The sequence below is a fragment of the Bufo bufo genome, chromosome 5 (assembly GCF_905171765.1).
Source record: "Bufo bufo chromosome 5, aBufBuf1.1, whole genome shotgun sequence".
Lineage (NCBI taxonomy): Eukaryota > Metazoa > Chordata > Amphibia > Anura > Bufonidae > Bufo > Bufo bufo.
The window spans coordinates 76,371,313-76,443,401 of NC_053393.1; the positions used below are offsets into that span (position 1 = coordinate 76,371,313).

The following is a 72,089-nucleotide window of genomic DNA, read 5'->3' on the forward strand; positions in this document are numbered from 1 at the left end:
GCACGGTGGACCGATGAGGGGCCAAATAATATAACACACAGTTCATCAGTTTACTCACGGTTAGCAGAGCGCCTCCCTGGGCTGGCAGCACAGTGTTGAGGTGGACAGCACAAAATCCTCCGGGGCACACTCTGTGTAGGGAAGCATCAGCCAAGATGGTGGTTGAGCTGTCCTTGATGTTAGGGGTGCTTAGTGTGCTTGTTGCGGCTGAGTCCCTTGATGGTTTTTGTCGGCACGCCAGTACCGTTAATGGTGGTACAACCATAAGTGGTAATAATGAGGTAGACAGTGGTGAAATGCAACTCACAGCTTTTACTTTAGATGTTTTTGGTTGCAGCAGTACAAATATGCAGTCTCTTGATGGTACAGAGTTAATTCTGCAAATCCACTGTTTCTAGGGTTTTCAGGTTTTTAGTTTTGGGAACAGTGGGTTATTTTCAATATCAGTGCAATTTTGGTGAGGTTGCCAGAGGCTATGGTATCCTTCACCTGAATATCCCAAAGGTCCTTTATGCCTGGTTTGCGGCTTTTATCCTTTGGATGTATATAAATCTGTTCTTTTTCTCTTGTCCCTTTCTGGACTAAAACTTTTCCTCACAGCTGATGTGCTGGATCTGCACCTTTTCACTCTCTCAGTATCAGTCTACTTACTGATCTCCACACTGAACTCTGGTCTACTCAACTCCTGTCTCACTAGGCCTGACCTGGATATATAGAAGACCTGAACTATATCCCCATCTAGTGGTGGGATGTATAAATTACACCTAATCTGCCTGTTAACAGGGATTTTGCAGATACATAAATACAAAATCATACATTACAACATAGTACTGTTGATAAGGTAAAAAGTGCTTTTAAGCAGTGCCCACACACACGTAGTGGGACGCTGCAGACATCTTGCTTAAGGCTCCCCATAATGTTACTCAAAGAGAAAATGGCGGTATTACAATGGTTCACCGCTGCAAGGACATCTTTCAAAGTGGGGTCAGCGGGGCAAGGATCAACAGTACTGACCTCTTGTGTTGCGTGATCCTGAGACTGCTCATCTCTTTCCCCTGGTTGCTTCGTATGCTGTTGAGAGCTTGAGGTTGCCACGTCAGCGGCCATTTTAGGGTTGGGGTCTGCATGTTGTAGCTGCCAGTCCTTTGCAGGATCACCTGTCACCCCCCAATCCTCAGTAGCAGCTTCACCTCCAGGTTCTTGGCTGGCTGTCCTGGCAAAATGCATCAGTTTGGATGCCACCTCCACTGCTTTTTCCACTCCATGCTTCCCGAATGGCTGCACAGGCCTAGCAAGGCTCTCCTCCCTGGGCTCTCTCTCCCGAGCTCCCTCTTAGTTTTTGCGGGTCATACCGGTACTGGAGATGGTATCGAGGCACTCTGGTAGAAGGCTGAAAAAGGGCAGGATGCTGTGCGGGAGCTCTCCTCCATGTGTCCGCTCACATGCTCGGCTTGGCCACGCCCATAAACATCCAAGCCTTTGGCCTCTAAAGAGACTCTGTGCAGGGCCGGTGCAAGGATTTTTGCCGCCCTAGGCAAAGAACCATTTTGCCGCCCCCTCATGTCACTCACTCACTGACAGGCAGACACACACACACACTGACAGACAGACACACACACACACTGACAGACAGACACGCACTCAGACACTCACTGAATGACGTAAACAGAAACTCACTGACAGACACACATACACTCACTGACAGACACACATACACTCACTGACAGACAGACACTCACTCACTGACAGACACTCACTGACAGATATACACCTACCCACTGAAACACACACACACGGAAACTCACTGACAGACACTCACGCACTGGCAGACAAACACACACATATACTCACTGACAAACACACACATATACTCACTGACAAACACACACATATACTCACTGACAAACACACAGACACTTACTGACCAACAGACATCCACACTCACTGACATACACTCACTCACTGACATATACACACACACAGACACTCAATGACAGACACACATACATTTACGGACAGAAAGACAGACATACATACACTCACTCACTGACATAAATACACAGGCAGACACTCACTCAGTCAAACACTTAAACCAGGCATCCTCAAACTGCGGCCCTCCAGCTGTTGTAAAACTACAACTCCCACAATGCCCTGCTGTAGGCTGATACCTGTAGGCTGTTCGGGCATGCTGGGAGTTGTAGTTTTGCAACAGCTGGAGGGCCGCAGTTTGAGGATGCCTGACTTAAACACTCACCTCCCTGGGGTCCAGTGTGGTGCAGCTCCTCAGTCCTCCAGCGCGCCGTTTAGTATGCCAGGGCTGGAATGACGTCATATTCCGGCATCACAGAGGCGCACGAGGGAGGAGTGGGGAGCTGCTAGAACAGCCTCCTTGCCGCCCGCCTCATCTCCTCCGGTAATTTACTGGCAGAGCAGGCACCTGCCATCAGGTAAGCAGATGCCTGCTCTGCCATATTTAAGAAGGACCTCCACCTCCTGGCCCCCCTGTAACGGTGCTGGGGGCGGCTCAAGAGCCGCTCGCCCTGTCGCCCAGCGCTGCAGCCCCAGTCAGAGAGAGCCCACCAGGGCGCCCCCAGCAGGCCGGCGCCCTAGGCGAACGCCTAGTTCGCCTATATGGTTGCGCCGGCCCTGACTCTGTGACCATCAAATCAGTTCCATCTTGTAAGACTGTTGTAATCATTATATGGAGTCTGTCAGAACCAAATTCACTTTTAACCCCTTAGTGACCAGCCTGTTTTGGGCCTTACTGACCAAGCGTTTTTCTTCCTTTTTTTTATCGTTGCGTTCCAAGAGCTATAACTTATTTTACTGTCTATATAGCTTTGTGATGGCTTGTTTTTTGCGGGACAAGTTGTAGTTTTTAATGGCACCATTTTGGGTTACACATAACTTTCTAATTAACTTTTATTAACTCTTTCTGGGAGGGAGATGGTAAAAACAGCAATACGTTCATTTTTTGGTATAAACAACATAATATCTTTATTCTCTGGGTCACTACGATTACATTGATACCAAATACATATAGCTTTTTTTTCCATTTTACTACTTTTTTGCAATAAAACCCCTTTTTTTGAGAAAGAAAAAAAAGTTTTTCCATTGCCGCTTCCCAAGACCCGTAACTTTTTTCTTTTTCTTTCTATGGAGTTGTGTGAAGGCTGGATTTTTACGGGACAACTTGTATTTTTCATTGGTATCATTTTGGAGTAAATGGCACTTTTTGATTGCTTGTTATCACGTTTTTTCGGTGGCAACTAAGAATAAATTAGCAATTCTGTCATTTATTTTTTTTATGGCGTTCACCTTAGGGGTAATTTACATGATATTTATGTATTCCAGGTCGTTAAGGACACGGAAATACCAAACATATGGGGTAGATTATTTTTTTTTTGCAACTTTTTTCATTGAAAAGAGTATTTTCAATGGAAAAAAGCGTAATTATTTTTTAATGAGATTTATTTTTATTGAATAAATGTGGGTTTTTTTTACTTTTTTTACCACTTAATAGTCCCACAAGGGGACTATAACAGACAACATTCTGATTGATTTTAAAATGCAATGCATTATCCCTATAGTGCATTGCATTTTAATGTCAGTGCTATTCTGACATTGACCTCTCTGGCGCAGCCTGCTGAAAGTTACTCAAGGCTGGTCTGGGGCAAAAATGAGGCCGCAGTCAGCCTTCACACACATCGGCACCCCACGATCGCATTTTCGGGGTGCCAATGGGAGTCCGCTCCCTCTGTCAGCACTTTACATGCGGCGGGCGCCATTGCCCGCGGCATGTAAAGTGTTAAACAGCCCGGATCGGCACTCCTGCCGGTCCTGACTGTTAGAGCAGGGCCGGGGTGGCCCAGCCTAAGGCCCCTTAGTGACCGCCGTAAAAAGGCATATGGGTGGTGACTAAGGGGTTAAACTGTGCATAATGCCTGGTTGGGCTGCCTCCTTATAATATATCCAGAATTGACCCTGCAATCATGAGAAAATCTTATTTTAATCCATATGCAAACTAGACTTCTCTCATGCTTTATTGACAGGGCCAGGCATCGTCTGCCTGGCCCTGTCAATCAAGCAAGAGAAAGAAGTGCTCGAAGATGAAAGAACTAAAGGTATGTTGCACCAAATGGTTCAGGCCTGCCCTCAATGCACTTGATAACTAATTTGCATATAGATTAAAGGACTTTTTTTTTCAATATTGCAGGATTGCTTCTAGTAGCTAAAGGTATGGGTATAATATGAATTTGGTGCTGACAGACTACAAGTTACTGACAATATTGTTGCCCCAAGTGAGATCAGAAATAACTGCTGTTTCCAGGTTACCACTGTGTCTTATTGAATCCTTCTGCCATCCTTGAGTGGTAAGTCATGTACATCTCTCATTGGTCAAAAATATCTTGGGTAAGGTCTGACCCCTTACAAGTAGAACACAATGTGAATAAATGCAGACTAGTACTTCCTCCCTGCTGTTTCCAGATTACCACTGAGTCTTCTTGAATCCTACTGCCATCCTTGAGTGGTAAGTCATGTACATCTCTCATTGGTCAAAAATATCTTGGGTAAGGTCTGACCCCTTACAAGTAGAACACAATGTGAATAAATGCAGACTAGTACTTCCTCCCTGCTGTTTCCAGACTACCACTGAGTCTTCTTGAATCCTACTGCCATCCTTGAGTGGTAAGTCATGTACATCTCTCATTGGTCAAAAATATCTTGGGTAAGGTCTGACCCCTTACAAGTAGAACACAATGTGAATAAATGCAGACTAGTACTTCCTCCCTGCTGTTTCCATATTACCACTGTGTCTTCTTGAATTCTCCTGCCATCTTTGAGTGTTAAGTCATGTACACCTCTCACTGGCCAAAAAGATCTTGGGTAAGGTATGACCCCTTACAAGTAGAACACAACGTGAATAACTGCAGACTAGTACTTCCTCCCTGCTGTTTCCAGATAACCACTGAGTCTTCTTGAATCCTACTGCCATCTTTGAGTGGTAAGTCATGTACACCTGGGGCGTGGCCTGACGAGGAATGTGAGCAGACGTGCGACGCTTGGTTCCTGGCTGAGAATCCTGTAAACTACCTTTACCCCTGCTCATCTGGGGTTTTCATTGCTCCTGTTCGGTCTGAAGCTGGTCCTCTTGTGCCCCACTTACCTCCTGTTGCATAATGAGGCGCCATAAGGCGAAAGAAAAGGAAGGGAAGGACGGTGATGGTGCCACTCCTGTAAAGCAAAATGGCGCCAGAGAGGCAGTAAAGCTGTCGGACGTGGCGGCGCGCCTAGAGCGATTTGCTCACACTGCAGAGCCGATGACTCCTGCTCCGATCCCTGAGGCTCAATCTGCTGTTGCTAGTCGCAACTTACCTGCACCCTTATCCCATGATGACTCCTCAGCAGTGGACACGGAGGTCAGTGATGCTAAGGGCAAGATGGCCGCCATAGCACCTGAGCCTACTATAAAGGATGTCTTTTCAGCGGTGGCACAATGCAATCTTGCACTGGCCACGCTCACTACTAATGTGGGAAGCCTCAAGGAGGACATTGGGCTACTCAGGCAGGATATGCGGCAAGTTAAAGAGCGCATAGGCGAAATGAAGGGTCGCTTAAGTGACCTGGAAGACCAGATGCCGCCGGTTAAACGTGACATGCAGCGGGTGATTCATAATGTTACCATGCTTATCTCTAAAACTGATGCTATGGAGAACAGGCTGCGCCGGAATAATGTACACATGATAGGTGTACCTGAACGTACTGAAGGTGCTGATACCGTTGCGTTTGTGGAACAATGGCTGACAGAGAAGATAGGCAAAGACAAGGTGTCGCAACTCTTTGCTGTGGAGCCCGCGCACCAGGTTCCGTTTTGCCCTCCACCACCTGGGGGATCGCCGCGTTCTCTGCTACTTAAAGTTCTTCTTTTTCGAGACCGTGATGCCACATTGAGAGGCACTAGAGACTGTGCTGACCTTAAAATCAATGGAAACCGGACCTCTCTATTTCCTGACTTTTCTGCGGAAGTCCAGAAGAAGCAAGCACGTTTTCTTGATGTCAAACGTCGACTGCAACAACTACAGCTGCAGTACTTCATGTTATACCATGCTAGACTGCGGGTGGTGGCGAAGTCATGTACACCTCTCACTGGCCAAAAAGATCTTGGGTAAGGTCTGACTCTTTACAAGTAGAACACGATGTGAATAACTGCAGTACTTCCTCCCTACTGATGTCAGCTTCAGAAGCAGATAGAGAAATAAGTAAAATAACTTGAATAAATTACCCAAACAGGGCATTACAAGCTGTTTTTGTCTCTATAGAGAAAACTCACTGCTAATAAAGTCTTGTGATCACAGCAGCAATGGCACAGATTCAAGTAGGCAGTCTTCTTTTTGTAAAGTGAGAGTGTTAAGTTGAGAGGGAACTTTCTGTTGTCAAATTTTGGACAAACAGTTTAACTTTGAAGGAAAGGATTCACATAGGTACTTGGGGATCCAACAGCACTGTGAAAGGTATGCTTTAAAGGGGATGTCCTACCTGGTCAACACCCTTTTTCTAATTGAGTTGGGGTCTATAGTTGAAATGCAAATATCAACTGTGATCAGCTGTTATGACCAAGGAAAGCTGTGGATGACTTGAGATTTCAGTGGCCACTGCAGGTATTACATGGTGCCTGTAAAGCATGTAATACTGGTAATACAATGTGTTCAAGAGCAGAGGTTGCACATTGTCTTTCTTTTCTTAAACCATTACTACAAATGAATACAATATATAATTAAAATTATATAAAAAATGAAAATCTCACAATATGAGTCCATCCTGACATAGGTTTTATTTTCATCAGTCACCAACCACATTGTGGATACTAATTACGCTAGAATGCCACTAGTTCAACAGAATAAAAATGAATTAATTTGTATTGAGAATGATTTTTTATCAAAGATTGGAAAACTTAATTAGAGACAATGAATCTATTTTACATTTCATTTTTATCATTAACCAAATAGGGCAGCTGTAGGGTATTTAATCTGTCTGAAAAATAGGATAATACAAGCCGCTTAGTGCTAATTATAGGGAAAGTCGAAGAAATATACACAAACATAGCTAATTCATTAGGTACACGCTCCTTTATTGGGTAGGGCAAGTGAGGGTAGCCAGTGGGCACAAAAAGTTCTTTGAAACCCCAAACTTTTGCTGGAGAAGCATAACTGTTGTACAACATCAGTGCATTCAGCAAATTACATCAACATTGTCCTGTACATGTATGCACTGTCTCAGCACGTGACATTGTTGTGATTGCAAGTGGTTATTCTATCTCCACCCACTTTCCACTCATTAACCACTAATCACACCCCAATACAGTCCACACAACCCAAATGTACAAGCAGGGCTGGCCTTAGGTGTTCAGGCGAGCTAATCTTGTGACCTCCCCCTGCCGGTTCACCTAAACATACACAAAGAGAAAAAACAATCTTTGTAACAAACAGTTTTTTTTTATTACAGATAATTTATGTGCAAGTGCAAACAAGTACAATCATGCCCAGTGTCACCCATAGCCAGTCTCCTGTCCCCCTTAATCATACCCTGTCACTTTTACCCAGTCCCCTGCCCCCCTTAATCATACCCAGTGTCACCCAGAGCCAGTCCCCTGCCCTCCTTAATCATAACCAGTGTCACCCTTACCCAGTCCCCTGCCCCCTCAATTAGACCCTGCCCCCCTTAAATTAAGGGTGACAGACACTGGGTATGATTAAGGGGGTAGGGGACTGGATAAGGGTGACACTGGGTATGATTAAGGGGCAGGGGACTGGCTTTGGTTGACACTGGGTATGATTAAGGGGGGCAGGGGACTGGCTATGGGTGACACTGGGTATGATTAAGGGGGACAGGGTCTAATTGAGGGGGCACGGGACTGGGTAAGGGTGACACTGGTTATGATTAAGAAGGGCAGGGGACTGGGTAAAAGTGACAGGGTATGATTAAGGGGGGCAGGGGACTGGCTCTGGGTGACACTGGGTATGATTAAGGGGGGCAGGGGCCTGGGTAAGTGTGACACTGGATATGATTAAAGGGGGGCAGGGGACTGGGCAAAGGTGACAGGGTATGATTAAGGGGGGCAGGAGACTGGGTATGATTAAGGGCCTTGTCACCCATAGCCAGTCTCCTGCCCCCCTTAATCATACCCTGTGACCTTTACCCAGTACCCCGCCCCCCTTAATCATACCCAGTGTCAACCAAAGCCAGTCCCCTGCCTCTTAATCATACCCAGTGTCACCCTTATCCATTCCCCTGTCCCCTTAATCATACCTAGTGTCTGTCACCCTTATCCAGTCCCCTGCCCCCCTTAATTAGACCCTGCCCCCATTTAATGAAAGATATTTGGTAAAAGAATAATAATAATAAGAAGAAGAACAGGTACTCACTATTTAAAGTCTTCTGCTCCCTCTCTGTCTGCAGAGCACCGGCCGCTGCCCTCACACATTGAGCGGATCCTTCCGCGGCTCTCTGTGAAGGCGCAGCACTTTGATGCTGCGCCTGTGCCCCTAAGCTCCTCCTCCACACTCCGGAACCTGACCTGGCAGCTGCAGCGGCTCAGATCGCCAGGCTCACCTCACACAATCTCGGGCCGGCCTGCTGTAAGAGACCGACTGCAAGCTGTGTCGGCCGCCGGGCGCCCCTGTTGCCATGGCGCTCTGTGCAGCCGCACAGCTTGCACACCCCAAAGGCCGGCCCTGTGTACAAGGCCACCACTTAGAAAAAAAAATGGGCAGCAGCCAAATTGTAAAACAATGTATGAAAGGCTATGGTTTATTTTAGTGCATACAAGGAGCAAGCTTTTACAGAAATGGGACGTGCTTACAGAAAATACAAAACAGAGATATAAAATTACATACAAAACAAGCAAAACAGTTAAACAATTAAAAGGAGAAAATAAGCTGTAGTCTTTTCTGTCCCTTGAGTGTAGGAAAAAACACGGGAACACACTCCGAACCCCACAAATGTGAACTGAGAATTATTGTTCAAAACATGTCTTAATGTTTTATTCCTTGGCACAGTAGCTGTTAATTTATTAGGCAAAAGTGTGGGTCACCCGAGAACGATAAAAAATGAAAGTTCTGGTCCAATTAATAAAAATATCATAGCTTTATTGTTACATAGTACAATGTAACAATAAAGCTATAATATTTGCATTAATTGAACCAGAACTTTCATTTTATCTCAAGTTTGGTTGTGCTTATAGAAAGGGTCCTTATATATTTATGGGCATATATGGGTGATATATAAAAGTGTGGGTAATTACTGAACAGTAGGTAATCAGGGGGAAATACCATGAATACCACACAGTTAATTTTCTTGTATTTCCTGCCCTAGGGGGAGGGCTTACTTACAGATGCCCATTAAACATTTTGTTGACTGTACCAACCAGGTTTAGGTGTCAAGCCTCAATCAAATGTTGTGCTGTCTAAGAAATAAATATCCTATTTTTTTATTCCTGCACCCTTCCCCCCCATGGTCCAACCTACAATAAAAGCTGTTAAAGAGCATTTACAAAAATGAACCATGTCTAATGTACCTCTATCATTACAGCCATGTTCCATCAATGTTTTTCTGTACCAGCCTCCACCTTTCTTCTCATTGTTTTGGAGATTGGATGCCAGGAGATGCGTCCAGTTCCTCACACTAGATTTAAGACTTCAATAGTTGTCAGGTATGGTGGTTGGTATCTGAAACACAATATGATAAAGAGAGAGATCCAGAGAGGAGTGATATATAACTTAATATGATTCGATTTCTGAGTAAAAAGCTGAATAAATCCTGGTAGGACTCCTAGGAGAGACATAGAGAATCCTTATTACTAACCTTTTCTCCATCTTATCCTGATAGGGGAGCAGAAATTACCTGACAGGTGCACTTTGAAGGAGTATTTCCATCAGGGACATCTATTGCATATCGGTGGAATATGCGATAAATACCAGAAAGGGGGCCCCAATTTGAAGGAAGAGCAAGCTGCTTATGAGCGACCACCCTCCATTTACAATTGTGGGTCTTCTGAAAATTGCTTCACTGGCTCCGCTTCCTATCCATTCGCTGATGAGTGCCCACGTTTGTGAGATCTCATAACAGTGAACGAAGAGGATGCCGCACAACCCATTTATAGTTAAAATTAAATATAAAATACAGTATAAAGTGTATAAATCTAAAAATGGATTTTACAAGTACATTAATGGTAGGATAAACAGAAAAGTTACTGTACATACACACTTCCCGTTTACTGTGGTTTGCAATTTTGAGAAAAAAAAAGAGTTGTTCAGTAAGTAGCTGTATGTGATTATTGCCTATTATTATTATTACTGGCACTAGACTTGTGGACATTTGTTTTATGGTCCGTGTAACATAATGCATAATACAAGAAATACCCATAACTACTGTTCTCTGCTTCATTATCCATAGCATTTAACATTCTGATCAACAGATATGAAAAGTCAGGGGAATTTCCAGATGACTTAGCAAACCACAGAATTGGATATTTACCGTGACTGCAAAGCTCAGCAGCAGCTTTATTTACTTGGAGTTTGCTTTTCATCTTTTCAGCAATTTTACATCCTAGAGCCACTACATAGCGATACTTCACCCAACTGACCGTCTCTCCTACTAGTAGCCCATAAAATCACAATCTGTACTTAAAATGCAGCAGACTCCTGGTCTACATTTTTGTCTTTATTGGGATACCATTTTGGATGATTTTGAATGTTTCATCTCAAATGTTCTACCCAAAAAAGGACCCAGTTTACCAGAGCAAGAGGCACCCTGGCTTATACTGTAGAGTTGGTTCACAGGGAAAAGTTCAGGCAGAGGTATATTGTGAAGTTCCTAAGCCTTAATATGGTATCCGTAAGAAACCCCCAACCAACCATATGCTATTTATAATACTGGTGTTCACATCTCTCAACTTTTGGATGGTCAAAGAGGGACTCATATGGTTTGTCATAGGACAGATTTACATTCAGGAACAACTGGGTAACAACCTCGGGGAGACCTTAATATTAGTTATGCAGATTGGCACTCTGCGTTTCTTGAGTTATTTGTAACTATGAGACAACTAGACAGAATATTTTTACAACTAGAATCTTATATTTAGTGGTAATTTTCTTATTGTTCCAGAAGACTGGAGAGCACCTAAAGGTGGGAACTACAAGGCCCCATTTCTCCAAGGTGCTGAATTGCTTGAAGTTATTTAGATATATGGCTAAGGTAAGAAAATTAACTTTTGCCTTGGGGAACGCAACTCTAGCTACAGCCCTGAATCTTTTACTGTGAACTTTTGCTTAAAGGGGTTGCCTCAAACAAGACAACTCCATCAGTGAAGAAAAGTGACCTATGACTCTTGGAACACGCCTTCAAAATAGTTGATATTGCCAGGAATTATAGTATTACATGGTGCTTATTAAAATTAATGAGTGACCATGTGTCACTCAAGGTCTGGGATATCTTTGTCACACAGAAAATGCCATGAATAAGAAAAAGACCTTAGTGGCAAGTGATTTTGTGACACCACAGAAGACCCTGTGGCATTCTGCTGGGTCATGTTGACCCTGCATGGTACCTATTGAAGTGTTTGTCCAGGTAATGTATAGAAACCAGTAGTCCTCCTTGGCCATAGATGTTAAATCTGTATAGACATCTATTGTTTATCAGTGATTGCCATGGCCATAAATTGATTCAATTCATTTGAACAGGTTACTTACCTCCATCCTTCATAGCCAAAAATGGTTAAAGTGTTGGTGTCGAGAACATTGCAGAAACCAGTGAGTCTTCCATACTGGGGTGGCTAGCTGTTCCCATATAACATCTTCAGAATGGGGTCCTTCTTTACAGAAGCAGACTTTCCATACCAGCATGTACAATGAAAAATTGCTTCCATTATACATACTAAGCACAATTTTCTACTTAACAAGACATTTTTTTTGTTTCAGTCACATTATGGAAAAATGTATTTGTTGGGGATTTGTACTTGTGTGGGTGTGTGCGGCTTCAGAATAACATGAAATTTTAAACTGAAATGTACTGAAACTTTGCATGGGGAAATGCTCACAGTGTAAACACAGATGGACGTATTTAACAGCTACCATAATGGCGTGTCAGCAACAGACTGTACAAGGACAGCTGAAGCCAATATTTTCTACTAATACTCTAATAAGGGTTTTCTATCTAAGTCCATGACATCTGCTACATTTTTATGTGTGCACAGTTTTATATACTGCATGGGAGCCACTCCACAGTACAGAGATGAGTTATTGATTCTTGGTCATTTTTATAATTTGCTCTCTTTCCTGTGTGGTCTGAATAACAAGCAATGGGAGCTGTAGACCAGAAGAAAGGTTTCATTCAGAAAATTCAATGTGTTTGGCTGAAAATGATTTCTGACAAATGCTTTGGTTCTGTTTCAAGTTCATGAAATCAGAATATTTGTGGAGACGAATGAATATCTGAAAATCTACTCTACCAGCAATATGTTGAATGGAGCCTATTCACAAATAGAAGGATCACTTATCAATAAGGTTACATACTGTAGTTACACACAGGTCCATCAAGTTCAACCTTTTCCAGACCAATTATGTGAGATTAAAGGGCTCATGCACACGAACGTATTTTCTTTCCGTGTCCGTTCCGTTTTTCCAAAGTTACTCCATGTGCATTCCATTTTCGTAAATCCGTATTTCCGTTCCGCAAAAAAAATAGAACATGTCCTATTATTGTCCGCATACGGACAAGGATAGGACTGTTCTATTAGGGGCCAGCTGTTTTCCATTCCGCAAAATACGGAATGCACACAGACCGCAAAATACATACGGTGATGTGCATGAGCCCTAAGGGCTCATTGACACGACCGTATGAATGGGTTTGCATCTCTTTTATGCGGATCCGCAATTTGCGGACTGCAAAAAACCACGCGGTCATGTAATTGTGCCCTAATTGTTGCATTAATTATAACCCTCAATGCTGTTTGTAGATAAGCATCTAGCCCTTTTCAAATGCTGGCATAGTATCTGCCATAACTACCTCTTAGGCCTCATGCACACGACCGTTTTTTTTTGCGGTCCGCAAAACGGATTTCCGTTGTTCCGTGATCTGTGACCGTTTTTTCTTCCGTGGGTCTTCCTTGATTTTTGGAGGATCCACGGACATGAAAATTGAAAAAAAAAACTAAATCAAGTTTGCATTGAAAATGATAGGAAAAACGGACACGGATCACGGACACGGATCACGGACGCGGATGACTATCTTGTGTGCATCCGTGATTTTTCACGGACCCATTGACTTGAATGGGTCCGTGAACCGTTGTCAGTGCAAAAAATAGGACAGGTCATATTTTTTTCACGGACTGGAAAAACGGATCACGGACGCGGAAGCCAAACGGTGCATTTTCCGATTTTTCCACGGACCCATTGAAAGTCAAAGGGTCCGCGAAAAAAAACGGAAAACGGAACAACGGCCGCGGATGCACACAACGGTCGTGTGCATGAGGCCTTAGGGTAGGGCATTCCATAGTGTGTCTACTGTTAGGCTACGTTCACACCAGCGTTTTTTGAGGATCTGTCATGGATCTGCAAAACGCTTCCGTTAAAATAATACAACCATCTGCATCCGTCATGAACGGATCCTGTTGTATTATGTCTTCTATAGCCATGACGGCTTGAACTCCATTCAAAGTCAATGGGGGACGGATCCGTTTTCTATTTTGTCAGAGAAAACGGATCCGTCCCCATTGGCTCCGCTTCTTCAGGCGGACAGCAAAACGCTGCAGGCAGTGTTTTGGTATCCGCCTCCAGAGCGGAATGGAGACGGAACGGAGGCAAACTGATGCATTCTGAGCAGATCTTTTTCCATTCAGAATGCATTAGGGCAAAACTGATCCGTTTTGGACCGCTTGTGAGAGCCCTGAACGGATCTCACAAACGGAAAGCCAAAACGCTAGTGTGAAAGTAGCCTAAACTGTAAAGAATCCTTTCCTGTACTGATGTTTAAATCGCCTTTTCTCTACAAGTAATGAATTTCCCCTGGTGCTTTGTAAAGTATTTCATAAATCCTGTTCAATACATTTGTACTGACCACACCTGCATTCTTACATGCAAATGAAATCACCTCTAAGGCATTACTTTTTGAAGCTGAACAAGCCCAATTTTTTAAGCCAATTTTTTAAGACAGACTCTGATCCCAGCAGTTTAGCCCCTCAGATGCCGCGGACAATAATATTCATCATAGCCTCTGAGCAGAAGGACAGAGGGATAGAGCACAATGTCCAGGTGCTGAGTACTGGCAGAATGTTGTTACACTGGCAACCCATGTCTGCTGCTGCTCTACTATACTGGGAAGCCAGTCATTGCTCCACTCACCCTGTGTGTATTGGAGCTACTGTAGTATTCAGTGAAACGTCTCTGTGGTACTGCAAAGGTTAACCTTCCCTCTTGTTTTCAGTTGAGCTGCTGACTAAGGTGCTGATCAACCCTACTATTTATTCTGGGCACCTTGTTCCTCCCCTTTGCTTTATGTATTCTAGTGTTTGCTAGTCCTAGCGAAGGTTTGCTTTTGTGTCTGTCTAACTAGTGATGAACGAAGCAAGCTTCGGATGTTACATCCAAAGTCGCTTCATTCAAAAATTCAGATTAAGGCCTCATGCACACGACCGTTGTGTGCATCCGCGTCCGTGGTTCCGTTTTCAGTTTTTTTTTCGCGGCTCCATTGACTTTCAATGGGTCAGTGGAAAAATCGGAAAATGCACCGTTTGGCAGCCGCATCCGTGATCCGTGTTTCCTGGCCGTGAAAAAAATATGACCTGTCCTATTTTTTTCACGGTCAACGGTTCGCGGACCCATTCAAGTCAATGGGGCCGTGAAAAGTCACGGATGCACACAAGATTGTCATCCGTGTCCGTTTTCCCTATCATTTTCAATGCAAACTTGACTTATTTTTTTTTTTCACTTTTCATGTCCGTGGATCCTCCAAAAATCAAGGAAGACCCACGGACGAAAAAACGGTCACGGATCACGGACCAACGGAACCCCGTTTTGCAGACCGTGAAAAAATACTGTCGTGTGCATGAGGCCTAATACTGTATGGATATTCGTCCCCGTACAGTATTAGAATATATGGGCTCCGATGAGCCGAAGTTAGTCATTAGCAAAGTCGCGTGTGACTTTGTCTAATAACTTCAGTAGTTGATTTTTAAAGTGGAAAACCAGTTTTAAGCTTGAAACTGAAGTTTGGTTTCAAGTTTTAAACTCATAGATCCATGTCAATTTCAGGAAGCCACTAGTGGCAGCTTAATGCAAAGGTTTTTTGCAACTTCCATTCATTTCAATGGTAACTGAATAAATTCCTACGCATTGAGCTCCCCCTAGTGGTAGCTACAGACAGACAGCTTTCATATATATATATCATATGAAGTAATATGCAGGGCGATAGATCAGTATGAGATATATCAGCATATTTATGCCAGCTGTTTGATGTAAATACAATGAGAAATATGGTGTTCAGTGTCATATTTATGAAGCGCTTGTTCCAACTTTTCCGACAAAGAAGTTGGGTAAAGTGGATAAGGCAGTGGGAATATACAGTACAGACCAAAAGTTTGGACACACCTTCTCATTCAAAGAGTTTTCTTTATTTTCATGACTATGAAGGCATCAAAACTATGAATTAACACATGTGGAATTATATACATAACAAACAAATGTGAAACAACTGAAAATATGTCATATTCTAGGTTCTTCAAAGTAGGCACTTTTTGCTTTGATTACTGCTTTGCACACTCTTGGCATTCTCTTGATGAGCTTCAAGAGGTAGTCCCCTGAAATGGTTTTCACTTCACAGGTGTGCCCTGTCAGGTTTAATAAGTGGGATTTCTTGCCTTATAAATGGGGTTGGGACCATCAGTGGCGTTGAGGAGAAGTCAGGTGGATACACAGCTGATAGTCCTACTGAATAGACTGTTAGAATTTGTATTATGGCAAGAAAAAAGCAGCTAAGTAAAGAAAAACGAGTGGCCATCATTACTTTAAGAAATGAAGGTCAGTCAGTCAGCCGAAAAATTGGGAAAACTTTGAAAGTAAGGGCTTATTTGACCATGAAGGAGAGTGATGGGGTGCTGCGCCAGATGACCTGGCCTCCACAGTCACCGGACCTGAACCCAATCGAGATGGTTTGAGGTGAGCTGGACCGCAGAGTGAAGGCAAAAGGGCCAACAAGTGCTAAGCATCTCTGGGAACTCCTTCAAGACTGTTGGAAGACCATTTCAGGGGAATACCTCTTGAAGCTCATCAAGAGAATGCCAAGAGTGTGCAAAGCAGTAATCAAAGCAAAAGGTGGCTACTTTGAAGAACCTAGAATATGACATATTTTCAGTTGTTTCACACTTGTTTGTTATCTATATAATTCCACACGTGTTAATTCATAGTTTTGATGCCTTCATAGTCATGAAAATAAAGAAAACTCTTTAAATCAGAAGGTGTGTCCAAACTTTTGGTCTGTACTGTATATATTTTTTTCATTAAAACTGTTATCCAGTCATAAAACTCACAGTGCGGTGGGGCATACTAAGTTTTTAAGTAACCCAATAAGATCTGTGTATGCCTCTGGATCTGTTTTGGCATCCAGTTTAACTATTCTTTGTATTTTTAATGCCTGTTAACTTGTAACTACACAACATGATTAATGTAAAAACATGAAACATTTGTTAAAATTGAAGCTTTAAATCTAAAAGAAATGGCCAGGGATCAGAACTTTAACTTAATCCCCATATCCCATAAATGTGGAGATTGGTTCCTGCAATATATATATATTTCACAAGGTTCATTTAGCTTTTCTAAAGCACCCAGAAGACAAGCTAGTGAAGCATGCCTCGAGAGGAGAATAATGAGCTGTCAGGGAGTGCAGATTAGAAGCAATGCACCAGCTCTGCGAAATACTCAGCTATGCTCTTATCAAGCATGTGGATATCAAAAAGGCTTTTCAGAGAATCCATGTATAACCATGAAAGTAATGCAAACAAACACACAGAGTGAGCAAAATACTCCACTACCATTATAAATTTGCCTTTCCAGATATGTTGGAAATAAAAGCATATTTTATAAGCTTCTTCCCAGGTTCCAGAGTAAACTTTTTCTCTTCCAAATCTCTGATTTCTTTGGCCAGACAAACAAAAGTCTGCTTGTAAAGGAAAAATATTGTTGTGAATACTAATCAGTGGCCATATTTGGTGTGGCTAAAATCTAGAACAATGACACAGTCTGTATGGTAAAGGTTTGAAAACCCATAGTGAGGCCAATAGCTGCTAATAATTGGGCAATTCATGACCCTCAAGGCACATTAACGTTCTACCAGCAATAACTGGCTTCAAGGACCATTCCTCTGCACTATTTTGTAGTAATCTTTATAAAGTTACTAGCGTATATACCCCACGTTGCCCCTGTGTAATCTATATAATTATTTTCTTTCAGTTAAGTACTCATTGTTGTCTTTGGCCCAATTAGAGAGTTAAAGAAAACATCCACCATTTTTAAATATTTTTTTTTTTTTGGGCCCCCATACACATTAGTGTATTGTTGCCATAACCTGCTGTTCTTGGTGGGTTCAGCCAACAGTTTAATATGGGGGAGAAAAGGATCTGGCAAAGTTTATATTTTCACCTGATCCTTTTGTTCCCCCAGGAGATAAGACTACGGCAGAAATACACACTGCCTCTCCCTCCATTAAATACACAGGCAAATTTGCTGAGCTGATGTGTATGCGGGAGATCGGAGGGAGTTGGTGCAACGAGCGCCACCCCCCAATGCCCTATTGCCTCCCAGGTGAAGTAGGAAATGCAGAGTGGTGAAATAGTGCAGTCTAAATGTCTCTAATTGTGTGTCCCAGTGCTCCCACCTTGGTCCTGCTGGACCCTGGGCTTTGGCTGTGAAGCAATAAAAAGGGGAAGATAATTGAGGGATAAAAGAAAGATTGAGTCCAGACCTTGTATGTAGTTGAACAGCAGCTTTACTTGAGTAAACATTCATCCAAAACAATCTTCAAGCTTTATCTTGTCCCAGCAGGTGTTAGCATAAAATGGCAGGCTTCTTCAATAACTCTGTGTCACGATGGGGAGTGGGGAAAACCCCCCACCGTACGATGTCATAGATATAAGGTAGCAACTAAGCCTAGATGCTGGGATCAGGGAGCAGTTCACCTCCTAAAGCATCCCTAAATCTGGCCCTAATCTCCTATCTGTATGAGCCGACCCTGATGGTAGGAGGGCCCATACGCCGGAACTTTAGACCCCTGAAATACCTCAATTACCCTGAGGTAAGGAGAAAGGGACAAGAGACCAACTGGTTCATCCACGACACGGATGAACCAGAGTCCCCCACAGGCCTAGCAAAAAAGGACAACACACCAAGGAAATGACATGTAAGTAACCAGTGGCCAGAGACAACAGAACCAAGAACAACAGTAAATCTGGTCACTTACCTGCTGCAGCTGCTGGAAGACACCAAAGAAGAACACAGTAACCTGGAACCCAAACAGACGCGCTGCCATCCAAACACCTTCCGGATGCAGTCCGTACTGACACACAGGAACCAGGACTCCAGTAACTGCACATCGTAGGACAATGGTTCACCCCTCCGGGAAACCAACCCCCTTCCGGAGGGGGAAAATGGTTCACCCCTCCGGGAAACCAACCCCCTTCCAGAGGGACAACACACACAGGCAATCGTCTTGCACACATGCAGGGACAAACACCAACAACATCCTAGACATGTAACAACAAACAAGACATACAGCAAACCCTGAACATAAACCCACACCAAACATACAAGTAAGGTTGGCTACATAGAGGATATAAGGGAGACAAAGGAATGACATTGCTAAGAGACCTCGATGTCCAACAAGGTGGCCCTCAATGACTGGGGAGATGGAATAGCCACAGAATGGAGCATAGCTTCCAGCCCAAAGCAAGGTTAGATCACAACTCACCTCCAAGCTACAAGCAAAGGCTAAATAGCTAGAAGAGACCACACCCTGATCTAACCAAGTCAGGTTATTAACCCCACGCACACCACACAGCAGGGAGACACAACTTAAAGGGGAAGTGCACGTGCAAACCACAAACTACACGTTGACACAAGCAATGAGTCTGCGCGGCAACCGCGTCACGGTCAAACACCAATATGATCGTGACACTCTGTTTGCTCCCTTTATCTGCTGTATTGACAAGCTTGACTAAATACTTTGCTTTCTTTCTTTAGGCTGCACTTTAGTCTGGTTTCTGTACTTTAGGATTGTCCTGGTATATTGGCTGGGGTGCCTTCAACTGTTATTCCCCTCATGACACTGCTTAAGCCTGGTTTCTGTACTTTAGGACTGTCCTCAGTAAAACTTATTTTCAGCCGAAGAACTCTTCCTCTTGGTGATTTCTCTTATGGTGGCCAAAGAACTATTCCTCTGGCTCCTATTGCTTGCAGACATCTTTCTTCATAGCCAGAAGAGCTTATGGTGCTCCGGCTGGCGTAGGCATGCCTGGGGGTGGCCCTGCTCACACTCCTCTTACCTAGCTTTGAACTAGACTAAATCTAACTGGAAACTTCTGCTCCACCATTCCAGCAGGAAGCAGGACTTGTACACTTCTGCCCAAAGGGAGGAGAATGTAATAGTAAGTTCCATTCTCTCTAACTATAGCTCTGCCCTTCGCGCTGCCACCTGCTGGTGAACCAGGCATGTAATAAAACAGTTTCATAAAGATATTATCATTGCACCATGTAGGACCAGGACAGAAATACACAGATGATATTCAGGTTAGCCTATTAGAGATAGTAGCTGGGTGCAGGAGTGGTAACAACAATCTGGGGTGTTAAATACCCCCTTACTTAAAACCAAACCGCCCTCGGCTTGTGCTTAGGGTATGCTCTGAGGGTACCCAGGAAAAGTTAGAGTGCTGCATGAGACTATTTATTATTACTGTATACATAAACTGATATAGCAATGGCTACCACTAGGTCTCTGCCCGTATTAGTAGGGCGTCTATTAACTGTTTTCCCTTTTGGTAATAACTAGAGATGAGCGAAGTTTTAAAAAATTTGATTTGGCCGGTTCGCCAATTTATTTATTTTTTTATTTGGGGCGAATTGCGTAAAAAAACGGCTATTTCCTGGCTGCAGAGAGCCTTTATAGTAGTGTAGAACACTGTGCCTTGCAGTAACACGCATAGGGAGTCTGCTGTGGTAGTGAAATAATACTGTGAGTCAGTATGACATGCAGTTGACAGGCGCACACTTCACTTTTTTGTGCAGTCATGGGGCCAAAACTAGTATGAACTCAGCCTTTTAGGTCGATATTAGCACTAAGAACAAGTGCACTCCTTTTACAGAACCTGTTCTATTAAAAGCTTACACAAGAAGAGCCCCCCGACGGAGTAGAGAGGGTGTCAGCAGTAAGTCCATGTTGACGTCGCTGATTATTTTGCCCTTCCTCTGATCTGTCAGTGTAGCTGGCCAGCTAAGACCTGTCCTAGGTTGCTAAAATAGCTTATATGGGCATACAGCTAGACCTGCCAATAGCCTTAATACAGTTCCTATGTTTATGCATTAAAGACAAAAGCAGAGTTATTTACTGTGACATCATGTTGTGGATGTCATATAACTGTTATATTTTGTGTTCACAGAAGCAGAAAAGATAGTATGCCTTTAAAATTAATTTTGTAATGTAAGGTAAGCTCAATGACACAGCAGAAACAACAGAAAGCATAGAGTTAATCTGTTGTTGCTGGGCAGAAGTCTAGACCAATCACAGCCAGCTTCTCACACAGCAAGAGTTTTCACCAATCACAGCCAGCCTCACACACAGCCTGTCTGGGAATTCCCCTAGCAGGAGCTGCTAGAATCACTACTGACCAGACAGCGGAGCTGAACAGACACACAGTTCCAGTCAGAGTCCAGGTTTATGGGAACAAGAGGCCAAAATAGGTATTTAGTTATATAAAGTTCATATTGTTAGTATTGTGATTAGAACTGTATACTGAACCAGTTATGAAAGAACAAATGGAATCCAGCTCCTCTTAAAATATGCTTTAATCGACTTCCATAAAATCCGACATCAAATAGGACACTTTGCTGTATTTGTTCGTTTGCACCTGACCGAGTCCAGGTCTGATTTTCCGTGCTCCAATGGGAGGTGGCAGGTGAGATCTGCAGTGATTTTCTTTCACTGAACCAGTTATATATGTGTTTACTTACAGTTCCACCAAATTGCATACAATTGCAAATTGCAAGCATACAAACTGTGAACTGCTCATACCAGATCATAAGCAATTGCATACTGCAAACTGCAAATAAGTGAGAGTACAGATACTCAAGAGAGAAATATATCCACCATTTTATGTTGAATGACAAGATTAAACAGTTGAACCACCATCTTATGCATACCGTCATTTTGTGATATCTTTTCAACACATATTATGTACATGGACTATCTGCTGCGGAGGCGGCAGTGTTATATATGAAGAAAAGTGGAAGTTAATAAAGAAGTTATTTGAAGCATTTGGTCTGCTCTTTAAACCTACTGTTTCCATAGAACAGCGCTAGAGAAATTACAGAGTAATAAAATCACATAAATATGGTGGCCAATATGGGGGAACCGCTCAGACCTCAAACACTGTAGCATGTTTCTCATTGGGGGAGCAGTCCCACCGCATGTGGACCGCAGCAAGCGACCATCCCCAGCAAAAAATGAGTACAATGGAGGATGCCGGCGCGGTCCACATGCACCACAAAGGCATCCTACACAAAACGGAGCATTGTGCGGATGAAAATATATAAATATATAAATCACAGAAAAAAAATGCACCAAACGGATATGCCACTGACTATACTAGCTAGTCATACAAGCAGATATTAAAAGCTGAGACTTTTGCCAATATATTCCTGTCAGGAACACATCGGAGCCCCTCATGCACCACGTCACGGTCTCTCAGCATGGCAAGGGGTCCTACCACTACGCTAACTATGTTGTGAAAACGGTCTGAAGGTGATGAAATCCAGCTCACAGCCAAGCTTCCACACAACCGCACAGCAGGACAACTAATGCAATGTGAATAAAGCAAGACTGTAAGCCACACCCATATCAGACCGTGTGATGGAGGCTACCAGGTGCAAAAGAATGTTTAATGCCAGGTGAAGGCACATTCAATACATATGGAACAAAATCACAGAAATATAGTGGCCAATATGGTGGAACCGCTCAGACCCCAAACACTGTAGCGTGTTGGGGGAGCAGTCCCACCGCATGTGGACCGCAGCAAGCGACCATCCCCAGCAAAAAATTTGTACAACTTTAGGATGCCGGCGCGGTCCACATGCATCACAAAGGCATCCTACACAAAACGGAGCACAGCCAAGCTGTGTGGAAGCTTGGCTGTGAGCTGGATTTCATCACCTTCAGACCGTGTTCACACCATAGTTAGCGTAGTGGTAGGACCCCTTGCCATGCTGAGAGACCGTGATGTGGTGCATGAGGGGCTCCGATGTGTTCCTGTCAGGAATATATTGGCAAAAGTCTCAGCTTTTAATATCTGCTTGTATGACTAGCTAGTATAGTCAGTGGCATATCCGTTTGGTGCATTTTTTTTCTGTGATTTATATATTAATTACAGAGTAATAGACAGTCTGGTTAGACTAAAAGTCAGAGATATCAAAATTCTTCTAATGCCATAGCGCAAAAGGCACTTCATAGTGCTGCACCTGCCACAGTGGAACTATTGCCCTCAGAGGGCGAAGTGATAGCGCTCCTCAACTTGCACAGTAAAGAGCACATTAGAGCAGCGGAGCGGCAGCATATACTGCTGCGCAGCAACTGATCCCTGAGTGAGCAAGCAAAGGCACCTCAGCGGAGCTACCATAAAGACCATAGAACGTGTGCATTAGTCAAACTGCAGTCAATTCTTAAAGTGGCAGAACGGCAAAGGCAAGATAGTCAGAGAAAGAGCGCCAACCCTCCTATTCGTATTGATTGTCAGTATTGCATTTCAAGTAAAATTTCTGAACCTAGTATTACCATGCCACTGTTAGAGGATGCAAAGATAGATAGAGTAGAAGTTGAAGAGCAAGGGAACCTGTCTGAGGTAGAAGAGTCTGATATAGCATTAGTCTTGCCTCAAACAAATATAGCCCAAGCAGATGAACTAAGACGTTCATCACGCGCCAGAAAACCGACCCCAAAGATACTGGAAAATTTGGAGCAAGAAGCAGCATTAAAAGGAAAAATGTTCACCAGAATGTATGAGAAGTGGAAATTATATATTAAAGGCATTTGTGGAATGTTAAAACAAAAAAGTATAAGAAGGAACTTGAGTGATATGGTAGAGACGGGAGAAGAATCTGAATCAGAGCTTATGGCAGCATATGTCAACCTGAGGTCGCTTACGACAACTTCCCAGGACATTGTAAGGAACATGGACACATGTACTGCAGTAACTAAAGATTTAGTAAAGCTCATGAGAGAACTTTCATCTGCAGCTAATTATGATCAGGTTAAAGCAATAAGTAGAATGATTGAGCTTTTTATGAGAGACTATGCTAGATCCTTAGGGGGAACCACAATCTCAAGTGTGACTTCCTTCGCTAGCAGAAGTGCCACCCACATATCAGAGTCCTCAATCACTTTAGCCAAAAGAAAGGAATTAGCTGAACAACTTGTGCCAACTGATCGCTGAAAAGGAAGCTGAAAAGGATCCACAATGCCATCAGATAGAAGCTGAAATGGATGCACAACGCCATCAGATGGAAGCTGAAAAGTAGGCACAGCACCATAAAATAGAAGCTGAAATCGAGGCACAGCACCAACAGATGAAAAGTCTGGAAAGGCAAAAAGAAGTTAAGATCATAGAAGCCAGACTCAAAGTACACAAAGAGGATATGAATCAGAGTAGTCATAGGTTCAAATCTGTTCTAAGTGAAGAAGCAGACTCCTACTTTTCTACTCACATCCATGAGAATGGAAGGTAATCTCCAGCATTTAGTGAGAGAATAAGTTATTATCCTTCCATCCCTGCTCAGAAAAACAAAGAGAGGCCTAGTCCAGTGTCAGGAAAAAGGTGTGTAAATTTACCCTCTACCTCCTCCAGAAAAGATAAAGAAAATGACTCACCTAATTCAGAACTAAGTGAGAAAATAGAACCGGATGATTCTATTCCTAGATGTCACAGCAATGCTCAGGAGAGTGCTACAACTATTGTCCCAACAAGACCACAGAGAACAGTCCTACCACGAAAGGTAATCACAGGAGGAAAGGGTGAACCCTATGCTGTTCAAACGGATGTTGTTGGAGGAAAACAACAGATCGCAAACTCAAGACAGGTGACAGGATTGTGTCATCGAATATCTGTCCAAGAGTTACCAACTGTAAGTCCAGCAAAAGTAATCAAGATCCTTGAATCCAACTTTGCAGATATAAGTTCTAAAGAAAAGAGTGTATCAAAAGAAGACATAACGTGCGTACACACTCTAGAATAAAATATTCAGCAGAATCAACAAGGTCATCTTGAAATGCCCTTACCTTTTAGAGAATGACCTTGTCTGCCAAATGACAGAAATATTGCCCTAGCAAGATTGAAATGTTTGAAGAAGAGATCCCAAATTCAAGCAGGATTATTTGAAATTCATGGAAGGCATCCTCGAAGAAAGACATGCAGAGAAAGTTAATAACCGACCTAAAGAACGAGAAGTGTGGTACATCCCACATCAAGGTGTTTACCACTCAAAGAAACCAGATTAGAGTAGTATTTGATTGCTCGGCAAAGTACAATGGTGTTGCATTGAACGATCATCTACTAAAAGGACCAGATCTTACAAACACTCTGCCTGGAGTACTCTGTAGATTCAGAAAGTATCCCGTAGCGGTCATGTGTGACGTTGAAAAGATGTTCCACCAGTTTCATGTGAAAAATGAAGATAGAGACTTCCTGCCTGAGGTTTCTATGGTGGGAGGACGGAGATACAGATACAGAGCGAGCAGAATACAGAATGAAAGTACACTTATTTGGAGCAGCAACATCTCCAGGTTGCGCCAATTATGGTATGAAGTACCTGGCTAATCAGAATGAAAAGGATTGCCCATCAGCAGCAAATTTTCTGAAGAAAAACTTTTATGTAGATGATGGTCTCATAAGTCTAGAGTCTACAGAATCTGCAATAAAACTAGTGAAAGAAAGCCAAGAGTTATGCGCAAGAGGAAACCTGCGCCTTCACAAATTCATCTCAAACAACAGAGAGGTACTGGAATCCATCAGTGACTCTGAATGTGCAGCAACAATCAAGAATGCAGATCTCAATTATGCTCATCTTCCAGTTCAGAACGTGTTTGGATTGGGATGGAATGTAGAGAACGACAAGTTCTTCTTTGAAGTATCTATTGAAGAGAAAGTTGCAACTAGACAAACCATTCTTTCCGCAGTGGCTTCTATATTTGATCCATTGGGATTCTTGGCCCCAGTAATCCTCAGAGCAAAAGTTTGGATGGGATGAGCCCATACATGAAAATTTGAGGCCAAGGTGGGAGAGTTGTATAAGAGACTTGCAAAACTTGAGAGAAGTTCGGATACCCAGATGTTTTGTACCTCAGGATTTCGGAAAATACAAGAAAATAGAACTTCATCATTTTTCAGATGCCAGTAGTTATGGTTATGGTCAGTGCTCCTACATCAGAGTAATAGGAGAAAAAAAGATACACTGTGCCCTGGTTATGGGGAAGGCCAGAGTTGCTCCTACCAATTTCAGACAATACCAAGACTTGAACTGACAGCAGCCGTTGTTTCAGCATCAGTAAGCAACTTTCTGAGAGAAGAATTGGAATTGAAAATAGATGAAGAATAATTTTGGACAGACAAACAAGTTGTCCTAGGATACATAAACAACGAAGCTCAAAGATTCCATATCTTTGTCGCCAACAGAGTTGAGAAAATTTTGAAAAATAACAAATCCAGAACATTGGCATCACATTGACACAAAGCATAACCCAGCAGATCATGCTTCAAGAGGCCTGAATGTAACAGAATTGGAAAATTCTAACTGGTTCACCGGTCCAGAGTTCCTTTGGGAAAAGGAAATCACTCCCAGTAAAGGTTACACAGAATTGTCTATGGGTGATCCAGAAGTAAAAGTTATACAAACATTGAGCACTGCTGTCAAGATGACATACTTGAAAGACTAGCCAGATATTCAAAATGGAATACAGTCATAAACGTAGTAGCTCGAATTCAACATTTGGCAAAGGGAATCAGAAAGAAGGAATTGTTAAATGTAGAAGGAAGAATGAAAGCTGAAGAAACAGTCATAAGACTCATTCAACAGAGTTTCTACAGTGAAGAGTTGAAGAGACTTAGTCAAGAACCTAAAAAGCTTTTAAACAACCACCCATTGTACAAGCTTAATCTTGTTCTGCAGGATGGTATACTGAAGGTGGGAGGGAGACTGGAAAATGCATTGTTACCTAGCAGAGTGAAGCATCCAGCAATTCTACCCAAAAATTCGACCTTCACAAGATTGATTATTAATCACTACCACAACATATCCTTGCATCAAGGAAGAAGCTTTACCCAAAGCTGTTTGAGAGAAGGTGGTTACTGGATTGTAAAAGGAAGCAAAGTTATAGCAAAGTATATCAGTAAATGTGTAGTCTGCAGAAAGGCACGTAGACCTACAGAAGAACAAAGAATGGCAGATTTACCGGCTGATCGTGTAAACCCATCAACACCATTTCTACATAGCGGAATGGATTGTTTTGGCCCATTCATCAGCAAACAGAACCGCAAGGAATACAAGAGATATGGACTAATATTTACATGTCTGAGTTCCATAGCGATTCACCTGGAAATGTTAGAAGATATGTTATCTGACGCATTCATCAACGCCTTGAGATGTTTCATAGAAACAGCAAAGAATGAATTGAAGAAAGCGCTAAAAGAGATTGATAAAGAAAAAGTAACTGAGTATTTGTTAGAGAAACAGTGTAATTTTCACATGAATGCTCCACATGCAAGCCATACAGGAGGAGTTTGGGAAAGACAAATCATAACTGTGAGAAATGTGTTAAGTTCAGTGTTGAAAAAGAACGCCGGAAAAATAGATGATGCTTCACTTAGGACCCTATTCTATGAAGTAATGTCTATTGTTAACAGTCGTCCACTTACAGTTAATACCATCAACGATCCAACAAGTTTGGACCCTTTAACTCCCAACCATCTGTAGTGTACAGGGACTGTAATGCCCGTCACTACAAAAGGGTCACTTGGTGTGCTGTCGTCCCCCCTTATTTATGGGGAAGTTGGTATATGTCATCTTTATAAAATGTCATGAAATGTAATGCTATGTATTTCCCTGTTACTGTGAAACTTGCATGTACAGGTCTGCTAGGGGTGTCATTCCAGCTCTTAGTCACTAGAGGGAGCTAGGGAGCCCTAGTTTATATAAGGCCCAGTCAGGGAAAGGAAAGTCAGTCTAGAGTCTTAAGTGGGAGTCTAAAGCTGCAGCCTGTAGTCTGAAGTTGGAGCTTAGACTATGTCAGAGACAAGTCCAGGCCTGAAGCCTGCGGACCAGGAGAGGGTATTGCAGTCCCTGTAACCGGGTTCCAGATCCAAGGAGAAGGTTCCCCTCCTGAACTTATATATGCAGAAGCAGGAAGACCACTGTTAAACAGCCTGGGAGTTCAGAAGTTTCCAGAGTCTGTGCTGAGAGAGACAGAGGCAAGTCAAGAAAAGCAAGAGGTACTCAAGACAACAGAGGAGGTACTTGATAGAGATAAAACCAAGGATATACGCCAGAGCTAGGGCATTGGACCTTGGAGAAGATTTTCTATGTTCTAGGATCAGTCAGGAATAGAGTGCAAGCTGCCTGTACTGCAAGTCCTGTGTTTAACACTCTGAAGTCACATTGCTATACATATATTGCCTGCATCAACTGTATTGAAAATCAACTGTCTGCAAAGGAACTGCGTTTCCGTTAATGTCCCTATATGATGACTACTAAAGTTTGAGTTCTGCTTTAACATCACGTGGTTCCTCAATTATTCCTGCTATCAGCAAACGGCGTGCCACCGTTTAATTGGCACTGGCGTCACGAACATTTCTCATCATCACCTGCCCTTGCAGAGAGTCAGCCGTCTCAGGTTAGTGTCTATTGCACTACAACACCCAGGAACATTTCTAAACCTAACTTGAGTACGCTGCACCTCTCTTTTGGCGTCACGAACAGGATACGCACGCTTTCCAGTGCAAGAAGCGTGAACTTTGTGCCTTATACAGTTGCCCTGTGACCAAAGTGACAAATTGCCTGTTTTATTAAAGTGGACTTTGTGGACTGAAAATCCTACCCAAAGTGTGCCTAAAACCTCCAAAAAGCGCTGTACAGTGTTGCGCTATCAAGAGGAAGAAAATCGCCACATTGGAGTGTGGTTTTATGGACTTTTCATCATCCTGCTTGCTGTCAGTGAATAGACGGCGCTTCTACCAAAGATGGCCGCTGAGGCTACTGAAATAGCTGCTGCGTCATCTTCATCCCGAAAAGGCGGGAAAAATTGGCGCCTTTCTGAGGAAATAGCGGGAAGGAGTTCAAGGTCAGGCGCCACTGCTTATCTGGACATTTGCATGTCGGCTAGCATGGACTCCGCCTTCCATATACTGGAATACCTGGGGGGGGCGGCCTCCCAGTGCAATGGGAGGAGCTGGCTGATTTAATTGACGCGACCCTATCGCTCTCCAGAGAAGGATCGAGCATGTTGGAGAGTGAACAGAGCTTTGCTGCAACGTCCGCGCCTGAAATACCAGAGATGACTGATATTGGTGTAGAGCCAGAGGAGGCTCCACCGGCCTACTCTCCGGGACCGGAGAAACCCGCCTGCCCGCCACGGGAGAAAGAACCAGAGCCCTGCTATGGCTCTTGGAGAGACTTCTTTCAGCCCTCTTTCAAGTGGTCCTCACTAATGGCAGAGATCCGGGAGGCCGCTATAAAGCGGAATACAAAGACTAAAATCTATTATGAGGAACTGACCAAGACTATCCATGAACGACACACCAACACCCAACCCCGCCTGGAAAGGAGAAAGGGGTTGGTGGTGTCCTTTGACAAAGCCCGTGGCTACGGGTTCATACAAGATTACCTGACTGGCAGAGACCTATATGTTAACAGAAGATCTGTCAAGAGAGACTACCTCCCTTCCTATCAGCACAGCCTCCGCGAGGGAGAGGAAGTGGAGTTCACCCCTGCCGAGAGCCTGAGAGGCCCTTATGCAACTGCTGTGACCCGTCCCAAGCGAGAACCTGAGGACTGGGAGGCAGAAGAAGAAGACTACTCTGGCTGCGAGCGGGAACCGGAACGCTCTCCAGAGCCGGCCCATCACGCCTTCCAGGAGCGGAGCTCCTTCTTTGGGCCTAACGTCTTCTGGCAGCCAACCGTGTTGGAAAAATGGGTGAGCCCCTATCCTTCCCCCGAGCTGCCTCGTCGGGAGAAGACCATACAAGATATGGAAAACTTAAAAGGACTTCGCAATACCTTTGAGAACATCCGGAGGGGTCAGAGACCCAATGCATCACCAGAACCTGCAGAGGCCGAGTCCGCGCCAGCAGATGACAGCGACTCTGACACGGAGAGCATCGGTGAACAGATTGTCCGGCTGGAGGAGAAGTTGCGGGAGCTGCGCAAGATCGCGACCGCCAGGATCCAGACGCCGCCAAAGAAGGACGAGGTAAGGGTGCCTGTCACCACCCGTAAACCACCGTCTGCTAATGTTGCTCCGTCAAGGCCCCAAGGAAGACCCGTTATTCCTGTGAGTTGCTGCACCGAGCCCACCGGACCGCTTGCGGCGGCGGTACCAACTGTCTTACATCCCACAATTATCATGCCGGGACCAGTACAGTCCACCCAAGGGTTTACCCCTAGGCCCATGGGGCCAATACCTATTAGGGGCCCCTTTACCTTGCAGCTGCCCACTAACACCGTTATGTGGGCCCATCCTCCTGTAGAGGACTACTACATGTCGTATTTGCCAGCAGAGCCGGGTAATGATGACATACCCCTGTGAATCAGCCTGCTAGGCCTTTGATTTATTTCACCAAAGAATGATGTTATTAACCCTTCCAGGACAGGAGTCCTATGTTTCCTGGTCGTTTGTTGCTGCTGCCAGTTTATCCACGGCTCAGTGGTAGGTGTTAACCACTGAAATTACAAGGTCAACAAAGCCAAGTTTGTTTCCAGGACCTCCTGCCTGCTTTTGCTATCCCACGCCAAGTTGTGCCTGTTCCTTTGTTGCACCTTTTACCCTTAACCCCCTTTTCAGGTTGATCAGGGGTATTACAGCACTTGTTTTATATTCTACAATTTTATTGTGCAACTTGATACTAAGGAACCGTGCCCGGAGACAGACTCAAAAGGACCTGAGCCTCTGAGATTTTTGCTCTTTTAAAAGGAAATGTGCCCAGAGATGGACTCCACCGCACGAGAGCCTCTGTGATTTATAGGAAAGTAACCTGGGTACGGACTCATGTTTGTTCTTTGAGCCTCCAAGAACTTTTATACTGTTTTATCTATTTTGCTGTTCTATTATGGATTTATTCATTGTCATGGACTATCCTGGTTATAATGTTACGCTGTGCCAGGTCAGCGCCCCAGTTCCATTCACTATCCTGAGGAGAAGAGAACGACGCCCCTTGTCACCACCCTTCATCTTTGCCAATTGGACCTGATATGAATGTAAATGCAGATGAATTACATATATGTAAGCCTGCATGTCTCTTTTTTCTGTTTCAGGTAGAGATTCCAGTTGGGCGAGCCCTGATGGAGTACGAGGTCATACTCAGCTTAAAGCAGTGGGGTATGTAGTGTACGGGGACTGTAATGCCCGTCACTACAAAAGGGTCACTTGGTGTGCTGTCGTCCCCCCTTATTTATGGGGAAGTTGGTATATGTCATCTTTATAAAATGTCATGAAATGTAATGCTATGTATTTCCCTGTTACTGTGAAACTTGCATGTACAGGTCTGCTAGGGGTGTCATTCCAGCTCTTAGTCACTAGAGGGAGCTAGGGAGCCCTAGTTTATATAAGGCCCAGTCAGGGAAAGGAAAGTCAGTCTAGAGTCTTAAGTGGGAGTCTAAAGCTGCAGCCTGTAGTCTGAAGTTGGAGCTTAGACTATGTCAGAGACAAGTCCAGGCCTGAAGCCTGCGGACCAGGAGAGGGTATTGCAGTCCCTGTAACCGGGTTCCAGATCCAAGGAGAAGGTTCCCCTCCTGAACTTATATATGCAAAAGCAGGAAGACCACTGTTAAACAGCCTGGGAGTTCAGAAGTTTCCAGAGTCTGTGCTGAGAGAGACAGAGGCAAGTCAAGAAAAGCAAGAGGTACTCAAGACAACAGAGGAGGTACTTGATAGAGATAAAACCAAGGATATACGCCAGAGCTAGGGCATTGGACCTTGGAGAAGATTTTCTATGTTCCAGGATCAGTCAGGAATAGAGTGCGAGCTGCCTGTACTGCAAGTCCTGTGTTTAACACTCTGAAGTCACCTTGCTATACATATATTGCCTGCATCAACTGTATTGAAAATCAACTGTCTGCAAAGGAACTGCGTTTCCGTTAATGTCCCTATATGATGACTACTAAAGTTTGAGTTCTGCTTTAACATCACGTGGTTCCTCAATTATTCCTGCTATCAGCAAACGGCGTGCCACCGTTTAATTGGCACTGGCGTCACGAACATTTCTCATCATCACCTGCCCTTGCAGAGAGTCAGCCGTCTCAGGTTAGTGTCTATTGCACTACAACACCCAGGAACATTTCTAAACCTAACTTGAGTACGCTGCACATCTTCTTCACCTTAAGTCGGATTACATACAGCCACCGCCTGGCAAGTTCACCAAAGAGAATCTATATGCTAAAAGGAGATGGCGAAGAGTTCAATATCTATCAGATCAGTTTTGGAATAGATGGAGGAAAGAGTACTTAGCCAATCTTATGCTAAGAAGTAAATGGCAAACACCTAGAAGAAATGTCCAAGTTAGTGATAGTGTTAGTGAAAGAAGAAGATTTACCTAGAAGCCAATAGAAATTGGCCAAAGTTGTAGAAGTTTAAAAGGATGAAGACAAACTAGTAAGAAGAGTGTTGTTACAAATAGGAGACTCAAAACTTGACAAAAAAAGGAAAACGTCTCACTACTCCACTCAAGTTGGAACGTCCTATATAGAAGTTAATTCTACTTCAGAGTGATAAAAGACACTTGGAAGTTGAGAACCTGATGGAAAATTCCTCAAATTCATGTTCAAGTCCTACCACTAAGAACATAGAATTATAGGTAATTTTGGTGGGAGTGTAGCTGGCCAGCCAAGACCTGTCCTAGGTTGCTAATATAGCTTATATGTGTATACAGCTAGACCTGCCAATAGCCTTAACACAGTTCCTATGTTTATGTGTTAAAGACAAAAGCAGAGTTATTCACTGTGGCATCATGTTTTGGATGTTATATAACTGTTATATTTTGTGTTCACAGAAGCAGAAAAGATAATATGCCTTTAAGATTCATTTTGTAATGTAAGGTAAGCTCAATGACACAGCAGAAACAACAGAAAGCATAGAGTTAATCTGTTGTTGCTGGGCAGAAGTCTAGACCAATCACAGCCAGCTTCTCACACAGCAAGAGTTTTCACCAATCACAGTCAGCCTCACACACAGCCTGTCTGTGAATTCCCCTAGCAGGAGCTGCTAGAATCATTACTGACCAGTAGGGATCGACCGATATTGATTTTTTAGGGCCGATACCGATACCGATAATTTGTGAACTTTCAGGCCGATAGCCGATAATTTATACCGATATTCTGGGAATTTTCATTTTTGAGAAAAAAAAAAAATTCATACACAAATCTGCTGAAAATTAATATGTTTATTGTTAATGTGTATTTTGGTTTATTGTTAATGTGTATTTTTTTTTTTTATAAATCTTTTTCATTTATACTTAATATTTTTGTATTTTTTTTTTTTTTACTAACTTTTAGCCCCCTTAGGGACTAGAACCCTTGTCCTATTCCCCCTGATAGATCTCTATCAGAGTGAATAGGAGCTCACACTGTCCCTGCTGCTCTGTGCTTTGTGCACACAGCAGCATGGAGCTTATCATGGCAACCAGGGCTTCAATAGCGTCCTGGCTGCCATGGTAACCGATCGGAGCCCCAGGCTTACACAGCTGGGGCTCCGATCGGAGGAGCAGGGGAGAGGGGATCCTGTGGCCACTGCCACCAATGAGTAATACTGGGTGGGGGGGAGGGGCGCACTGCGCCACCAATGTTTTTACTATTGGCCGGCATTGGGGTGGGGGGCGCACTGCGCCACCAATGATTAATACTGGGGGGCTCTGGGGGGGCGCACTGCGCCACCAATGAAGAGGAGTCTTTCATTCATTCATATACAGGAGGCGGGAGCTGGCTGCAGAATCACATAGCCGGCTCCCGACCTCTATGAGCGGTGGCTGCGATCCGCGGCACCTGAGGAGTTAACTACCGCGGACCGCAGCTGCCGTTCATAGAGGCCGGGAGCCGGCTATGCGATTCTGCAGCCAGCTCCCGCCTCCTGTATATGAATGAATGAAAGGCTTATCTTCATTGGTGGCGCAGCGGCCACAGCCCCTCCCCTCCTCTTGTCTTCCGTCCTGTCATTGGAGGCAGCGGCAGCAGCATCACAGGGGGGAGGAGACACTGCTTCCTTCTCCCCTGTGCTGCGGAGGGAACACAGAACGCGCTGAGAGCAGCGCGTTCTGTGTTCCCCATACGTTATCGGTATATCGGCAAAATAGATGCCGATACCGATAACGTTCAAAATCCTCAATATCGGCCGATAATATCGGCCAAACCGATAATCGGTCGATCCCTACTGACCAGAGAGAGGAGCTGAACAGACACACAGTTCCAGTCAGAGTCTAGTTTTATGGGAACAAGAGGCCAAAATAGGTATTTAGAACAGTTATATAATGTTCATATTATTAGTATTGTGATCAGAACTGTATACTGAACCAGTTATATATGTGTTTACTTACAGTTCCACCAAATTGCATACAATTGCAAATTGCAAGCTACAAATTGCAAGCATACAAAATGCAAACTGCTCATACCAGATCATAAGCAATTGCATACTGCACACTGCAAACCAAGTTGAGCAAGCAGAACTATTAGTTACACCTCAGATATACCTCTCAGATAGATCATAAAGTGCTTGAATAACTTAAAGTGAGAGTACAGATACTGAAGAGAGAAATATATCCACCATTTTATGTTGAATGACAAGATTGAACAGTTGAACCACCATCTTATGCATACCGTTATTTTGTGATATCTTTTCAACATGTGTTATGTACATGGACTATCTGCTGCGGAGGCGGCAGTGTTATATATGAAGAAAAGTGGAAGTTAATAAAGAAGTTATTTGAAGCATTTGGTCTGCACTTTAAACCTACTGTTTCCATAGAACGGCGCTAGAGGAATTACAGAGTAATAGACAGTCTGGTTAGACTAAAAGTCAGAGATATCAAAATTCTTCTAAAGCCATAGCGCAAAAGGCACTTCATAGTGCTGCACCTGCCACAGTCAGAAGAATGACCCCCAAAGAACAGATCCTGTCTGTTGAGCATCCGCCTTCACTCGGTCAACATTTGGTCAGTAATCCATCAGTATTGCTAATGCCAAAAAAAAACAGGAGTGGATCCAAAACAGAGATGACATGTGAATGGAATATTTACATAACTTCTGTGTTTAGTAGCCACTCCTGCTTTTGGCTACCAAATCACAAGCCAATTCATTTTTATTTTTTTTGAAGAGGGAGAAAAAAAAACGTTTATTTCACAAACAGGACACCGCAGGCACAGAAGGGGCAAAGTCACAAGATTTAAAAGACAAACTGAAAAAAAAAAGTGCTTCATCAAGAAGAATGGATTGATGACCAGTGTCGGGGTGACTACGATGGTAATGCATATTGATCATGAAATGTATGGGGTTCTAGCTGATAACTGGAGGACAATCCAGCAAACAAGCCGATTCAAGCTCATTCCTACAGTGCAGGCTACACAGTCACAGCTGGAGGGTAACTGGTCAGTACAGGCAACACCCGAAAATCTTCATAAAAAAACCTTCGTATGTGCAGGTTTCACAGCCGCTGTAACAGAACGGTAAGAAGCGGTGTAACATGTAGTAAGCACTGCAGGGATCATGTCTAAGACATGTACGTCCGGGGGGTCCCGAACATTGTGGACAAGGTAAGAAATGAGAGTCGTCCATGTGTTCAATACTGGATGTTATTGATGGCCAGCTCCGTGATAAATCCCAGCACTCGGATTAGGTAGTCCTTACTAAGGAACTTCACTTTTCCTACACAATGCGCTGATGCCACAGATGTCGTCACCTTGACGAGCTGGGTTGCTGATAAGTGGATTCTAAAGTGTCTGAAGAACTGTGAGTAAAGACATTTGAATAAATTGTCCACTTTCTCCAACGTGACCTCATCCTTTAATTTATGAATATTAATCCATAAAGTCTTGAAGTACTTTGCGTGGATGGCATAAGAAATTTCCATGTGAGGTTCGACGGGCACAGAGAAAACAAGCTATGTGGCCGACACTGATCCAGACACATCATACCCGGTCCACATCGCTGCTAGCCACGTGGGGTCCCGAGAACTGATTACCAGCTTACGGAAACAACAGTCAAAGTTTCTTTGGAACCACGTCCCTACGATAGCCGTGAGCGCCTCAGAGCCGTTATACAGGAAGAGCGGAAGGCAAGTAAATGTAACACCTTCAATAGATCGTCCTCTATCTATGTCCTGCAGAACCAACCTGTCCACACAATCCGGTCCTCTGTGCTTGCCTTGGTGAGTGGATGCTTGGATGAAATCTGTATGAGCACAGCCAGTGGATTTCTGTCCTTTCCTTTCAGTCTAGGTAAACAGGAAAATGTGGCTTTTAGGTTCAGCTCTGAGCCCACTTCAATGGCAAGACCCTTCTGCTTCTCGGCAGCTATGTGGGCAGACAGGTGCTTGGAATACTCTATTCAGTCTGGTGTATGAGAAATTATATATCAGTGTCACGCTGTACAGATTCCATTGTTTTTCAAGGAGCAAAGCAGCCTGTGCCGGATCAAGAGTTTCCTCCAAGGGGGTGCACTGCAGGATTTTTCTTTTAGACAAGCTTCACAATCCAGGCCATTGATGTGCAGAGGTCAAGCTTCCGGGAGGATACCTCGAGCCCTGAAAATGACTTCTCCTTCGTGCCGATGACCTACTTCTTCGGGTTAACACCCCATCAGTAGGTGTTTGCATAACCTTGTGATAAATGATGTTCCCGTTCACTGACTGTAAACAGAGATCTTGACAGACAAATGTATCAAACACTGCCACCATCTTTCTAGGCCACGTCTCCAGTCCCCTGACCAGACAGATTTACCAGCATCTGTTCCAGGACATGAAGCAGTGGAATGACATCGTTCATCCCGTAGTCTTGGCGACTGACAAATAACGTGGCCTCCTCAAAGGGCCTGAGTAAAGGCAGGTGTCACGCATGAGCTGCCACTGGCTGACATTTAAGTTACACAGGGGAGTACTCCTGTCCTTTTGGATCATCAAGAAATTGTTTATGGCCGTTCTCTGTGACACTGGCTATTTTTCTTAAATTGTATGGATGCTTGTACATTAGTTACATAGTGGTGAAATTGTTATTTGAAACTGGCTATTTGGGGGAAAATTGATGGGTGACTGTACACCTCCCTTTGCTGTATGGGCCAAATTACACAGTGGTGAAATTTTTAATTTCAAAGCAAACTGTGCTGCTCTGTATCTCTTGTGAAGTCAATGTCTCCAACTATGCCCCTCGCGCGATTTACACCAAATACATTATTTTCATGTAGAGATCCAAGAATTATGTTGGAGGCATGTAGTGTATGCAAGCCATGTGCGACCCCTCTCATCATTCTCACTCTGTTCTGCACCTGGTTTGCCTGGGCGAACAGAGTCACACAGGGGAGGAACTGCTCGGTGTCCTTCAGCAATAAATTGAATCCTGGCTTTCTCCGCGACAACTGTAAATCGGAACCATGGTGACAGACAACGGGAAGAACATGGTGTCGGCGCTGCGTTAAGGATGGCACACGTGTTCAATCTGGTTGTCAAGCGGTTCCTGAAGTCTTCCACCCATCTGCAATCCTAAAAATGGCCAGAAAACCTTGCATGCACTTCAGCCACTCGTACACCGCAAAGCACACCCTCCTTGAGCTGCAGCGGCAGAACGGCATCCCCCAACATAGGCTGATATGCAACGTTTCCACCCGTTGGAATTCCACCCTCCATATGTTGAACCGACTATACGAACAGAGAAAGGCCATCAACGATTTCTTGATGATCCAATAGGACAGGAGTACTCCCCTGTTTAACTTCGATGTCAGCCATTGGCAGCTCATGCGTGACACTTGCCGTTTGCTCAGGCCCTTTGAGGAGGCCACGTTATTTGTCAGTCGCCAGGACTACGGGATGAACGATATCATTCTTCTGCTTCATGTCCTGGAACAGATGCTGGTAAATCTGGCTGGTCAGGGGACTGGAGACGTGGCGCCTAGAAAGATGGCGGCAGAGTTTGATACATTTGTCTGTCAAGATCTCTGTTTAAAGTCAGTGAAAAGGAACATCATTTATCGCAAGGATATGCAAACACCAACCAATGGGGTGTTAACCCCCAGAAGTACAGTACAGACCAAAAGTTTGGACACACCTTCTCATTCAAAGAGTTTTCTTTATTTTCATGACTATGAAAATTGTAAATTCACACAGAAGGCATCAAAACTATGAATTAACACATGTAAAGTTATATACATAACAAACAAGTGTGAAACAACTGAAAATATTTCATATTCTAGGTTCTTCAAAGTAGCCACCTTTTGCTTTGATTACTGCTTTGCACACTCTTGGAATTCTCTTGATGAGCTTCAAGAGGTAGTCCCCTGAAATGGTTTTCACTTCACAGGTGTGCCCTGTCAGGTTTAATAAGTGGGATTTCTTGCCTTATAAATGGGGTTGGGACCATCAGTTGCGTTGAGGAGAAGTCAGGTGGATACACAGCTGATAGTCCTACTGAATAGACTGCTAGAATTTGTATTATGGCAAGAAAAAAGCAGCTAAGTAAAGAAAAACGAGTGGCCATCATTACTTTATGAAAAGAAGGTCAGTCAGTCAGCCGAAAAATTGGGAAAACTTTGAAAGTAAGAAAGTAAAACTTTTTACCCCGTGAGTGCCCAAATAAGTGAAGTGTGCAGTGATTCTAAGAGCGACGCCTGTCATCTGCATGTCATACAGACTCACAGTATTATTTCACTACCAAAGCAGACTCGCTATGCGTGTTACTGCAAGGCAGTGTTCTACACCACTATAAAGGCTCTCTGCAGCCAGGAAATATTCGTCGCGAATAAATTCGGATAAATTTGGCAAACCGGCAAATCGAATTTTTGAAAAATCTCTAATGAGGAGGTAGAAGCGGACATTGTCGCAGGACCAACAGCGTGAGAACGTGGAGGCGGAAGCAGCGTCACCTGGCCAAGTTGCTGGTGTGGCTGGGCAGGAACCACATTTACCCAGTGGACCGTAAAGGACATATATTGTCATTGACCATAGTTACAGCTACCAAATAATTTTCCCGAAAAAAGCTGAATCACAAACAAATTTCACCACTGAATGGCTAATCGATGTAAGTCGGTTCATACAGAAGAAAGTCTACAATCACCCATCAATTTTCCCAAAAAAGGCTGTTTCACAAAAACATTTCACCAATGAATGGCTAATCTACGTAATTTGGTTCATACAGAAGAAAGTCTACAATCACCCATCAATTTTCCCGTATTGTTTTTCCTATTAATACACCCCAAAAAATAAATATAACAATTACAATTCACTGCAGAACAGCTAATAAGACTTACGTATCTATCCTATTAATAAACCCTGTAAATGGCTGTAGTACAATGGAACTTCACTGCTGAACGGCAAATATTTTTCTTTTGCCACGAATACACACCACAAAGGGCTGTAATTTTCTCACTTCAACACACAACTGCTAATAAGCCCTTTCCCCCCCCCCCCCCACTAATACACGCCAAAAAGGGCTATAGACCATAGCCGCAGAATGGCAAATATATATATTTTTTGTCACTAATACATGCCAAAAAGGGCTTTAGAACATATAACTGCACCGCTTATTGGCAAATACATTTTTCTTTTGCCACTAATACATGACAAAAAGGGCTTTAGAACAGATAACTGCACCGCTGAACAGCAAATATATTTTTCTTTTACCACTATTACATGACAAAAAGGGATTTAGAACATATAACTGCACCGCTGAACAGCAAATAGGCCCTTATTTTTTTCCACTTTAAGAAATGAAGGTCAGTCAGTCAGCCGAAAAATTGGGAAAACTTTGAAAGTAAGGGCTATTTTTACCCCGTGAGTGCCCAAATAAGTGAAGTGTGCAGTGATTCTAAGAGCGACGCCTGTCATCTGCATGTCATACGAACTCACAGTATTATTTCACTACCAAAGCAGACTCCCTATGCGTGTTAATGCAAGGCAGTGTTCTACACCACTATAAAGGCTCTCTGCAGCCAGGAAATAGACGTTTTTTTACATAATTCGTCGCGAATAAATTCGGATAAATTTGGCAAACCGGCAAATCAAATTTTTGAAAAATCTCTAATGAGGAGGTAGAAGCGGACATTGTCGCAGGACCAACAGCGTGAGAACGATGAGGCGGAAGCAGCGTCACCTGGCCAAGTTGCTGGTGTGGTTGGGCAGGAACCACATTTACCCAGTGGCCCGTAAAGGACATATATTGTCATTGACCATAGTTACAGCTACCAAATAATTTTCCCGAAAAAAGCTGAATCACAAACAAATTTCACCACTGAATGGCTAATCGACGTAAGTCGGTTCATACAGAAGAAAGTCTACAATCACCCATCAATTTTCCCAAAAAAGGCTGTTTCACAAAAACATTTCACCAATGAATGGCTTATCTACGTAATTTGGTTCATACAGAAGAAAGTCTACAATCACCCATCAATTTTCCCGTATTGTTTTTCCTATTAATACACCCCAAAAAATAAATATAACAATTACAATTCACTGCAGAACAGCTAATAAGACTTACGTATCTATCCTATTAATACACCCTGTAAATGGCTGTAGTACAATGGAACTTCACTGCTGAACGGCAAATATTTTTCTTTTGCCACGAATACACACCACAAAGGGCTGTAATTTTCTCACTTCAACACACAACGGCTAATAAGCCCTTTCCCCCCCCCCCCCACTAATTCACGCCAAAAAGGGCTTTAGACCATAGCCGCAGAATGGCAAATATATATATTTTTTGTCACTAATACATGCCAAAAAGGGCTTTAGAACATATAACTGCACCGCTTATTGGCAAATACATTTTTCTTTTGCCACTAATACACGACAAAAAGGGCTTTAGAACAGATAACTGCACCGCTGAACAGCAAATATATTTTTCTTTTACCACTATTACACGACAAAAAGGGATTTAGAACATATAACTGCACCGCTGAATGGCAAATAGGCCCTTATTTTTTTCCACTTATACACGCCACAGCAGGCTTTAGAACATATAACTGCACCACTAAACAGCAAATATCTTTTACTTTTGCCACTAATACACGGCAAAAAGGGCTTTAGAACATATAACTGCACCGCTGAATGGCAAATATATTTTAATTTTGCGACTAATTCACGACAAAAAGGGTTGTAATTTTCACACTTCACCCCACAACAGCTAATAAGCCCCTTTTTACACGCCACAAAAGGCTTTAGAACATGTAACTGCACAACTGAACGGCAAGTATATTTTTCTTTTGCCACTAATACACGACAAAAAGGGCTTTAGAACATATAACTGCACCGCTGAACTGCAAATATATTTTTATTTTGACACTATTAAATGCCAAAAAGGGCTTTAGAACATATAACTGCACCGCTGAACAGCAAATAAATTTTACTTTTGCCACTAATACATGGCAAAAAGGGCTTTAGAACATATAACTGCACTGCTGAACGGCAAATATATTTTTATTTTGCCACTATTACACAACAAAAAGGGCTTTAGAACATATAACTGCACTGCTGAAGGCAAATAGGCCCTTATTTTTTTCCACTTATACACGCCACAGCAGGCTTTAGAACATATAACTGCACCGCTAAACAGCAAATATCTTTTACTTTTGCCACTAATACACGGCAAAAAGGGCTTTAGAACATATAACTGCAACGCTGAATGGCAAATATATTTTACTTTTGCGACTCACGACAAAAAGGGTTGTAATTTTCACACTTCACCCCACAACGGCTAATAAGCCCTTTTTTTTCTCACTAATACAAGCCAAAAAATGCTTTAGAGCATATAACTGCACCGCACAAGAGCAAATAAGACGTAGAAATATTTCCTTGTAATAAACTCTGTTAATGGCTGTATCAAACAGCACTTGCACTCCAATAACAAGAACGGTTTGCTGTAATTACAGAGCTGTATCATGGCAATTTGGATCCCCTGTCAGTGCAGCAAGGTGTAATAGGATTGTTCCTATTACCCAGGCTGTATCCTCCCCTACTGAACCCTGATCAAGATAAATGCTTTGGAATGATTCCTCCCTATCCTTTCCCTACACCTTGAATTATCTTTCCCTGAACTTGTAAATCATTTTTTGTCCCTAGTGCCTGCTGACGTCTCTCCCTGCACTAAGAAACACTGGAAAATGGCAGAATCCAAGATGGCTGAGGCTATTTATATTGACATCACAGGGCTGGCTGCTGATTGGCCTCATGCATGGCATTATGGGTGATCCTGCCTTCCAGAGTTCCTTGCTCCATGTCCTCACATGTCCAGCAGCCATGTTAGGAAAAAATGTGATTCCTTACCACAAAGCGTGAGGAAATTCGGATTCAGTGCGAATCAATTTTTTCCGGAAATTAGGATCGAATTCCACTTTGTCAACTTCGATTCACTCATCTCTAGTAATAACCAGAGAACCAAAAGGTCTGCACCAATCGCTCAAATACTCGTGAATTGTGGATACTGAGCTCTAGTACCAACGGAAGAGTGGGGGTGTCATGTACTATAATCCCTCCACGATACTATGAGACGCCCGCAAAAAGAAGGGTGGCTTCACCCTGTAATCCCTTCCTAGCACCAAGGTCTAAATAAGGCTTTCAGCACGGTCACCTTGATGACTAAACTTGCAGTTGCACACATTTCCCTTAAGACAGGGCACCATGCCTAAGGGCATCTAGAACTAGGAGGAGGAACCGGCCTACCTTCCATAGTTTCCTTGAGGGCTGATTCCCTCTCAATTCACATTTTAGCAGCGGGTTACTCTTGACGATGTTAGATCTGCTTGTGACTTTACCACTTGGGTTACATTCACAATAGCGTTTTGGCTTTCTGTTTCTGAGATCTGTTCAGGGCTCTCAAAAGTGGTCCAAAACGGATCAGTTTTGCCCTAATGTTTTCTGAATGGAAAAGGATCTGCTCAGAATGCATCAGTTTGCCTCCGTTCAGTCACCATTCCGCTCTGGAGATGGACACCAAAACGCTGCCTGCAGCGTTTTTCTGTCCGCCATGTGGTGCGGAGCAAGACGGATTACACACACAATGTAATTCAATGGGGACGGATCTGTTTTCTCTGACACAATCTGGCACAATAGAAAACGGATCCGTCCCCATTGTTAAAGACAGATCCATCATGGCTATAGAAGACATAATACAACCGGATCCGTTCATGAGGGATGCATGCGGTTGTATTATTGTAACGGAAGCGTTTTGCAGATCCATGACAGATCCGCAAAAAACACTAGTGAGAAAGTAGCCTTGGTTGTGTGTAGCAACAGCACATGAACCCAAACACACAGGACATACTGGCTTCTTCCCATCCCAAATCTGTGGAGAGACAAAGGTTAAGGGCATATGCAAATCATACAATATAATACCTAGGCTTTCTGAACTAACACAAGGCAAAGTGGGACCATTAGTATTCAGCGTCCTCAGAGGCAGTCCATATGAGCTATGGAGTAAGGATGCTAACTATCTACAGTTGTGTTCAAAAATTTTCAACCCCCACTGAAATTGAGTGTTTTTGCCAGTTTGACATTGATTTTGATCATTTCAGTCATCTTGTTTACAATTAAATCAAAGAGGCACTTGTAAGTCAGACAAATATAACATAACATTTATAATGAAATAACCACAAATGTCTTTTCTGTGCTCACATCATTATCAGTTTTATTCAACCCCCAAGTGACATTCAATCTTAGTACTTAGTACAACATCCTTTTCCAGTTATAACAGCTTTTAAACGTGAAGCATAGCTTGACACAAGTGTCTTGCAGCGATCTACGGGTATCTTCGCCCATTCTTCATGGGCAAAAGCCTCCAGTTCAGTCACATTCTTAGGCTTGCGCGCTGCAACTGCTTTCTATAAGTCCCACCAGAGGTTTTCAATCGGATTTAAGTCTGGTGACTGCGATGGCCACTTCAAAATGTTCCAGCCTTTAATCTGCAACCATGCTCTAGTGGACTTGGAGGTATGCTTGGGATCATTGTCCTGTTGAAAGGTCCAACGTCTCCCAAGCCTCAGGTTTGTGACGGACTGCATCACATTTTCATCCAATATCTCCTGGTACTGAAGAGAATTCATGGTACCTTGCACACGCTGAAGCTTCCCTGTAGAAGCAAAACAGCCCCAAAGCATGATTGACCCCCCGCCATGCTTCACAGTAGGCAAGGTGTTCTTTTCTTCATAGGCCTTGTTCTTCCTCCTCCAAACATAGCGTTGATCCATGGGCCCAAACAGTTCTAATTTTGTTTCATCAGTCCACAGAACACTATCCCAAAACTTTTGTGGTTTGTCCACATGACTTTTGGCATACTGCAGTCGACTCTTCTTATTCTTTGGAGACAGCAAGGGGGTGCGCCTGGGAGTTCTGACATGGAGGCAGTGTGCGCCTTATTGTCTGAGCTGAAACTTCAGTACCCACATCTGACAAATCTTTTTTCAGTTCCTCAGCAGTCACACAGGGACTTTTCTCCACTTTGCGCTTCAGGTAGCGCACAGCAGTCGAAGTCAGCATCTTCTTTCTGCCACGACCAGGTAGCGTTTCAACAGTGCCCTTTGCCTTGAATTTGCGAAAGAATTCTTCGATCATCCACCACAGTTGTTTTCCGTGGCAGTTGTTTTCCAAGCAGTTGTTTTGGCCACGCCTAATGTTTTTGCTATCTTTCTGATGGGTTTGTTTTGTTTTTTCAGCCTAATGATGGCTTGCTTCACTGATACTGATGTAGTGTCCCACTAGGTAGGCGTGGGCACTACACAAGGGTCAATTGGTTCACGTGTTACTTCTGCTCACAAGGGACAGTGACATTATATCTAACTGTGCATTTTAATGTATTTTCTATGTGTTTTTACATGCAATATTTCCCCTGTGACATGGATAGCAGGCCTATTAGGGTGTAGTTAGGCATCCTAGACACTAGAGGGAGATAGGGAGCCCCTAGTATAAATGTCCAGGCCCAGACAGGGAGGAGTTAGGTCATAGTCAGGAGTCTGTGGACACAGAAGTGAGAAGGCACCAGCCAGAGATATGCTGAGAGCCTCCTCCTGACATGCAGCTAGATAGTCCTGGTTTCTAGTTGCACTCAGGGCCGTCTTTAATATTGATTGGACCCTGGGCAAGAATTTACTTGGGCCCCCTGGATCCCCCCCCCCCCCCCCCCCCGCACTTTGCTGTACTTGCTATACAGCAGCACTTACCTGTCACGTCCAGGGCCTCCAGGTGACGTCTCCTCTCTGTCATCATCTTCTCTGTAGATCTTCTCTCTCATCATCTTCTCCACTCGGTCTGGACAACTTCTCTTAGCCGCCTCGTCTCTGCAGAGTGTGACACACAGACATATTAGCTTCCTCACATTCTATCATTATCCCCCCCCCAATACCCCCAAATACTATCCTGAAGAAACTGCCCCCCATAGTAATAGTGCTCCTCATAGTCCCACCAATAGTAATTCCCTTCTAGAATGCCCTCATTAGTAACACTGCCCCAACCGTGATAATGCTCCTCAACAATGCCCCCATTATTAGAAGAGCCCTCCGATATTAATAATACCCTCACAGAGTCCCCAGTAGAAATAAGGCCCCCTATTGTTCCCCCAGTGGTAATAAAGCTCCCTACAGACCCCTCAGTAGTAATAAGGCCCCCATAGTGCGCTTAGTAGAAAAAAGGCGGATCTATAAGACCCTCCTATAGAGCCCCCAGTAGTAATAAGACCGCCTATAATGTCCCCTGGATCTGCAGTGCCCCCTGCAGTTATAATCCTCCCACCACCATACAGTCCCATGTAAATAACATCACCTCCTCCCCAGCCGCCTCCAACGCACAATCCAATGTAAACATCACCCCCTAAGGCTACTTTCACACTTGTACAGGACGGATCCGCACTGATAATACAAACTAATGCATCCGTTCAGGACCGATTCGTTTGTATTAGATTTGAATTTCTAAGTCCCAGTACGGATCCGTCCTGACTTACATTGAAAGTCAATGGGGGACGGATCCGTTTACAATTGCACCATTTTGTGTCAATGCAAAGGGATCCGTCCCCATTTACTTACATTGTAAGTCAGGACGGATTCGTTTGGCTCCGCACGGCCATGCGGACACAAAAACGCTGCTTGCAGCATTTTGGGGTCCACCTCCAAAACGGAACGGGGGGCCGTACGGAGCCGAAATAATGCATTCTGAATGGATCCGCATCCATTCAGAATGCATTGGGGTTAAACTGATGCATTTGGGGCTGCTTGTGAGAGCCTTGAAACGGATCTCACAAGCGGATCCCCAATCACAAGTGTGAACGTAGCCTAAACATTAAGTCCCATGTACAAAAACATCATTCCCCCCCACCATCCACTTTCAACATACAGTTCCATGTCAATAACATCCCTCCCTTCAGCCCTAACATACATCCTAGTTAAATAACTACAACTCCCAGCATTGCTTTGCCTCTCCCTTAACTTACCTCTCCTCATGTACAGGCATCAGCATTAGGCTCCTTCTCCTTTTCACTCCGGTCCAATCCTGCACTGGTCACATGATGGTGACATCATCCTTGTCATCCTATCACAGCCTGTTTTGCTGATCACATGACCTGTGATGTCACCACAGGTCCTTCACCTCTTCCCAGAAAGTGTATATTAGATTCAATTGTATTGCCGTTCTGTGTACGGCAATACAGTTGTATCTAGCAGGCAAGCAGGACATTCGGGGCCTGGGACAAAACATCAGGGGCCCAGGCCCCGAATGTTTTAACCTAGTGAATGGGAGTCGGGAAACGGAGCTCCCTTGGGCCCCCAGGAGCAACTGGGCCCGGGGCAGCTGCCCCTTTTGCCCTGCGGCAAAGACGGCCCTGGTTGCACTAGGAGGCTAGGAAGAGTACAGCCTGCCTGGAGACCAGTAATCCAACCAACACAGATGAGACACCCCAGTAGTAGGAGAGCACCTCCTGGGAGCAACCTGCAGTATCCCTCACAGCAAGGACAATACTACAAGTACAGTTAAGTAACCTGAGGGGCAGAAGTGTTTAATGTAAAGCAAGTGCCAATACTGGAGGAAGGAATTCATATACCAGGGATATAAGCCAGCAATTAGGCATCCGGGCCTTGGGATCCAGCCAGCTAGAATAGCTGTGGGGATAGAGCAGCATTGTACTGCAAAGCATTAACTGTATACCCTCCAAGTATCTTGCAAGATTGAAACCTGCTGTGCTGTGAAGTAAACCTGCTGTGCATTTGTACTATAAAGGACTGCATTATTATCACCTACTGCAACTGTCTGTATAAAGTTGGACTGTTCCCTAAAGTAAAGCAACGTTTGGTTTACCACCTGTGTACTCCATTAATCCTCCTGCAAATCGGTGTGCCACCGTTACAGGCACTGGCGTCACGATTCTTAAAGGGACCTTGCCTCAGGCACTCAATACACCTGCAACATCCAGGGCACCTCACCCAACATCAGGCCAGGTCTCTCCATACAGAGTGTGCCCCAGAGGAACTTCTGTCTACCTCTCATTCACTGCCGCATGCCTTCCCAGGGTTCTCCTCCAAAAAGTGAGTAACCCTCGATTGCCCATAACCGTGACCTCACTGTCGCTATACCCTGCAGGTCTGGCGTGCTGCACTGACAGCTCTTTGGATCTCTTCTTGAGAGTTGACAGCAACAGATTCCAAATGCAAATAGCACACTTGAAATGAACTCTGGACCTTTGATCTGCTCATTGTAATTGGGATAATGAGGGAATAACACACACCTGGCCATGGAACAGCTGAGAAGCCAATTGTCCCATTACTTTTGGTCCCTTAACAAGTGGGAGGCACATATGCAAACTGTTGTAATTCCTACACCGTTCACCTGATTTGGATGTAAATAACCTCAAATTAAAGCTGACAGTCTGCAGTTAAAGCACATCTTGGTTGTTTCATTTCAAATCCATTGTGGTGGTGTATAGAGCCAAAAATGTTAGAATTGTATCGATGTCCCAATATTTATGGACCTGACTGTATTACTGGCACAGGGGGGCTGTTATTACTGGCACGGGGGGGGTGTTATTGCTGGCACAGGGGGGGGGGCTGTTATTGCTGGCACAGGGGGGGGCTGTTATTGCTGACACAGGGGGGCTGTTATTGCTGGCACAGGGGGGCTGTTATTGCTGGCATAGGGGGGGGCTGTTATTGCTGGCACAGGGGGGCTGTTATTGCTGGCACAGGGGGGCTGTTATTGCTGGCACAGGGGGCTGTTATTGCTGGCACAGCGGGGCTGTTATTACTGGCACAGGGGGACTGTTATTACTGGCACAGGGGGGCTGTTATTACTGGCACAGGGGGGCTGTAATTACTGGCACGGGGGGCTGTAATTACTGGCACAGGGGGGGGCTGTTATTACTGGCACAGAGGGGCTTTTATTGCTGGCACAGGGGGGCTGTTATTACTGGCACAGGGGGGCTGGGCTGTTATTGCTGGCACATGGGGGCTGTTATTGCTGGCACAAGGGGGGGGGGGCTGTTATTTCTGGCACTGGGGGGGCTGTTATTACTGGCACAGGGGGGCTGGGCTGTTATTGCTGGCACATGGGGGCTGTTATTGCTGGCACAGGGGGGGCTGTTATTACTGGCACGGGGGGGCTGTTATTACTGGCACGGCGGGGGCTGTTATTACTGGCACAGGGGGGGCTATTACTGGCACAGGGGGGGCTGTTATTAATGCTGGCACATGATTGGGGGCACTATAGGGGCATCTACTGAGGCCACAAAGAAGGGGTATTTTATATGGGCGCTCTGTACAGTACAATTTTATACTGGGACACATTATGGTGGGTACTATGGGATCATCTATGGGGTGCACTAAGAAGGGGTATTTTATACTTGCAAATTATGGGGGACACTGAGGGCATCTACTGGAGCATTTTATACTGGTACATTATGGGGGACACTAGGAGGAAGGAGGGTGTGGAGCACTATGGGGGCATTTACTAGGGGCACTATATAGGGGTATTTTATACTGGGACATTATGGGGGCACTATGGGGACATTAGCTCAACTGGGGGCATTACAAGGGGGTATTTTTTGCACTGTCACATTATAAGGAGAATTATTTCTACTGTGGGGGGGCTTTATTACTCCCCCATGGAATGACCCCCTAGTAGCAGCACCAGCCTCTCCCTGCTCTGCTATCCTTCTGCCCATTCTCCAAATCCTTATTATGAAATCTTTCTCATTAGGATAAAACACAACATCAGCTCCGCCGAGCCCCCGGCCAAAGTGTTGAAGTGGCGTCCGAGATCCCCAAGGGCCAAGTCAAGTAATTGTAAGTTTTCATGTGAAATATGTTTTTTATACACAGATAGCATACACTGTGTAGTCTGTTCTATAAGCACCATTGCTTTGTGGCGGCGGACAGAAAAAAATCTGAAAGTGCCCCTCCCGAGACCAGGCTCTGGATCTGAGTTCAACAGCGGCTTTACTTGAGTAAACGTTCATCCAAAATAATCTTCAGCTTTATCTTGGTCCCAGCAGGCGTTAGTATAAACTGGCAGGCTTCTTCAATAACTCTGCTTGCTCCCTTTCTCTGCTGTACTGACAGACTTGACTAAATACTTTGCTTTCTTTCTTTAAGCCTCACTAAATTCTGCTTAAGCCTGGTTTCTGTACTTTAGGACTGTACTTTAGGACTGTCCTCAGTAAAACTTATCTTCAGCCGAAGAACTCTTCCTCTTGCTGATTTCTCTTATGGTGGCCGAAGAAAAATTCCTCTGGCCTGGGCGTGCCCCTGCTCACACTCCTCCTACCTAGCTTTGAACTAGACTAACTCTAACTGAAAACTTCTGCCCCACCTTTCCGGCAGGAAGCAGGACTCGTACACTTCTGCCCAATGGGGAGAGATTGGAATGGTAAATTCCATTCTCTCTAACTATACCTCTGCCATTTGCGCTGCCACCTGCTGGTGAACCAGGCATATTACATGTAATAAAACTGTTGCATATTATCATTGCACCATGTAGAGGACCTGGACAGAAATACACAGATTACATTCAGGTTAGCCCATTAGAGATAGTAGCCGTGGCAGGAGTGGTAACACCAATCCGGGGTGTTACAGTTGGGAGAGATATATGATTGCTCTGCCAACACCTATGGAATGTGTATGGCCGCCCTAAGACTTTGGTCATGCCTGCTAACTTTGCAAAACCTACTACTGCCCCAGGTTCCCATTCATGGAGAAACATCTTTACACCTGTTTTGTTACTGCCCTTTTGTGTAGAGTCTGTTGGGTCCTACATTTTCCCTGCATTTCAGTCTGCCTCTCATCTCCCTGCATGTGTTGTATAAAAGACAAATTGCTTGTTGACCATAAAAGCCAATAACAGCACAGGATTTATTTTGCTCATATCAACCAATCAACGCACAGCTGTAATTTTACTACAGCAAACCTTCCAACCTTCCCTGATTCTGAGGATGCAGAGACAGTTAAATGCAATAGTGAAGCACAGAGCCAACAGCTCCCTGCTTCATCATGCCCAGGTGAGATGCAGTGACACATTGTGCCTGCTGAGCTATGTAGGAGGAACATGCATGCTGGAGAATTGATCTCTGTGTTCCTCTTACACAGCCCAGCAGCCTTGATGTGTCAACGCATCACGTCTGCTGGAGAGCACAGAATGTGCCCCGATCATTGGGGGAACAGGGCTAGGTGAATATTATTTTTGTATTATTATTAACAGTACAGAGGGCACCAGGGGGGAATAACTACTATGGGGCATAAATACTGTGTAGAGGCACTATGGGGGGGAAAAAAACTTTGCGTGGGCACTGTGAGGGCATGACTACTGTGGCTGCTGCACCTGCTGTGAAGGGACCCTGAACATTAAGACAAGAATCGATCATGATTAACTATTTAACTAACTTGAAAATAAACTGTCACACACACTGCCGGGCACTGGGCCCCTTGGCAGCCCGGGCCCCGAAGCAGCCGCTTCCCCTGCTTCCCCAGTAGTTACACCACTGGTACCGACAGTGCTGACAATGACCCACAAATACTGTAGTGCCAAAATAAAAGAGCGAAAGGACATGGCTACAGAACTAGAAAATCATGGGACCCTAAGTATCTCTAGGCATCAAAACCCCAGACCAGTCCCTAAAATTAATACAGACCTCCTGACGGAACCTAAAATAATACAGACCCCAGATTAGCCCCACATTTATGCAAACCCCAGATACGACCCCAAGTTCATGTGGCCCCTTATGCCCTCATTCCCTTAAATGCAGACCTCATATCATACCCCAAATGAATGTTGCTCCCTATAACCGCCACCCCCCATCCCTTAAATCAGAAAAGACCTCAAATTCGTGTGGCCCCCTATATTATCAGATCCTTGCAGACCTCAGACCTGCAATTTCATGTGGCCCCCCGATACCCCCTTCCCTCAGATCCTTGCAGACCTCAGATCAGAACCCAATATTCATGTGCCCACCCTCAGTCAGATCCATGTAGACCGCAAAACACACCCCAAAATTCATGTTCCCACCCACTCAGATCAGGCCCCAAAATTCATGTACCCCCCCTCCCACAGATCCCTGCAGACGTTATAGCAAACCGCCCGCCAAATTTAGATCCCTGCAGAGCTCAGATCAGCCCTCCCACATATCCCTGCAGAGCTCAGATCAGACTCCCCACTCAGATCCATGCGGAGCTCAGATCAGACCCCCCACTCAGATCCCTGCAGAAGTTAAATCAGACCCCTCCCCTAGATCCCTGCAGAACTAAGATCAGACCCCACCCAGATCTCTGCAGACCCCAGATCAGACTCCTCCACCCCCTGATCCCTGTAGACCTAAGATCAGACCTCATGCTCAGATCTCTACAGACCTCAGACCCCACCCTCAGATCCCTGCAGACTTTAGATCAGACCCCATCCCAAGATCCCTGCAGACCACAGGTCAGTCCCCCCGACCTTCAAATCCCTGCAAAACTCAGATCAGATCCCTACAGAGTACAGACCTCTCATCAGACCCACCTCAGATCTCTTCAGACCTCAGATCAGACCCCTCCACTCAGATCCCTGCAGACTTCAGATAAAAAATTAAAGAAACTCACCTCTTCAGCTCTGGGCAGCATCTTCACTCTGCAGCTCAGCTCTTCTTAAGACTTATGGCTCTGCAGTGTGACATGACATCTGCACAGCATCAGGTCTGAGGGCACATCTATGTGTACTATGACCTGACTCTGTACTTACACATCTTGGCTGCTAGACGAAGAGCAGGGAGTGATACCAGCAATACACTCATGGCTCCCTAGCTCGCAGCTACTGTGTACACTTCCATCAATGGAAGTGTTCATTAGTAATGATTAGAATTAGTGAAGAGCGAATCCATTTCGGATGAAACATCCGAAGTCTATTCACATAATACTTCGTTTGAATACTGTACGGAGTGAGCGCTCCGTACAGTATTAGAATGTAATAAGTGGTACCTTGGAACCAAACCCGAGTTCGGGAAATGTTTTTTTTTACAGTAGAAATAGATTTTTGAAGTTATGTGAAGTCTTGCGAGACTTCACAAAGTAATAACTTCAGCTCATAGGAGCCAATACATTCTAATACTGTACGAAGCGCTCGCTCCGTACAGTATTCAAACTAAGTATTATGCAAATCGATTTCGGATGTTAGGCCGCTTAGTTCCAGTGAAGGGAAACCTTAAAAAGTAACTAAACTTTTGTACTAACTTTTAATATGTTGCCCCTAACTCCTATAAAATCTTTTTCTAATATACTTTATTTATTAATTTTCTATTTTTACAGTACTTTTTCACTCCTAAAGTGCACCATTCACTGCGGTGTACAAAGTACGGAGTCCTCATTTTATGAATGGGGCCGCAGCAGCGCAGAGAGTTTGGGCAGGAGCGCTCATTGCTGCTCCTGCCTGTGCTTCCTGGACTATTACTAACTGCTGGCATAGCACATGGGTACCCTGTACCCATCTACTATGCCAGGATTAGCTAAGCGGAGCGGGCCCCTGCTTCTGCCTGCTCTGCTCAGCTAAGAGAACTGCTTGTCAGCTCTCTTAGCTGAGCGGAGCAGGCAGAAGCAGAAGCCCACTCCGCTCAGCGAATCCTGGCATAGTAGATGGGTACAGGGTACCCATGTGCTATGCCAGCAGTTAGTAATAGTGCAGGGAGCACGGGCAGGAGCAGCAATGAGCGCTCCTGCCCGTACTCCCTGCGCTGCTGCGGCCCCATTCATAAAATGAGGACTCCGTACACTGCTGACAGCTCAGTAGGTTTCATCCTGAGAAGGTGGGCTCTGAGTGTCCGGAGTCCACCCGTAGAGGGAGGGGTACTGTCACCGCCAGTTCTGTGAGAAGGTCTGACAAACGTTCTTCTCTACCTCTTGTATGATGTTCTTTGTTTTGGTTTCACTTTGTCATCTCCTTTCCTTCTGCCAGGTGTCACTTATTTAGACTAATCATCTTCCTTTATATTCTCTCCCATACTGCCTCACTTTGCGGTTTATACTACTTCCTGGATGAAGTGTTCACTGCTGGAGGCTGCTGCTGCTGTTTGCTGAGATAAGTCTTTTCCTTTATTGTGTTTCCTTGCTGGCTTGATTCTAGGTGACCCTGATTCCATCCGTATTAAGTGCAGGGAGCCGTTGGTCGTGCCCCCTCACTATTCTAGGGTTTTTAGGTGTCACACAGTCTTAGGTACATGGGCATGCAATCGTCTACCATTGAGACCCTTGCATGTGCATAGCAGTCAGGGAGAGCTCTTAGGGTTTTATAGGGCTCACCTATATGCCCCTTAGTTTGGGATCAAGCCAGTCGGTCGTTTATTTATTAGTTCCAGCTATCTGCAACTTTACCTGTGACAACTCAACTCCATCAAACAGCTTTGGGATGAACTAGAATGGAGATAGCAAAGCAGACCCTCTCATCCAACATCAGTGTCTGACCTCACAAATGCTCTTCTGGATGAATGGGCAACAATTCCACAGACACTGCAAACTCTTTTAGAAAGCTTTACCGAAAGAGTGGAAGCTGTTTTAGCTACAAAGGGAAAGGGGGACCTCAATACTAATTCCTGTGGATTTAGAATGGGATGTTATAAAAGCTCCTGTAGGTATAAAGCGTAGGTGCAAAAACAAAAGACAAAGTCAACACATCCGGTAAAATAAAGTGACTGCGCAGGTTCGCCTTGCCAGGGCTGAAAATACAAAAGGAAAAGGAAAAACAGCAAAAGCACTCTGCAAACAAGAATATATAAGCATGCTATACTCACTATATAAATAAATACGAGGTACTTAGCAAATATATTTTGATCAAATTCATTTGTGCTCATCCACCACGCCAAGATGACCTCTTTTAGAGAAACCTAGGAACAGGCTTCAAATGAATTCAAGGAGAGTAGGCTCCACATGTATACTGAAGCTACTCTAAGGGCTCATGCACACAAACGTATTTTCTTTCCATGTCCGTTCCGTATTTTTAGCGGAAGTTACTCCGTGTGCATTCCGTTTCTGTATGTCCGTATTTCCATTCCGCGAAAAATAGAACATGTCCTACTAATGTCTGCATTATAGACAAGGATAGTACTGTTCTATTAGGGGCCAGCTATTCCGTTCCCCAAAATACGGAATGCACACAGACGTCATCCGTATTTTTTGCGGATCCATTTATTGCGGACCGCAAAATACATACGGCCTTGTGCATGAGCCCTAATGTGTAGGTTTCCACATACTTTTGTCCATAGGGTGTATGTACATGCATAAGGTCAGCATAAATCAGAACACCCAATATCCATATTCCACAGCCATTACCCCTGCCCTAATCCAGAAAAGTGAAAAGATAAACAGATAACCTATAATTTCAAGATTTTTCGGCCAGCCAGTTCCCAGAGTTTTGTCCTCTGCTGGAGGCTACAACCTGCGCCTGGCTGCTAGGCCTCTTCCTCTGTCCCTTAGGACATGCGCGGACTTCTCAGCTCTTAAAGAAGTTGTAACCCTGTTCAGCTAGTATGGAATTTATCTTGTAGTCACCCCGTTGCATACAGTTGATGTATATGCAGACATTTAACTAATCTCTTCTGTTCTTCTCATGCACACCAATATGTTCGCGTGTAAATGGTCACATCACAGTGATACGAAAACAATACCTTACCTTATCTTATAGCTTATATTCCTTTCAGTGGAAGATGCATGTAAGATGTTCAACACCAGGGAATATGTAACCGAGAATACAATTTATACATAATCTTTTGTATTGTTCTTTTTTAATTTAACACTCTCTTAGCTGACATGATTGCTGTACCATCTCCAGAATTTAGAACATATTGTAGCAACTTGATCTGTGACTAACAATGTACCTCTACTCATTACAGTGTTCCTGGCTGCCGCAGCTCATGCCATGCACTAGAGACTGTAGCATTATGACCTCACAGCGTCTTTCCAAGTGAAGCCAAGGAAGGCCGACAGGAGCTCAAGTGTTCTGAAGATAACCACAACCTCCTCATTCTAGCAATCAATGTGTGTCTGAGTGTCCAGGCTCCAACGAAAGCTATCCCCTGATATGTCTTTATTACAGGTCAGAAGGGAAAACTTTGTGCACTGTGATGCACATTCACTATACAGAATGTTTACCCTAAAAAAATAAAAATAGAATATTGGCTTCTGATTTGTTTATAATTATTCTTAATATTAACATTCTCTTTTTCTCACAGATGACAAAAAAATTGAGGGAAAAACACAATTTTCTAATTAACTTAACATCTGAAACTAGTCAGAACTATCATCTTGTAATAGACAAACCAAGTATGCCTATCTGTCTAACAAATAATGACAAAATTAAATATTTACAGCTAAATCACCGAAAGTGTAACAACCACAAAGCTCACTGAAATCTAAAATTCTAAAGTCATGGATGTAGGTTTGTTAGAGAGCTATGACAGCGATATATAACGATGATTGGAAGTAGTGGCGTACATAGAGAAGTAAGGGCCCCATAGCAAGGATCAAACCAGGCCCCCCACACAGGACAGAAGGGTTTCCGCCTAAACCCTTTTCAATGACCCTTGGGCCATTTTTCCCACTGCCTCATTTGCTAAAAGTTGTTCCTTTAGGCCTCTTTCACACGAACTAAGTGCTCTGAGCGGATTATACTGATCATTTTGGTCTGGGAAGTTTGGAGGAAAGGTTGGCTGTCAGTTCCTGCTCTCAGAGATAAGTGGCATTTCTAGTTTGGTTGTTTGTGTCATCTAGCCCATCCAGGTTCTGTGCGAGCGGGCTGCTTCTTTCTCCCCACTTCACCATCTCAGGGATTTCAGGGTTTGGTCAGTCCAGGCTGGAGGACACAGCACACCTACCTTTAAGGTCTGCCTGTGGGCTGAGCAGTGCAGGGAGAGAGGTCAGGGATTTACTAGGAGGTGACCCTTCCCCTGTCTCTCGTCCAGAGCCTGATTGGTGTGTTATTGTTTATACTGAGTGCACGTCCGCCGTGACACATAGGTACTGCATGCAAACAGTGAGTAAATGAATGCAGGCATAGGTATGGAAATATCAGTAGAAAAGACCGGCACTCGCTGTGGATAATTCTTTGTTTTATTCAGTCACATGTACAGGCAATAAGTGACGCATTTCGGTGCTACCACACCTTCCTCAGACTTATCATCATACAAAGAACATTTCATGTTTAAATAGAGCGCCCAAACATGGGGAAATGACATCACACAGAAAACCACACCCACCAATCAGTGTTAAAACAAAAACATATGAGCAACAGAAAACACATTTCATAGTGACATTCTTTTAAATTCACTTTATATTGTCCCTTCCTTCTTTCTTCCTTCCTTATGTTCGCTGTAAAGAATATATAGAGAAAAGAATCCTTTTATTAATTTTTTCAAAGGATATTATTTATAAGAAAAAATTATTATTTTAATTATTTTCATTTTTTCATATTGCGCAATTGCAATATTTATAGATTGTTAGAGTTTATACTCAGAGAAAATTATAGAAAAATTATTATCCAGAGAAAATTATTTAATTAATATTTTTAATACTATTTCAAATAAGGTGATCTATCAAAGGAAGCTTTGTACGTTATACTCACGATTGAGTCCGCGGGGCTCAATCGTTTGTAATCGATGTATCCAATAAGCTTCCCTCTGAAGCAATAATTTGGTCCTATCTCCGCCCCGACGTGGAAGGGGTACACTGTCTATGATCTGGTAGCGCAACTGTGCCACTGTGTGTCTATGTGCATGGAAGTGAAATGGTACAGGAAATAATAAATTTTGCCTTCGAATGGTAGACTTATGGTTACTTAATCTGTCTTTCATCCTTGTGGAAGTCTCTCCCACGTACAATAGACCACAGGGGCACTTTAAGATATATATAACAAAACGACTGTCACAAGTAAAGAAGTTTTTTATAGGTATGCGTTCACCAGATTGTGGATGTGTAAAATGTGTACCCTTAATTACACTAGAACAGTGTACGCAATTTAAACAGGGAAAGGTTCCCATTTTAGGAGTAGCCAGTACTCTCTGTATAGATCCAATTTTGTTACTTCCAATGTCAAACCCGTACTATCTTGTCACGTATATTGCTAGCTCTTTTAAAGCACATCATAGGTGGTAGTCTAAACTCCACCACTTGTGGATAAGATTTTGATACCACGTGCCAGTGTTTATTTATTATCCCTCGCAATCTCTGAGTCCATGGATGATACTTGACTACAAGTGGAATCCGTGGTTCTTTTAATGGCTTATCCTGTTGTATTGTCTCAACTCGATTCCTTTGTTCATTTAATAAGTGTTAGGGATAACCCCTATCCCTAAATTTCTGGGTCATTTCATCTAATCTTTCCTTGCATAATTCAGTTTTGCCCACTATGCGTTTAACCCTTTGAAATTGGGAATAGGGGAGGGATTTTTTCGTAGCTACTGGATGGTTGCTAGTATAGATGAGCAGACTATTCCTATCTGTATTTTTTGTAAATAGATCCGTGTATAGCCCACCTATGTCTCCCTTGATTACCCACGTGTCTAGGAAAGAAATTTTATGTACGTCAAAATGCAGGGTGAATTTTAATTCAGACCAGACAGAATTGAGGTGAAGAGTAAATTGTTGAAGGGATCGAACGTCACCCCGCCATACGCAAATAATGTCGTCTATAAAACGACGCCAGAACTTGCAATGTTTTCTATAGAGATCATTAGTATAGACGAAATCCGTCTCAAATTGTGCCATATAACAATTTGCGTACGGCGGTGCGACGTTCGATCCCATCGCGGTCCCACGCCGCTGCTGGTAGAAAGAGTCCTGAAATAAAAAGTAATTTTGTTCAAGAACAATCCTCAATAATGTCAGAAAAAATTCACATTCTGCATTTTTGTAGTGACTAGATTGTAACAATGTACAAATTGCTTTCAAACCTTTCTCATGTGATATAGACGTATATAAATTACATACATCAAAAGTAACAAGTATATCATCCTTATCTGAATTCAGAGTTTTAATTTCCTGTAAAAAATGCTCAGTATCACGCAAGTACGAGGGAGACAATTTAGTGAAGGGTGTAAAGATTTTTTCTAGAAAAATTGCCAAAGGTGAGAGGATTGAATCAATCAACTGATTCAATCCTCTCACCTTTGGCAATTTTTCTACAAAAAATCTTTACACCCTTCACTAAATTGTCTCCCTCGTACTTGCGTGATACTGAGCATTTTTTACAGGAAATTAAAACTCTGAATTCAGATAAGGATGATATACTTGTTACTTTTGATGTATGTAATTTATATACGTCTATATCACATGAGAAAGGTTTGAAAGCAATTTGTACATTGTTACAATCTAGTCACTACAAAAATGCAGAATGTGAATTTTTTCTGACATTATTGAGGATTGTTCTTGAACAAAATTACTTTTTATTTCAGGACTCTTTCTACCAGCAGCGGTAAATGGGAACCTTTCCCTGTTTAAATTGCGTACACTGTTCTAGTGTAATTAAGGGTACACATTTTACACATCCACAATCTGGTGAACGCATACCTATAAAAAACTTCTTTACTTGTGACAGTCGTTTTGTTATATATATCTTAAAGTGCCCCTGTGGTCTATTGTACGTGGGAGAGACTTCCACAAGGATGAAAGACAGATTAAGTAACCATAAGTCTACCATTCGAAGGCAAAATTTATTATTTCCTGTACCATTTCACTTCCATGCACATAGACACACAGTGGCACAGTTGCGCTACCAGATTATAGACAGTGTATCCCTTCCACGTCGGGGCGGAGATAGGACCAAATTATTGCTTCAGAGGGAAGCTTATTGGATACATCGATTACAAACGATTGAGCCCCGCGGACTCAATCGTGAGTATAACGTACAAAGCTTCCTTTGATAGATCACCTTATTTGAAATAGTATTAAAAATATTAATTAAATAATTTTCTCTGGATAATAATTTTTCTATAATTTTCTCTGAGTATAAACTCTAACAATCTATAAATATTGCAATTGCGCAATATGAAAAAATGAAAATAATTAAAATAATAATTTTTTCTTATAAATAATATCTTTTGAAAAAATAAATAAAAGGATTCTTTTCTCTATATATTCTTTACAGCGAACATAAGGAAGGAAGAAAGAAGGAAGGGACAATATAAAGTGAATTTAAAGGAATGTCACTATGAAATGTGTTTTCTGTTGCTCATATGTTTTTGTTTTAACACTGATTGGTGGGTGTGGTTTTTTGTGTGATGTCATTTCCCCATGTTTGGGTGCTCTATTTAAACATGAAATGTTCTTTGTATGATGATAAGTCTGAGGAAGGTGTGGTAGCACCGAAATGCGTCACTTATTGCCTGTACATGTGACTGAATAAAACAAAGAATTATCCACAGCGAGTGCCGGTCTTTTCTACTGATTCTACATTGGGACGCCATCCCATAGACTCGTGCACCGTGACCATATACAGCAGTGCCGACCTGTGATCATTATATTAGGTATGGAAATATGTGGTATACCAATATTAACAAAGAAAGGCATATAGTGATTTAAAGAGGATTTCCAAGAGGTTTTTACTGATGACCTATCCTATGTGTCCTTCTCTCAGCTTTCCTCAGCTTTTCCTAGGCCAAGTGACTTCACGTTCATCGGTTACATGGCCTAGGCACAGCTCAGCCTCATTGAATTGAATGGGGCTGGGCTGTGATACCAAGCTCAGCCACTATACAATGTATGGCGCTGTGCTTGGAGAGCTGAGAGAAGGCCACGGCACTACTGTGTCGTCACGGCACTAGAGTTGATTGGCAGAGGTCCTATGTGTCAGACCCTGACCGATCAGATACTGATGACATATGCAGAGGACCTATCCAGTAAAAACACCTGGAAAACCCCTTTAACTGTTAAATCAAGTATTTTTTTAATGTGAGAAGGAGAAGTATTACTTTGTAATATACTGTATTAGGTGATATTTTGTTCTGTTTTAAAAAAAAAAAAAACAGACTTTGACTAGCCTGCTAAGGAAAACTCATTTTCAGTGTTCAGTGCATACTGTACACTCAAGATGGCTCGTTGTTATATGCAGAGCCAGGCTCCCAAGCCTGCCACTGCTCTGCTTGCTTCTTACATCAATATACAGTACTGAAAAACTGTCTCTCCCTGTCTATATTACATATCTTACATTTGGTGGCATTAGAGGCAGAACTTGTTAAGAGCTCATTTACATGCTCCCTTCCCTTCCCTAAATATAATGACTGTCAGTGCTGCTCATGGATAGGCTTCTCTCCTCTATCTTCCCAGCGTGCTCACTAACTAACTAGCTGTAAGCGCTCACCTCTGACAGTCAGTTTAATGGTCGGGGAGACAGGGAGAAGCAGTTTTACAATACAGAGGAGAGACAGGGTGTCTCTTCTCTATCTTCCTATGGGCTAGTTATTTAGAGAGAACGCAAGGAAGATAGAGGAGAGATGTGCTCTCAGTAACCAGCACTAAAAATCTGTATAATGGGCAGGGAGACAGGGAGAACAAGTTTTACAGCATAGAGGGACAGTTATATTAATGTACGACACAGGGAGAGTGGAGGCAGGCTCAGGAGCCTGTCTTTAGTGTATAGTACATGGCCAACACTGAAGATGCGTTTTCCTTAGCAATGTTCATTTAGTGCATTGCTAAGGGACAACATCAAATCACTTAATAAAGTATTGTATATTACAAAATACTCCTAAGCATTTCCCCTATGCAAAAAAAATACTTAAAGTTGAATCAAAAGAGATGTCCATCAAGTTGAAACTTTAATTATGCATTAGCAATTGTTTAATTTATTATAATCATCAAAACCATTTGTGATTAGTTCTGCATCTAGCCATTTTTGCATGCTATCATAGCTGTCATTAGTACCTCTTGGTGGTAGGGCCTCTCTAACCACAAGTAACCCTTTTGTCTTATAGCCTTTCCTCCACTCATAAGGAATCACTCCTGGTCCTTGTACAGTTCTAATAAATCATGTGCCACTTCTGTACATTGAGCAGTATAAGAAAATATAATGGTATATTTGCAGAACACAGGGTAAATGATGTGGAGCTCCTTGGTTGTGTAAGCCCCTACCTGGAGGCTTGTTTCCTTGAAGGAAACTGTTACCATGAAATGCAATAGTTTTCCCACAAAACGATGGGGGTCATTTATTAAACAGAAATACACCAATATTAGGTGTATTTCTGGAGCAGATTGTGGCGCAACAAATTTTCCCTGCTAACTCCAGGTCTAAAAAAGTTGGCGTGGCGTGGGCTGGGAAGGGGACGGGCCGGTAGGTCTGTCTCATTTACCATTTTCGAAACTTGTTTTAGGCGTAAAAAAATTGTCTTTTAGAAGCGGCAGAGGATCCTCCAAAGTTATGTAGAGGCCTGCACCTCTACTTCGAAGTATCCACCGCCAGGGCAGGGCTTTATTAAGACCAGTCTTAATAAATGTGCCCCTATATATTAATCTGCTCAGCTTCTCCCGCTCTATAACCAGTAGATTGCACTTTATTTCATGGTGACAGGTTCTTTTTAAGGCATTTACCTCTAAACAGAGCATTTACAGTTTAGAAAAATCACTTTCTGATCAATGATCTGTGATATTATGGAACTGGTTGCTTTTCGTAACTAATTGTATAGCTTCACCCCCACAATCCTTTGAAGTAAGTGGGAGGCTGAAACTGCTCATGACGTGAAAACGTATTACAGGGAATCATTGTGGCACAATTATAATACAGAAACCTCATTTGAGGGCACGTGGGAGTGCGATAAAGAAATTAGTCTTTTAATGGACACAGTGCGCCGCTGCTTTTGATTATCTCATTAGATTTGCTTGAACAGTGTCGTCAAATGATGTATTCATCTATAAGGAAATTCAGAAATGGTATCAAGAAATAGAAGTCAAAGCAATAGATTATTTTACATCTAATAATAGTAATATGTATAAAAGTTAATTAAACGTTTTCTCGTGGATCTCTATCACACTTTGGAGGGCTTTAAAGGGATTGTCTTACTTCAGCAAATGCCATTTATCATGTTATCTCTATGGAAGCTCCAGAAATAGCCAAGCGCTGTACTCGGCTGTCTCCATCACTCCTGTACAGAAGACCGGAGTGGCAGGAGTAGCAGTACGCATGCTGGATCCACTGCTCCATTCATTTCTTGGGGCCCTAAGAAGTATGGGGTGCCGTATTCATAATCAGTGGGTGTCCCAGTGGTAGAACCCCCACCGATTTAATAGGGGGTTAGGGGGTAGTTTGTAAGAATGCAGAATATCTCTTTAAGCCCTGCCCAGGATAGTCCAACCCAAAAAAAGCCCAGGAAACTCCCATAAATCATTTGGGGCAAATTTTCACAATCCTTCCCCATCCGCTTTCCGCTTAGCTCCATCTGATTCCTGGGACTATAGCCAACTATGGCAACCGCTGACATCCACAGAGCCTTTACAGCTAGGTTAAATGCACAAATAGACCACAATAAGTAGAGCAGTCTAATGGTGCAACCCACGATTAATACAGCTTGGTGGTAGTCTTCTGCAACTCATCATTCCACAGATTTCTAGTCAGTCAGTTTTCTCCACCACTGTTCTCTCTACGTCGCTGTCTAGGCGTAAATGCTCGCTCTCCTCTCTTTGTCACATGAAGTACAGGTGTCCACTGAAGCTAAACTTCCTCTGCTGCACAGAGATACTCCAGCAGCTCAGCGTTTGATCCGCGTAGAGTTGCCCAGGCCTTGTAACTGCAAGAGCAATTATAAAAGAGATAAGAGATGAGTGAAGTTCTATAAAAATTTTACAAAAATATTTGCTTTGTGACAAAAATACTTTGTCGTGAAGCGCATTTCTTTGTAAATAGCCGGTGCAATGACAGGGAACGGCGATTGTGCCGCCCCCCTGTCATTGAACCCCTCAAATGCTGCGTTCATCGCTGATCGAGATCCATATTAAAGCATTTTAGTGTTTGCAAATAAAAAAATTAAAAAATTGTACTTAACTCTATTTGATCGCAAAGAGGCTGCCACAGCCATCTTGCTTGAAGATCTAGCGCGAAATGTCACGCAGTGCGTGATGGCATCATCGCGTCGCCCGGCGTGGTGGTGTCATACTTCACCGTTAATGAAATTTTGCAATGGGATCTTCAAGCAAGATGGCTGCGGCGGCCTCTTCGCACTCAAATGGATGAGGTAAGTATGATTGTTTTTTAACGCCACTTTAGGGAAAATCGATTTGTTACTACAAAGTACAAGGAAATTTGGCTGCAAATAGAATTATCCTGAAATTCTGATCGAAGTTGATTTTGTAAACTTCGATTCACTCAACACTAAGAGAGACAAAGGACCACTCAGTGGAAATTGGCTATAAGTATATATCTGCACATTTATTGAATTCTTACGAGATAAAAACTGGGGGGGTCATTTATCAAACTGGTGTAAAGTAAAACTGGCTTAGTTGCCGATAGCCACCAATCAGATTCCTCCTTTCATTTTCCAAAGGAGCTGTCCAAAATGAAAGGTGGAATCTGATTGGTTGCTATGAGGAACTAAGCCAACACCAGTTTGATAAATGACCACCTTGATTTCTTTGCATATCACAGCTCACAATCTGTTGGACTCCAGGGTCAAGCCTGACTATTTTTGCCTACTTTGGTCTCGTCAGGGACATGACAAAGCCGATAGAGTCAACGGTAGAATCCACCATAAATACAGACCAGGCAATTACCGGTACTTATTTGGCTTGTGAATATGTCTTGGCTTCATAGTGATGGGAATAATATTGTAGGCTATAGCTCAATATAAATACCCAAGAATTATTTGGAAGGGCCGTGCAGTTTTCTTGTGAAGTCTTTCGGATAGCAGGATTTTATAACTGAGTTCTATTTTGGAATTCTTATCTCTATGAATCACGTTATTGAGAGGGAGAAGTGGTCGGATGTTGTTATCAAACCGGCAGACAAGGGGGGTAACATCGTGGTATGGCCAGCCACAATGTATGAGAAAGAGGCCCGCAGACAATTTCATGATGTTGCTTGTTATAAGAAGTTAACTTTCAACCCCCTTATAAAATTCAAACAAGAATTGTCCGCGATACTACAAATGGGAGTCGAGGAGGGTATTATCTCAACTAAACAATGCTCTTTTTTGGTTCCAGAGTATCCTGTAATCCCTACACTCTACCTGTTACCTAAGGTACATAAAGATCTGGTAAATCCACCTGGCAGACCCATTATTGCAGGCATTAATGGTTTGAGTGATACAATCTGCAAATACGTCGACCATTTTTTACAACCTCTGGTGGAAGAACTACCCTCTCATTTAAAGGACACCACGGACATCCTGAGGAAGGTGGAAGATATCCATCTGGAACCGGACATGCTCATTGCTACATGTGACGTGGAATCGTTGTATACATCCATTAGACATCAAGATGGCTTAGAAGCAGCGGCATTTTTCCTTAATAGCACCAATATGGGTAAGCACAAGTTTAATTTTATTCTATCTCTGCTGGAATTCATATTGACACATAACTTATTTCTGTTTGGGGGGTCCTTCTACCTGCAGCTCCGGGGCACGGCAATGGGGGCGTCTTGTGCGCCCTCATATGCCAATTTATTCCTGGGGCTGTGGGAGAGGGGGGTGCTCCAGACAGATCCCCTGCCAGAAGCTAACGGCGTCCAATATTGGGGACGTTATATAGACGACATTCTCATCATCTGGCAGGGGGCTGAAGAGGATTTTGGACGATTCATTGGTCTGCTTAATGACAATAATAAGAACATTAAGCTTACCTATAAGATTGCTCGCACAAACATTGAGTTTTTGGATGTACTGTTCCAGGTCGATGCAGGGGAACAGATTACAACTAATCTATATAGAAAAGAAACATCGGTCAATGCTCTCCTACATGCAAGCTCTTCACACACTGGTAATTTAATTAAAAGCATACCAGTGGGACAGTTCCTGCGTGCTCGCAGGGTCTGCTCTTCTGATGAGATGTTTGAATTTCAGGTGGTGGATCTTAGAGAGAGGTTCGAGCAGAGAGGTTATGGCAAGCGCTGTATTGAGAAAGCCTACCAAAGGGCTAGGTCATCAAGGAGAAGAGATCTTCTGCACAAGAAAACAACACGGGAAGACACACAGCAAATAAGATTTATCACCGGATTCAATAACAAGTGGAAGGAGGTAAATAATGCTTTAACTAAATATTGGGATATCCTATTGCATGATTCCCAGCTACAGGGTGTTATACCCCCACACCCCTCTATAACCTTTAGGAGGGCAAAAAATCTGCGTGACCGTTTGATCCGCAGCCATTATGCCCGCAAAGAGACAGGGTTATTTGGGACAAAGGGGACCCCTTGGGAGAGCAAGCCATGTGGTAAATGTGTTGCTTGTGCAAATATGGAGAGAGCAACTCCTTTCCACAATTCAGAAAACAATAAGACCTTTAGGATCACACACTCCATCAACTGTATGACAGTGGGGGTCATATATTGGGTGATTTGCCCATGCAACCTTATTTACGTGGGGATGACGTCCCGTCAATTGAGAAGAGTTAGAGAACACATGTTATCCATGACAGCAGCCAAAGAAAAGGAAGATGAGACACAGTTGAAAACGCTAGCAAGGCACTTCAAAGAAAGACATGACTCGGATGGTGCTTTGTTACGGGTTAGAGGCATACTTTTTCCACCTGCACTGTGAATGTTTACATGGTGTGTTCAATAAAAACATGGTAACATTTAATTCTTTGTGTGTTATTAGTTTAAGCAGACTGTGATTGTCTATTGTTGTGACTTAGATGAAGATCAGATCACATTTTATGACCAATTTGTGCAGAAATCCATATCATTCCAAAGGGTTCACATACTTTTTCTTGCAACTGTATGTGCCTTTAGAACCGTATAACGATTATGTGCTTTTACGTTATAATTTATTTATTTAGGTCACTGCTTGTCACTTTATTTATCACTTTGCACTTGCATTTTACTTCACTTGTTTATTTTTACTTTTGTGTTTCTCACACCAGCACTTTATTGTTCAAAGGCTTTTTTAAGGTCATTATTATTTAATGTCTCTTATGGTATATAATTACTGTGTTTCATTATATTCAGTATTTAGGGAAATAGTTCTGTATTCATTATGCACTTAGCACTTTTATTGCGCTTTTTATGCGCTATATGTGCATTTATTGTTTACATCATTATTGCTATATTGTGATGTGGTTCTGCCGCTTAGTGTGGTCGATCATATTTAGGATAATATTATGTATTTATCATGCACTCAGCACTTTCATTCTGCTTATAAAGCGCTATATTGTTTTATATTATTATAACTATATCGTCATGTGGTTCTGCTGTCTGTTTTATAGATTTGTTGTTATATCGCCAAAATCTTGTCATGAATTATTCTGCCCCCTTTCTATTGATAAATAGTTGAGCATAATATTAGGTGGATGGTAGGGCTTTTGGGCTGCCGTGGTGAGATGGTGAGCTTATGGTATTGCCGGTTACCATGGTGAGATAGAAATCTTTATATTAGGAAGGGGCGTGGGATCACGTGACCGCAATTTGATTTGCGATCTCGTTTTCTTTGCCTCGCGCAATGCATTCCTTATCTGGCCCTAGCAAGTCATGTGACAGACGACGTCATTTCCCGAGATCTCGCGAGATGACGCGACTAGTGCTGACTCGCTCGATTTATCCCTTAACCCGGCCTTAGCAGGTCATAGGATGGCTGACGTCATCTTCGCGCTCTCGCGCGAGATGACGCGACTATCGTTTATTTGCCTAGTCTCTGCCAGGTCCCACCCAGTGTACAACTATTGGTCCGTGCACAGGTGAACTGCATTTGATTTCTATTACCTAGGGTATATGTAAGGTGGTCAATGTGTACAACTATACACGCCCCTTGATAAAGCGGAGCGAAACGGGCGTCGGGGTGCGCTCTTTGCCGGTCCAGGGTCTGATCCTTATTGTGATCCTACTCAACTTTAGGTAATATGCTTTCGTTTTTTACTTCTGTTATTACTATTATTGTTGTCTCTATCACTGCCTATGGGCTCTTTTTTTGAGGTGCTTTGTATTTGGCCCTCATATTGGCTCATATTAGTGTAGTTTCCATATACCTAGTAGGGTTTTTTTTACATCTCATTGGGGGTTGTTCCAATATTGCCTGCTCTATGCGGCACCTATGTTCCTTTTGGAGTTTCCCCTGTACTGGGAACAGGTTTACTCTCTGTCCGGTAAATGAGCTGCTTGTCGCAGAGCTAGTCTGCATTGCTGCTGCTAATATTATTTCTTTATGTCTTTTGTAATGTTAATTACTTAATAAAATTAGCGATTTTTTTATATGTGTGTCCCTTTGTTCATTTGATATAGTTATAATTTTTTGTCACACATTGGATTCATCTTTTTGATGATTAAGTAGGTTGTACTAATATTTCCTGTGTTTTCACAGAAGATTCATTTCCAGCAATTAATATGGATTTCTGGCCACGAGACTCCACCTGGGTGTCCCAGGTTGATGCAGTATTTGCGGGCGGCGCAGCGGCTGGGGAGGACCCGGTTTGTAGGAGCACTAACGAGTTGAAGGCACAGATTAAGTATACACTCCGCAGATGAATGAAATTGTGGTGGAATAAGGCTACCCTAGACAAGTATAGGGAAAAGGGGATCATAACTAGGGGATTGCGGGTGCAGATATTCCCTTCATATGGACAGGACAATGCTGACTAGTGATGTCCCGAATAGTTCGCCGGCGAATAGTTCCCGGCGAACATAGCTTGTTCGCGTTCGCCGCGGCGGGCGAACATATGCGATGTTTGGTCCGCCCCCTATTCGTCATCATTTTGTAACCCTGTACCTCACAGTCAGCAGACACATTCCAGCCAATCAGCAGCAGACCCTCCCTCCCAGACCCTCCCACCTACTGGACAGCATCCATTTTAGATTCATTCGGAAGCTGCATTCTTAGTGAGAGGCGGGACAGTGCTGCTGCTGCTGCTGCTGATTTAATAGGGAAAGCGTTAGCTAGGGCAGTGTTCTGTGTCCACAGACTCATCTGCTGTAAGGACAGTGTCCTGACAGCACCCCAAAAAGCCCTTTTTAGGGCTGGTACATCAGTACAACATTTTTTTCATATATATATATATATATATATATATATATATATATATATATAGTACAGACCAAAAGTTTGGACACACCTTCTCATTCAAAGAGTTTTCTTTATTTTCATGACTATGAAAATTGTAGATTCACACTGAAGGCATCAAAACTATGAATTAACACATGTGGAATTATATACATAACAAACAAGTGTGAAACAACTGAAAATGTGTCATATTCTAGGTTCTTCAAAGTAGCCACCTTTTGCTTTGATTACTGCTTTGCACACTCTTGGCATTCTCTTGATGAGCTTCAAGAGGTAGTCCACTGAAATGGTTTTCACTTCACAGGTGTGCCCTGTCAGGTTTAATGTGGGATTTCTTGCCTTATAAATGGGGTTGGGACCATCAGTTGCGTTGAGGAGAAGTCAGGTGGATACACAGCTGATAGTCCTACTGAATAGACTGTTAGAATTTGTATTATGGCAAGAAAAAAGCAGCTAAGTAAAGAAAAACGAGTGGCCATCATTACTTTAAGAAATGAAGGTCAGTCAGTCAGCCGAAAAATTGGGAAAACTTTGAAAGTAAGGGCTATTTGACCATGAAGGAGAGTGATGGGGTGCTGCGCCAGATGACCTGGCCTCCACAGTCACCGGACCTGAACCCAATCGAGATGGTTTGGGGTGAGCTGGACCGCAGAGTGAAGGCAAAAGGGCCAACAAGTGCTAAGCATCTCTGGGAACTCCTTCAAGACTGTTGGAAGACCATTTCAGGAGACTACCTCTTGAAGCTCATCAAGAGAATGCCAAGAGTGTGCAAAGGAGTAATCAAAGCAAAAGGTGGCTACTTTGAAGAACCTAGAATATGACATATTTTCAGTTGTTTCACACTTGTTTGTTATGTATATACAGGGAGTGCAGAATTATTAGGCAAGTTGTATTTTTGAGGATTAATTTTATTATTGAACAACAACCATGTTCTCAATGAACCCAAAAAACTTATTAATATCAAAGCTGAATATTTTTGGAAGTAGTTTTTAGTTTGTTTTTAGTTTTAGCTATTTTAGGGGGATATCTGTGTGTGCAGGTGACTATTACTGTGCATAAATATTAGGCAACTTAACAAAAAACAAATATATACCCATTTCAATTATTTATTTTTACCAGTGAAACCAATATAACATCTCAACATTCACAAATATACATTTCTGACATTCAAAAACAAAACAAAAACAAATCAGTGACCAATATAGCCACCTTTCTTTGCAAGGACACTCAAAAGCCTGCCATCCATGGATTCTGTCAGTGTTTTGATCTGTTCACCATCAACATTGCGTGCAGCAGCAACCACAGCCTCCCAGACACTGTTCAGAGAGGTGTACTGTTTTCCCTCCTTGTAAATCTCACATTTGATGATGGACCAGAGGTTCTCAATGGGGTTCAGATCAGGTGAACAAGGAGGCCATGTCATTAGATTTTCTTCTTTTATACCCTTTCTTGCCAGCCACGCTGTGGAGTACTTGGACGCGTGTGATGGAGCATTGTCCTGCATGAAAATCATGTTTTTCTTGAAGGATGCAGACTTCTTCCTGTACCACTGCTTAAAGAAGGTGTCTTCCAGAAACTGGCAGTAGGACTGGGAGTTGAGCTTGACTCCATCCTTAACCCGAAAAGGCCCCACAAGCTCATCTTTGATGATACCAGCCCAAACCAGTACTCCACCTCCACCTTGCTGGCGTCTGAGTCGGACTGGAGCTCTCTGCCCTTTACCAATCCAGCCACGGGCCCATCCATCTGGCCCATCAAGACTCACTCTCATTTCATCAGTCCATAAAACCTTAGAAAAATCAGTCTTGAGATATTTCTTGGTCCAGTCTTGACGTTTCAGCTTGTGTGTCTTGTTCAGTGGTGGTCGTCTTTCAGCCTTTCTTACCTTGGCCATGTCTCTGAGTATTGCACACCTTGTGCTTTTGGGCACTCCAGTGATGTTGCAGCTCTGAAATATGGCCAAACTGGTGGCAAGTGGCATCTTGGCAGCTGCACGCTTGACTTTTCTCAGTTCATGGGCAGTTATTTTGCGCCTTGGTTTTTCCACACGCTTCTTGCGACCCTGTTGACTATTTTGAATGAAACGCTTGATTGTTCGATGATCACGCTTCAGAAGCTTTGCAATTTTAAGAGTGCTGCATCCCTCTGCAAGATATCTCACTATTTTTGACTTTTCTGAGCCTGTCAAGTCCTTCTTTTGACCCATTTTGCCAAAGGAAAGGAAGTTGCCTAATAATTATGCACACCTAATATAGGGTGTTGATGTCATTAGACCACACCCCTTCTCATTACAGAGATGCACATCACCTAATATGCTTAATTGGTAGTAGGCTTTCGAGCCTATACAGCTTGGAGTAAGACAACATGCATAAAGAGGATGATGTGGTCAAAATACTCATTTGCCTAATAATTCTGCACTCCCTGTAATTCCACATGTGTTAATTCATAGTTTTGATGCCTTCATAGTAATGAAAATAAAGAAAACTCTTTGAATGAGAAGGTGTGTCCAAACTTTTGGTCTGTACTGTATACATATATTGCAGTTGCCTGCCCATGTGTGAGAGGCTGCAGGCTCACAGACTGTACTGTGTGCACACCATTCATACAGGGTGTCACAGACAGTGCCTTGCAGATAAAAAAAAAGCCAATTTGCCAGACAGTGAGAGGCTGTTGCCAGACAGTGAGAGGCTGCAGGCTCACAAACTGTACTGTGTCCACTGCCCAGGCCACCACTCATACCGTTACAGGGTGTCACACTCACAATACCTGGCAGATAAAAAAAAGCCAATTTATTTGTTCTCTGTGATATAATCGCAGTTGCCAGACAGCGAGGGGCTGCAGGCTCACAGACTGTACTGTGTCCACTGGCCAGGCCACCACTCATACCGTTACAGGGTGTCACACTCACAATACCTGGCAGATAAAAAAAAGCCAATTCATTTTTTCTCTGTGATTTTAACCATCTCCCTGTTCGAAAAATCTATTCAATTCACCTTTCGGGGACCCTTGGTGTTGTACGTGGCTGGGTGGAGGAAGAAACCTTCAATGACATCAACGGGACATGGCTAGCTTGGTATCCAACCTTGTACAAATGGTGAGTTTGTGGTTGGACAAATGGACTGTTTGCGGTTGTTTGCGGTGCATTAAAAGGGGAGTTTGGTCTGTCAATGTCTGTGAAGCGGGCGTAACCCTTACACTACCTGATCGATACAACATCCTACCTGATCGTATACACACACTGGATGTTTTAAACCACGTACAAAAAAATTTAGGATTGTTAGGTGATTTATGCCCTTCATGGATTAAAACCCAACTCTGCGTCAACTATGTAATTTTCCATGGGAGTTTTGCCATGGATCCCCCTCCGGCATGCCACAGTCCAGGTGTTAGTCCCCTTGAAACAACTTTTCCATCACTACTGTGGCTAGAAAGAGTCCCTGTGGGTTTTAAAATTCGCCTGCCTATTGAAGTCAATGGCGGTTCGCCCGTTCGCGAACATTTGCAAAAATTCACGTTCGCGAACGGAAAATTTTATGTTTGCGACATCTCTAATGCTGACTTCTGCAACAAGTGGGAGTCCGCGTGTGGATCCTGTTCCACTACTCTCATGAGCCTTATCACTGACTCTAATGTGCAGGCCATGACGCAACTTAATTAGATATCATCAAATTGGAGGAACAACTCTCTCAAAAAGTGAGTACTGTGGAGTTGGAAACCTTCAAAAGAGAAGTTGATG

The 72,089-nt window shown here is 43.4% G+C and overlaps 1 pseudogene; it reads right to left on the bottom strand.

The window, feature by feature from the left end:
* Window positions 1-13,969: 13,969 nt before the first annotated feature.
* On the bottom strand, window positions 13,970-36,366 carry LOC121002720 (annotated as a pseudogene).
* Window positions 36,367-72,089: the final 35,723 nt, after the last annotated feature.